General features: G+C 40.8%; 2 protein-coding genes across 2 annotated transcripts; both read right to left on the minus strand.

Annotated features, from left to right (window-relative positions):
• Positions 1-17,183: 17,183 nt before the first annotated feature.
• On the minus strand, positions 17,184-35,799 carry CAV1 (caveolin 1). The gene is made up of 3 exons (XM_054178549.1): positions 35,683-35,799; positions 34,586-34,750; positions 17,184-18,379 (listed from the first exon to the last, which is right to left on the minus strand). The coding sequence occupies exons 1-3, from the start codon at positions 35,710-35,712 to the stop codon at positions 18,038-18,040; spliced, it is 537 nt and encodes a 178-aa protein (XP_054034524.1). The 5' UTR covers positions 35,713-35,799; the 3' UTR covers positions 17,184-18,037.
• A 7,272-nt stretch (positions 35,800-43,071) lies between these two features.
• On the minus strand, positions 43,072-53,126 carry CAV2 (caveolin 2). Its single transcript, XM_054178896.1, has 3 exons — positions 52,857-53,126; positions 52,491-52,678; positions 43,072-44,913 (listed from the first exon to the last, which is right to left on the minus strand). Exons 1-3 carry the CDS (start codon positions 53,004-53,006, stop codon positions 44,763-44,765), a joined length of 489 nt encoding a protein of 162 aa, XP_054034871.1. The 5' UTR covers positions 53,007-53,126; the 3' UTR covers positions 43,072-44,762.
• Between the last annotated feature and the right edge of the window lie 18,963 nt (positions 53,127-72,089).

The raw sequence follows: 72,089 nt of genomic DNA on the forward strand, positions 1-72,089 counted from the left end.
GCCATTTGAATCATAGAATCATAGAATCAATAAGGTTGGAAAAGACCTCAAGGATCATCAAGTCCAACCTGTCACCCAAGACCTCATGACTACTAAACCATGGCACCAAGTGCCACGTCCAATCCCCTCTTGAACACCTCCAGGGACGGTGACTCCACCACCTCCCTGGGCAGCCCATTCCAATGGCTAACAACTCTCTCTGTGAAGAACTTTCTTCTCACCTCAAGCCTAAACTTCCCCTGGCACAGCTTGAGACTATGTCCTCTTGATCTGGTGCTGGTTGCCTGGGAGAAGAGACCAACCACCTCCTGGCTGCAACCTCCCTTAAGGTAGTTGGAGAGAGCAGTAAGTTCTCCCCTGAGCCTCCTCTTCTCCAGGCTAAACAAACCCAGATCCCTCAGCCTCTGCTTGTAGGGCTTGTAAGGAAGGCAACACTACTTCTCAGGGGAGAAAACGTGGTTTAGGTTTCCATTTTCAGAAATGAATACAAGATACTGCTCCACCATTATGACAGAAAAAGAGTGTTTCATGTGACTGAACTATTTACTTGGTCTGGGATCAATGTTATGCTCCCAATGCACTGAAGAACCTTTTTAGATCCAGTGGTCAGGATCCACCTCACCTGTTGTTGACCATCATAAAGTCGGGAGTCCAAGCTCATCCTCTTGGCTGTTTCTGTTGCCTAGATATCCTATGCTATGATAGACATCTAAAGCACCTGACAGGACAACTGCTTAGGGACAGTAGTAGGCTATTGAAGCTTGCTGTATTTTGCTCTCTAACATAGGAGGAAAGTATTACTCACTTCTTTATCTGATGGGATGAGTCCAGGGATTCCAGAAAAGGAAAAATATCTGAACTGCACCTAGCAGTCTTCATGTGTTTCACAACCACAATTTTCCTTGCAAGTAGGTTTTTCTAGTCTAGACATGGCCCACACTGGATAAAAGATATTAAAGGGAGTGGACTAGAATACATGAACTATAACGAGCACAAGCATTTAATAGCATAGCTCTTGGAGGAAAGCTTCAACTGAAGGATCATGGATGCAAGATTAACCCCAAAGCCAATGAAATACAATCCCCTTGAATTTATGGGCTTGTGTCTGATCCTACAGGTGAATGATGATTATCTTGCAAATGATTAAATAATCTGACTTTTAGTACAGAGCAAGGCCTGTACTAAATACATGTTTGTATTGCACTTGAACTGCTGAGCAGACAAACAGGACATCAGTGCTACAGCACTGTCAAGTCTGACATGGAATTTAAATCAGATATCCCCAAAGGAAGTATGAAGGTGCTGAGTAGAAACAACAGGGTTCAGGCAATGAACAATTAATACTCAAATTTTGATGATTTTCCCCAGTGTATTTGTGAAATGAAGAAATCAAAGGCAAAACACCGTGCCTTTTGACATTGTTAAGACATAGACACAGATTCAAACTGAGCAAAACAACAGATTTATTGTTCAGCACAACTGGAACATCAAAAGGTTTAATAGAACCCTCAAATTCAAACAAAAGGGAAAGGGATAAGCTTTCCCTTTTTTGGTTTTGATACTCTTGAGAGAATCACTAACTTGATGGATCTGAGGAAGCACACTTATTTATAGAACAGAAAGTGTTTTATGAGTATCAAGTTGTTGATACATGTAAAAGTTTATAGACAAGGACTATTTGTGTGTTCCAAACCTCTTTGTTGAAGAGGGGCTTTTTATATATGGTCAGCTTGAAGTTTATCTTTGTGCAGGGTATCAGAGTGACACACTTTGAGGGAAGTAATTGTCAATGTTTATTTTTGAGGACTGAAGTACCTTTTGATTTTATTTTTTGTTTATTTTATTGTTGGGTTTTATTTTGTTTTGTTTCTGAAAATTTCACTGGACTTTGAGTGGAGTTGAATACAGCACCATGGTTTAATAAGAATGTTTTGGATTTGGCTGAATATACTATTCTAACTATAGAAATGCTTCCAAAAGTAATGCTTTTGTTTGTTTGTTTGTTTGTTTGTTTGTAAAGCAGTACTGCCAGATCTGCTTTAGGCATGTCTCATAGCTGCAGCTTTTAATTTTACTCTCTTTTTGTCCTCTCCTCCATCATCCCACAACCCATGACTTCTTGGTCCCTGCCTTTGGAGATCTATAGCACCATATTCCTCTACCATCAACCAGTATGTTTCTTTTCTCTGAGATTTGAACCTGGGAGTGAAAAAGAGACTGAAGAAGCATAGTAAACTAAACAACTCTCTCTCTTTTGTTCTTCAATCTCACCAGTACCTCTGCTCTCTCTTCTGTATCTTATCTTTAATGCTGTCATGTCTCACCAAGAAGGCTTGACTCATGGAAGGAAATTAGGAAGTACTGCTTTTGGTGATGACTTGTTATGCTGGTTTTCTTCTGTTTACCATGTCTGAGCTAACTCAACAGCTTTCAGTCACAGACAGATTGTAGCACCAGATCCAGACATTCCCTGTGTACAGAATTAATGCAGCCATGGCTTTCCAAGTGCAGCATCTAAAAGCCCACTGCCCCCCGCTTCTCTCCATATCAAATATGTCTCAGTCCATTCCTGGAGGGATGACACCAGCAGCTGGGAGATGGATTTGGCTCCTTTACTCACTTGCCTCACTGCCTTTCAGAGGAGATGGCAGGCTGGGAGTCTGCAGTGATGCTGGTGTTGGGACGTGGCTTAGAGCAGAACTGGAAACGCTGTTTCCCATCTGGTTCAGAGCAGCTGTCAGATGGTAACAAATGCCAATATCCAACGGCAGGAGCCTGGTTTTGTTGTGTGTACATTTTTGTATTGTGCATATGTAACTTCTGAACCACCCCTGTGCCAGGAAGCAGCTTTCTTCTCTTTGCTAACAAATCATAGAAACATAGAATTGTTTTGGTTGGAAAAGACCTCTAAAATCATCAAGTCCAACCATCAACCTAACACCACCATGGCCATTCAACCACGTCCGAAAATGCCATGTCCATGTTTCTTGAACACCTCCAGGAATGGTGATGCCGCCACCTCCCTGGGTAACCTACTCCAATGCCTGATCACTCTTTCTATAAATCAATTTTTTTCTAATACCAATCTAAACCTCCCCTGGTGCAATTTCAGGCTTTTTTTCTCTTGTCTTATGATCTGATACTAGAGAGAAGAGTCTGACCCCCACCTTACTACAACCTCCTTTCAAGTAGTTGCAGAGAGCAATGAGGTTCCCCCCTCTGCCTCCTCTTCTCCAGATGAAACAGTCCTGCTTCCTTCAGCCACTCCTTGTAAGCCTTGCAAAGGGACCTGGGAGAGATGCTGGTTTGACTACGATCTTGACTATGAACCAGAAATTACTGTGATGAGTCCTTTGTTTCATGTATACTGTGACCCAATACCTAAAACATCAGCTATGATGTTTATATATGTGTTTACATATGAAACATGCATGTGAAGCAGACTACCTGCAGGTCATTCTGCAGGGATGTCATGTTTCTGTGAGTGCTGAAGTATCCAAAAGCCTGCGGCAAGCCGACAAAATGGAAACAGGTTCAAAACTTTTCCCAACAGGGTATTTTTAAAAGGAAAAGAATCTTTCTTCCCTATGGCAGGTCAGTTTGGATCCCTGCCTAAGGATTAGCGAGGACTATCTCAAAACTGAGTACAGGGAAGCAAAGTTGTGATAAAAACTGTCTCCACTTATTTATGATTCTGGACAAGTCTTCTGTGAAGTTTTAGGTGTCTCAAGAACCAACTGAATAATGGGACCAGCTTTCCAGTGCTTGCTATTGCCCATCTGGCTAAGGGGCTTTGTGTGCTTGGCCAGGACCTGACAACTTTTGGAACTGCTGGTGTGTGGCATTTAACCAAGGAGAGCAGCTGTTGCTTATTGTAGAGCCAAGATCTCACCCAGTCCACAACTGTAAGGTTGTTATATACCCTAGCCCCATAATGGAGATAATAATGTTTGCCCTTCTTTAGAAATTGCTTTGAGATCTGCCAAAGAAAAGGGCCTGCTCAATGCAAAGCTTGATGCTTTTATTTATTAATAGATATTGTGCCAGAGTCACCAGTCTGCTCCTGATGCCTAGTGCAGCTCTGAAAAGAGAGGATCTGCCTGCTTGATTTAACCCATCCGGTAAACTGAAACCTAGGACAGCTTCGAGATACTAAGAGAAGCACAAACCAACCAGATGTTAATTAGCAACAATGCAAGCTCAGTCTTACCTTACCTATTACCCCTCTAAAACTCAAGCAAATATGGTGCTGCCTAAACTTGCCTGCTAGCAGCACCACTGCTCCTGACATAGTGGACTTGTCTTCTCAAAACACTGCCTTAGAGGTTCACATATGCTTGCACCAAATAAATAAGGTAAGACTGCTATCGGCCTCAGGGAATGTATTTTATCTATGCTATAGAACTTGCAATGATGCCTGCTTTGTGCCATGCTGGTAGGTACAGCACAGGACTAAAGTGGGTTCACCTGGTACCTTGCCATTATTACAGCACTACCTGGTGTTTCTGGAGGCTTTAGCTCAGCTCAGTCTCAGCCAAAATTTCCAGGGAGAACAGGCAGGAAAAAGTTAAAATCTGTTTTCAGCTTGCTCAGGCTCAATCCTTCTGCTGTCAATGATTAGCATGTGGGAGGTCTGCTTGTCTGATTTTATGCCTTTCCTGTTCTCTTGTTGACTGCACTTTCCTGGTGTGAAAGGCCTGGTGCTGATTTCAGTCAAACCATGGTTTGCATTGCTGAATCCATTTTTGCTCTCCTCAAGGGAGTATTTTATTCAATTACTTTCCCCTTCACTCTTGCAGTAACAGATGAGTTTTTGAAACAGTTCTATTAGAATGAAAACAGACAGTACATTTCCACTGGTAAACTGGTCAACCAACTTTTGTTTTAACAGATGAAATGTAAATGGGAAGTAACCTTACTAATGTGCTTTTACGAAGTTGGCTCCTGGAGATGGTATGTCACCGCCTGTTTATTTTGAGCTCTCATATTTAGATCTGATTTTTCACGTTAGGATATTGCCCCTCATCACTGAAGCACTTTTTTCCCCAGACACCACAGAAGCCACTGACACATAATTTGAACTGGATCCTTAACCCCCTGCTAAGTAAGAGGGAGCACAGCAGAGCCCTGTTGCTAGATGTGCAGTGGAGCGTTTTGATAAATAAATGATAGGCTTAAGAGAGATCAAGTTAATTTCCTTCTTCAGCTCCAAACGACTGTTTTATCGGTACGTGAAAGCCCGAAGGCGCGGGCCGGGCGGGCCGAGCTACCAGGAGATGGCAGCCTCTGCATTGCAATGGCGCCGCAGCCCGGCGCTGGAAACGGCAGCGCTTTGCTAGGCTCGCGTTGGAAGGCGGTTTCCCCCTCATGGAAATTTCTCCTCATTAAGCATAAAACAAAAATATCTCGTATCATACGTTGTCATGGATTTAAGGGGGAAAAAAAAACCCAACAAAAAACCCCAACAAACAACCAAAAAAATAAAACACAAAACACCCAAAGCGGTATTATGAGGGGGAAGCTTTGCCTTGTCTCTGAGCCGATGCTCCAGGGTTGCTCCTGCTGCAGCTTCCGTCGGCGACATGGGGAGCCCTAGAGAAAGGGAGAGAGCAGCAGGGAGAATACGATGGGAAGGTTTGTTAGGCTTACTAAATTTATTTTGCTTGACGAGGGCCTAATTTCAGCTGGTTTAGATCGGTGACATTCACAAACATTCGAAAAAGCGTGTCACTGAAGCAAAACCAGGAGAGAAAAAACAAGCATTAAAGCAAGTCCTGTTTGCATTGCTCATCATCCCTTCGATGATGTTCTCCCTCACTATGGGATGGGATTTTCCCTGGCTTACTTCAGTTTCCATTGAAGTAACTTGGAAAATTCCAGCAGCTTTGGTGGAAACAAACTCCAATCATCTGGGATTTTTGGAAGTGTCCTTCCTTTCCAAAAACCATCATTCTTCTGCGATAGAGAGAGCTCTATCTTTCACAGAAGTTTAATGCTTCTTCACTTTTGATGCTGAGAATGTGTTGCATTGGAGATAAAGCCCAATGCAGACAAGATTGTAGACTGATGTCCCTACTCAAATACATGAAATTGCATAGAATTTTAGATATCTTTGGTCCTTCATTTGATTTCTTTATCTGACATTTGGAATTTATTGAACAGTCCAAAATACCCTTGATTTAATTAATTGTCTTCAAGGAGTTAACATATATAGTAAATTTGGATGGTGGTCTTTAAACAGAGACTTCTACTACTTATTAGGGAATTCCTGGAGCAGTAAATGCTTCTTTGGTTTTCGTGCCTCCACAGCTTTGCTGTGAATTAGCAGAATCACTCAGAAAGCAATGCTATTTTTGGGTGTCTCCCTGGTCAATAAGGAAAAAAGTTCCTCTTGCAAAAGAAAATTGTTTCTCTTCGCATGAGTCATGACTGTGTGTATGCACAGAGTGAAAGATTTCCAGCTTCTCAGGCTTCACTGGCATCTGGGGTAGCTTTCAGCCAGCCAAGATTCACATGTGGAAACTAAATATGGTCATAGGGTTACACTCCCATTTTTTGCCCATTACTCAGGCTCCTGCATGGTGTATTTCTGTGCCTACTCCCTTTCTGTCACTGTGCATCTCCCTCTGCAGTGGTACTTTACTCTGTGCTTAGGGCTAGTAAGATCTTAGACAGCACCAGCAAGTAGTGTGTTTCAACTTGTGCTTAGGAGTAGTATAGAAATAAAAAAGACTTGTTATTAACCCTAGGAGAGGAGCTAAAGGCCAGATAACTTTGTAAAGCTCCACATTAGGGAGTCATCTTAAGCCTTACTCCAGTTTTCAGCTGTAGTAATCACCAGTGTTCATGGCATAACCTGCCAAAAACAGAAAAACAAGAGGGAGGAACATGTTGCTTTTTTTGAAAACAAAACATGTCATGTATTTTCAGCAACAAGAAGTCAGAAGGACATTTTTATAATTATATACAACAGTAGAAGTGTTCTGATGTCATGGGAGCCAGAAAAATATATCCTAAATTATGCTACATTTCACCATGGAGATTAATCAGCAGTTTTAGGTCCTGTGAGGGTGTTCAGCCCCTGCTTGGGACCAATCAACATGTGTGGCTGTGTAAGAGTAGTGGCAAACACAAATTATTGGAGTCTATCAGCTACACAGTGCTCTGAAACAACAACACAGTTCTTGGTGAAGTGCTAGCTCACTTCCCATTTGGTCTCCCAGAGAGCCCTCATTCCCCCCTCAGGCACTTTAGAGAGTTGTGTGGGAGTAGCAAGGGGCCTGATCTCATACTTTGAGCTCAGCTTTGACTTCCTCAAGAGCTCTGTGTTCTCCATTTGCTTTAAGCTATTCTTGCTGCCTGGAGGCACAAGCATCAAGGTATCCACCAGTGGAGAGGTGACATCTGCTCTGGACCCAGTTTCCACCTTCAGTTTCCATGCAGAATTCATTACAGAATGGTAATGGCAGTGTGACCAAAGTTCTCCATGAATCAGGTCCATTTTCAGCAAGGCTTTTACACAGTGTCAAATGCATAAGTTTCCCCAGCAAATTACATGATACTATATTTGATTCATAGATTCATAGATTTCATAGTTTGTTGTCTTTCTTATGCTGAGGACACCAGAACTGGATGCAGTACTCCAGGACAGCTCTCACAAGAGCAAAGTAGAGGGGGAGAATCACCTGTTTCATGCAGCTGGTCATACTTCTTTTGTTATAGCCAAGGATACATTTGGCTTCTGGGCTGCAAGATTACATTGCTGGCTCATGTTGAGTTTTCTATCAGCTCTCACCCCCAAGTCCTTCTCCTCAAGACTGCTCTTGAGCTACTCCTTGCCCAGCCTATATTTGTTCTTGGGATTGCTCTGACTGATGTGTAGGACCTTGCACTTGGCCTTTTTGAATTTCATGAGGTTGGCTTGGGCCCACCTCTCAGGCCTGTCCAAGTCCCTCTGGATGACATCCCTTCCCTCCAGCATGTGAACCAGACCACACATCTTTATGTCATCTGCAAACTTGCTGAGGGTGCCCTCAATCCCACTGTCCATGTTGCAGACAAAGATGTAAAACGGCACTGACCCCAGTACTGGCCCCTGAGGGATGCTGCTTGGCACTGGTCTGCAATGATGCATTGATCACAATCCTCTGAGGGCAACCATCCAGCCAATTCCTTATCCAGGGAGTGGTCCACTGCTCAAGTCCATATTTTCCAATTTGGTGACCAGGATGTCATGTGGGAAAGTACCAAACACTTTACACAAGTCCAGGCAGATGACATCAGTTGCTCTTCCCTTATCCAGTAACACTGTAACACTTTCATAGAAAGCCAACAAGTTTGTCAGACATGATTTGCCCTTGGTGAAGCCATGTTGGTTAAACATCAATCACCTCTTCTCAGCAAAGCCTTCAGGAGGATTTGCTGCATGGTCTTGACAGGCACAGAGATGAAACTGACTGGCTTACAGTTTGTGGCAGACTGATTAAGAATACCATTTTGGTCAGGGGATACTTTGTTAGTGGATGATTTACTCTTGCACAGTAGAGTCTCCAGGTGACTTTGTGGCTTGCTGTAATATTTGTTATAAACACAAACTAAGATTCTTATATGACAGCTGTGGTGATTGCATGGATTAGCAGCCTTAAAGAGAAATATTCTATAGAAATTTTTCAGTCAAACATTTTAGATTACACTTAAGCTTTTCTACTTCTTTTTACACGTTGAATTGCTAGTAAGTTGCCAGTAAAAGAAATGCAAAATAAATCTAATTTAAAATAGATAAACACAGTTTGTTGGTGTGAGAAGTGTCATACACCAGAGAAATAGAGTACACAGTTTAAATTCACATCACATTCGCCATGATCACATCACTACACTCTGGCTATGGAAGGTTTTGCATGACTGAAGTGATTCCAGTTTTAGTCCTAGGTCTACACAACAAGGAAATTATCAGAATGATGGTATCAGTGTTGGAAGAGGTAAGAACTAAAAAGTTCTGTGGTAAATTGTACTACAAGAACCAGCCCTTTGAAGAGGCATGAGATAGATGCTTCTGCAAGGCAATATGAAAGCATTTTTACTTCTGTTGTGTGTACCAGTATTTATTTCAGAAACAGACAAATTGTTTTGTGAGAACTATTCTATTTCATATTCTTTTCCAAGACTGTTGAACCATCCTTGGAACTATTCAGACATGCCTTAAGCCAGCTATTTGCACCTGTTACATTCTTTATGCAGAATTAAGTCACTGACTCTAAAGCTCCTATGGGATTTATCTTCTGCCTCAGACAATAATTTGGTGTTTATACATACTGAAATTTGATAGCATGTGCAATGAAAAGGGATCAACATGACTGCTCATCTGGACTGCAACTACCCACATATCCTTGGTTGACAGGCAAACAGTTACTTCTTAAGATAGAAGTGTCATTTTGTAACAGACTGTCAGGAATAGCAGTGTTTGGTAACCTGGTAGGACAGCTTAGTTTTGTGGAACAATTTAAAATTTGCATTTGACATACACAGTGTTCATAGGGCCATGGCAAGTAGCATCTTAGACTGAAAAAAATGAATTCAATATGTTGGTAATATCTGATGACATTGGTCATTATCTGATGAGCATTGGAAACACAGTATTAGGACTCAATGGAAAGCTAGTAGTTCTTAGTCACTTTCAATCTGGCCTCCTTAAAGGAGTAAAGGTTTTTTGTTTCTAGCTGCTTTTTGTAAACAAAGTTAAGAAAGAATATAAGCTCCACCTAGGGGAAGGTTATGAAACACTATTAAACAGGGAGAAGGGTAGCTAGAGAGTGCTTTTATTTGTGCAAGCTTTCTCATCAGCTTACATAATGGCTAGAAGCTCGTGCTGAAATGGAAGCAGAGTAGAACAAATACGAGAACAGAAACAGGGCAAGGACTTTCATTAAGACTACTTCAAGTTGTAGGCCTTCGGCAGACAATTTGACAAGCTAACATGGAAGTGGCTTTGGAGGGAAAGAAATAACTTGAGCTGAAGCTGCTGTGCAGAGCAGCAGGGCTCTGTTAATTCCTTGTAAGTTTCTTGTAACAAGACACGTAGGGCTGAGCATCCCTATGAGCGAGCAATGTGTCTGTGTGAATGAAAGAAGCCCTGGACATCATGGTGATGTAATCACTGACAGTGAAACAGGGAGAAAGGCTAGCTGAAATGACAGAAATGACCACACAAGGGCAATAGCTGAAGCAAGTATCATGGTTGTGGCTGTGAAGCTGCATAAAAAAAGTCTATTGCAAAGAAGTAGAGAGTACACTTTCAATCATTGCTGACACAAATACATGACCAATTCAGCATTGTTAATTCTTCTCATATTTATTTTATTTCCCCTTTTCTCTGTATGGGCTTAATCTTCTAAATTAGAAATATTGCTTATTGGGAGAGTCAGGGTTCAACATCCCCAGGACTCACAATGAGGGTTCAAACAGGATGCTTTTGCTAGTGCTAAGAGGAATCTCTCTCTGCATTTAAGCACAGTCCCTGCTGCCGTCAGCAACAGACTTGCTTTGAGTTTCAGTCCTCAATAATTAATGATTCAACAGGTCATCAGCTATCAAGATTATTTTTCTTACTTTGGATTTCTATCCACCAACATGATAGTTTCAGCTGTAACATTTCTAGTCTCTCAGACAGAAAGCAGTAAAATAATATATGGAGAGGCCCAGGTGATTTTGACAACCCTGCAACAGAAAGGCTTTCCCCACTCCACTGATGAGCTGTTCAGTGCTAGCTTTAATCAGTCTGTGCTGAATTCTTACATTTGGTTAGACAATTCTGTAGCCTAGAGGAGTAAATCTGTCTTTTCAGTGACCTTCCTCACAAGATGCTTGCTAGCGGTACACAGAAGAAATTTTTTTTTTGTAGCTATAGAAATGATACTCCAAAGACACTTAAATTCAGATCAAAAGATCTAGTCCTCCTAAAATCTGACAAAACCAGCTCCAAGGTTTTGTCTTTGTTTTGCATGGTTCTTTGGACTGTTTCAGAAACTCAGCACAGATGAAACAAGGCAGAATTTTAGCTGCTTCCAAATGTAGTTGAATCATTGTCTAATGGGGCATAACAACACCTGCTCTTGTTAAGAGGAGACAGCTGAATGGACAGTTGTCTGTAACAGTTGAATTGAAGTCAACGTGTCATGATATAAGAAGAGAAAATACAGTACAAACCAGAAGATTAAAAGTCAGGAGATGACAAAAGGGCAAACATCAAAGGCACTTGTCTAAACCTACAAGAACTTATGTGCTCTGTTCAATTTTCAGTCTCTACTACTGGGATATTTACTGTTGCACAGGGAAACCAGACTACAACGGAGGGTTTCTGTCAGTGAGATAGAGCATATCTATAAAAGGGAGTAGTCTGGTAAGGCACTGTATGCTTACTGCAGGCTGAGCAGGGTGGACATTTAGGGTGGCCTTTGGGATTGCAGACAGTTTTCATCCATGAGTCTGACTGCTGCTGACAGCACAAGGTGATTCCTTAGCCTGCTTCCCAGTGTTCTCCAGGATGGGAAGCAGCTCCCAGGCATTGTTGTTTGCCCAGCCAAGCTCCTATTGTGTAAGTCTGGTCACACAGACCACATCCAAAGAAAGTTCTGATCTAGCTTATCTGACCATTCCTACAGTCACCCTCCTTCAAGGCAAGTCACACAGAAGTAGGAATTCACACATCTTGATGATACATGAATGCCTTGGTTATTGCTGTCTCTGTTGGTGCCTATCACTGCACTGTTCATATTTGCTGACTGGTAAAAATCCCTTTCAGTTCAGAATTTACCTGCAAAACACTACAGCTGGGAACTAAGGAAAGGTATGAGTCATCCCCCTCTTTTTTTCCTTTCAAAACTTTCCATCTATCACTTCTACATGGAAGTGTCCCTGCTGTGCACAGCTTCTCCTCATTCCTTGCATATGAAAGGCAAACCCCTCAGATTCTCTTGTTCTCTTGTTCTCTCTATAAAATATACCTGCTCCTTTTGATGATATTCTTGTTTTCTTCTATTAGCACAAACTACTGAGTTTTCGTATCACTTTTTTCACTCGGGATTTTCTGTCAGTAGTATTTTTGGCAACACGTACATCTGGCAAGCTACATCTGGAGCCCTGTTTGCTGGAGATCAGCAGGCTGAATGTTTTGATGAGTAATAGTCACAGATGAATGCCTATATTCTGGCAGTTGCCAAAAGGTTACACAACTACAAATCTCTTGGTCCTTTAAGAAACCAGTCCTCTGGTGTAAAGCATTTTGTAGCTCAGAATAACTAGCCAAAAAAAGACTGTGTCTAGATGTGATGTAAAAGTACTGCATATCCTGAATAAAGGTTCAAAGATCAAATTAAGAAAGTCATGACAGCCTTAATTTGAGTTAACCTCCGGGTGCCAAAATGTCCCCTGAGAGCTGCTCTCATTCTGAAGAAAACACAAGAAGAACCTTCAGCCTAGGTCCTTAGTGTTTCAAGCTTGAAAACAGAATTATTTCTAGAAGAGCTAGCACTGGAGATCATAATGCCTTTGTTCCCCTCTGCACTGATGACTGCTTAATGGAAGAGAAAAACTGAATTCCGAAGGCTTTAGACCAACAGATGTGTCACAGTGTCTTTAAAGTGACCTGGCACCTACTGGAAGCCATCATGCCACATCAGGGGTCTATGATTTATTCCTGCACAGCACATACGGATAATTGGTCTTATAAAAATTGCATCCTTAGTAGTCAGCATACTAAGCAGTGAGCAGCTGAAGTTTAGACCTGAATACAGTGCGAGCAGTTTAAGTCTCCTCTTTCTCAAGAAATGAGACAGTAGACTACAAGCCCCACAGAGGCATCATTTCCCACCTCTGTTTAGTGATTCTTCAGTTCCTGCAAGAAGGTGGCAGCCAGAGGAACATCTCATTTGTACATACCAGCAACACAGAGGTGCGACCTGGGCACCCTTATGGTGAGTTTTACTGATGATTATGCACCAAGGAAATTCAGATGTCTGCAGGGTTATGTAAATTCAGGGTCTCAGAACAAAAGCTAACTACCTACTGGCACTGAGCCCAGACCTTTTGTGCATTGTCTTGAATCAACACTGTAGTGTGTCTTGACTGTGAGAGAGGACAGACTTGTAATAAGCCTAATCGCTCTTCTAATTTTTGAAATCCTTAGTAAAGCTAGCGACAAATGTAGTGAGAATAGTGTGCATTTATATATTGTCATATTTATCAAATGTACACTTTTTCCCACTGTGCCTTCAGAAGGCTATAACAGAGAAAGGCATCTTGAAAACAAGATGTGCTAGTTGTACTATGCAATTGAAATTTTAATTAAAAATCGATAGAAGAAAGCAAGATAAAACGAACATAACCTGTGTCAGATAACATGAAGTGAACAAAATCAAGGTTTGCAAGACATAAATGAAGATAACAAAGGTGGCCTAGCTTAGCAATGACTTGCATTCTGTGACTTTTATTCTTCCCCCCTTAGGAGATAAAGACAGCTGCAGATGCAGAAGGCAATGAAAGTAAGTGAACAGAAAATATTCTAGTTTGAACTAAGAGAAGGTCAAAAGGTATCTTAGATGCAGCTATGGAAATTCTCCATCATTAACAGAAGCCTATGATTTGGATGTAACCTAACACTATTTGTTGGTTTGCTTGTTTATTTAAATCTGTATTTCGTTTGTTTTTCAACAATCCAACTCAGAGTGGATGGACTGCACAACTAAGTAGTTCACACTTCCCTGTTTCTCAGAACTTGGGTAATCCAGCTGATTTTAACTGGAGTGTCTAGCTCCCCCAAACATGGTTTCAGAGCATTCAAAGCAAAACTATTCAAGCTATCATTTAAGAACAGATGACCCAGAAGATGAGAACAGTGAACAATGACAACCAAAAATGTTTTCTGGTAGGAAGAAAAAGTTATGTTGGCACCACCTGAACCCACAGGTCCTGAGGCAGTTTATGACATCGACTTTCCTATCTAGCAGAGTAAGGCTGTACAAGGTTGTCTACACTGCATTTACAACCATTGTAAGAAATTGCCTGATGCCATTGTCTAATAGCTATACCTTAGGCAGACAAACTTTGATCTCGCTGTGGGGTGTACATGACTGTGGTAATGGTCACACGTGTTACTGCACTGAGAGCCTAGTGGGAGCACAGGTATGAGATTTACCCACAGCACAGCCCTCTGACTGCTGCCAGTGAAGTGACAGTGACAGTGCAATCACAGGGTGAATCTTCACATCTTTCACATAAGAGTCTTGGAGACATGACATTATAAATGCTTCAGCTCAATAGTGGTGTCTGTCTAGATTCAGTCAGGCTTTTTGCATAACAAGGATGTTGAATATTGAAAGGCTTATTTGCTTTACTTTCACATTGTGACCTCCCTTTTACCTTTGAAAATATTTTAAATTTTCTCACATAGCTCAATTCTGTGTAGTATTTGCTACCACTGGACTATTAACTACCATTAAGTACACAATCCTAGTACTGGAAAACATATGACAGAGTGCCTTATGCTGGTATCTGCCATCTGAACATTAAGAGTAACAGAGTCGTAGCCCAAAATATAATTGTCTGTTTTGTTGGACTTTTGAGTACTAGTTTAATGGTGTGATGGATATTGTTCAATAACCCCACAAAAAATAACTGCCCCATCACAAGTTAGGTCTATACACAGCTGAATAAAAGCTATCATTCTGCACACATTAACTGCTTAGGCTAGTGAGATTTATTAAGAACAATCTTATTTCCACTGGACTGAAAAAGAAAGTTTAAAACTATTTTAACTGAAGAATTATCATCAGCACAATTCAGGACCAAATTTTGGATGGCCAAAATATTTTATGTAAAATGAACTATAAACAATTCATTACAATACAGTATCATTCTGTTTATTTGGTATTGTCTACAAGTAAACATCATTATCCTAATTTGAAATGCAAGGAAAGTGAGGAACACCAAGCATTTTAACAAGCTTAAGCTACCTATTCAACAACACCACTCATTAGACTAGACTAGACTAGACTAGACTAGACTAGGAAAGGAATAGAATAGAATAGAATTAACCAGGTGGGAAAAGACCTTTGAGATCGAGTCCAACCTATCATCCAACACTGTCTAAACCTTGGCACCAAGCGCCCCATCCAGTCTCTTCCTAAACACCTCCAGTTATGGTGACTCCACCACCTCCCTGGGCAGCCCATTTTTTTAATATAAATTCACTGCTTCTAAAACTAAGTGTCAATTAAAATAAGTCTGTAGCTAAAATGACTCAATATTCTCTAATTCCCAGATACTTTTTGGAATTTTTGGACAAGCTCAGCTCTGTGGACTCTGCATTCTGCAGCCCAAGACATAAATGCATAAAGCAGGACAATGTGGTGTGCTGCAGTATATGGGATCTTACAGGTACAATGTTGTCATGATGCAATTTGTGGTATAAACTGACAAAAGCAGGAGATAAGTCTTCCTAATCCAACCATGTATAACAGTGGTGATATTCAACAATATTTTTCCACGGCGACAACTTAAAAGGAAAACTGTTAAATAGAATTTTGAGTTCGTTTGCTTTTTTTCCTAACTTGGTTCACACATTTGTCACTGCTCCAAAACATTAAATATATTCCATAGCAAAGGAAGGTGTGCCATAGCCTCTAGGTACACCTTTTATCTCTGTTCTTCTGCCTAAAGAACATTTCTTCTTGGCAGCTACCATCCAGCAGTATAGGACTAGAGAGATCAGCTACAGGTCAATAAATTACATTTTTTTGTCTACTTTTTTTAGCCCCAGAAAATACTTACTTCAGAAAAAAAAATGACAATTTTTGTAGAGAAAAATCTTCCTGAGACAGATTCTGAACCACAAATTGAGGAAGTTTTCCACGTTCTTTCCTGAGAAACACGTTTCTTTATCAAAAAAGACTTAGCTTTTCTTCCCAACATGAGTTTTGTTCCCATGACTTTCACAGACAAGAAGTCAGACAGGAGCTATCATTAACCATCTTTTTATTATATTCTTGAATGTACATGCAGAATTTTTTTTTTAAAAAAGTGTCAGTTATATCTGTAAGCATATAACAACAATATAAATGCCTGGGATCAGCAATGTATTTTGATTAGGGACCGATAACTCGTAAGTGAACAGACATCTTTCAGGATATACAGTTTATATGGTGAATCGAGAAGGTTTTCTTTCGAGTGATTTTCCTCATAAAAAGATAAAATATTTCTCGTTTACAATCTTTCTTGGCATCAATACTGAAAAAAAAATATCTGTAATAGTACACTCTTCATTATGTACATAGAAAAACATAAAACTATATCCATACCAGTGTCTGTTTTAAATGCAAACAATAGTAGTTAATAGCTTTGTAAATTATCTTTTGTGCACCCTCTTCCCTCCCTCCCTCCCTCCAATAAAAAAATGAAGCATTTCCTAAAGTTTTCAATGCTTTGGCAGAAATTGAACTGAAGCCACTCCTGTGTTAGGTAAAGCAGTATGTGAAACATCAGCGCTAAATAAAAAGCTGTTGGTGTACCAGACAGCTCCATGTTCATCTAAGGGCCAAAATCTTGCATTCTCTGAGGTCAAGAACTGGTTTGCTGAAGAATCTAAACGGAGCAGGCTCAGGCACCAGCTTGGTTTAACATAAAGCTTGATTAGCCTCATGACTGTTAGAAACGCTTCACGCAAACCGCACAAGGATGCAGAGAGCATCCCTGAACACAGTACTATCATGAGGGCAAAAAGCTCCTGCAGGTCACAGCATCAGAACACGTCACAAAGGCTTTGCTTTCTAGGCCTTGCGCTTTGCAACACGGTAGTTTCACACAATACCCTCTGTTTAAGACTTCCTGATGTAGCAGCTCAGCTAAAAACTAACAAACCAATGCACAAATGTAAAGTTCCCAAACTATCTCATGTTGGCTTAGTTTAGACTCAGCAAAGCATCAATTCTCCTGAAAAATAATCTATGTGCTTGTGGCATGCCAACTTCAGCTGATTGGGAAGTTTTGAAAGCTGACAGAAAAGTTAATCTCAGGGGCAGCTCCTCCTTGGCCTCGTGTTGCTTGGATTTGGCACACCTTATTTTTTCTTGTAACTCAGGGTTATCCCTGACATACCTGCAATATGTATTTATATGAATAGTTTGCAAAAAAAAAAAAACAACAACGAAAGCCTATGAGAGAAGCACCTAAATACTTGCTAAGGGATGTGTCCTAAGTCACAGTCAGGAAAACACTTCCTTAATGACCAGTTTTAGTCTCAACTGCAGTTTGCTTCTGCAAACCTAGGAAAGGTTGAGAAAAGACTGGATGCAAATGTCTAAGACAGAATGAGACAGAAAGGCACTGATTGAAACTTTTTATGCACATGAAAAGCTTTCATCTGTTACTGTCTCCAACCTGATAAAGTGTTAGATTTTTGGTACATGTATCACTTCAGTGATTCATTTGCTTAACTAATTTATCCATAGTGCACCATATCTAACTATGACTGTAAATAGCTGCAGTCAACTGACAATCCAATTGAAAAAGAACATTCTGCTGAAACCTGCCAGCTGGTCACGTTTATTCTGCTGCAATAGCTCTGCACTCTTCGGCCACAATAAAATGAATGGCTTTATAGTGTTGGAAAGCATTTGTGTCGTTCTTCAGAATCACTGTGGATTTATCTCACAAGGAATGAAGGATGAGATAAAAAGGCATTCAACAACACTTCAGTCTCTAAATTGAACAGCCAGCAGAATGATATATAGCTGGCATTGAAGAGCAGCCATTTAAGGTTAGTTTGAAATGCAGATGGAAGGGAAGGAAAAAAAAAAAAAGTGAGTAGTCCAGTAAGAATAAACAGTAGAAAAAGAAACTGAGCAAGTGATTGTTTGTTTTGGGCCAGTATATCCACCACCAGTTGCTGTATGTTGCTTTGGGAAACTAGAAACTGGCACCAAAACACTTCAAACAACACAAAACTCCCACCCACTTTCTAGGCTGTTGGCTCTCCTTGAAATGTCCCTCAAATCTCTTTCTGTACTGTGGCTCGGATGTTGCTGAACATTTTGCCTATGGCCTCAAACAGTGGGTCGCAGAATGTGTGGATGCAGATCGAATAGACGCGACTAATGCACTGGATCTCAATCAGGTAGCTCCTTATGCATGGCACCACCGCCCAGATGTGCAGGAATGACAAAATGGCAAAGTAGATGCCCCAGATGAGAGCCATTGGAATGCCAAGGATTGCTGAGAGCAAACGATAAAACCAGTATTTTGTAACAGTGAAGGTGGTAAAACTGGCCTTCCAAATCCCATCAAAGCTGTGTGTTCCCTCTGGCTCAGCAATCACATCTTCAAAATCAATCTGCAGCAAAGAACACAAAGTCAAGTCAGTCAGACATTTGCATCAGGGGTAGATTCCAGAAATACCTTTCCTGGAGTGCAGTGGTGCCCTGCAAGGAAAAAACATGAAGTACGTACTTCCTATATCCCAACATGATTCAAGCCATTGTAGCACACAATTTAATCCATGAATCATCAGTAACTATCATTTTTATGATGACCACCAGGGAGCCTCAATGATTAGCTCATAATCTGAAATCTAACTGTTTAGATCTCTTACAGCCCTACACCTATGAATTCTACAGCCCTTAGAGTCTACATAAAGGACAAACCAGGTGAACAGAATAATCATGCTTTCATTGCCTAACTTAACTGTTTCACATCTTATGAATGAAGTAAGTTGCAGTCACTGCGACTTTTTATACACCTCAGGCATGCATCAGTAAAATGCACTTTCTTGCTCTGACTTTTTGCATCCTTGCATTGATTACATTGATGAGCTTTGACAGTAAATAAATAGTGAGGCTAGCTATTCAAATATGTACCTTGAAACAGGCATACATAGTTCTTAGCTGACTGAAAACCATCAGGTGGAGCTCCTCCTTAGTCTGAAAGGGAGAACTCTCTCACCTTATTAAACTTAAGGAGGCTGTTCACATTGGAAGTGTTTCGTTCTAGCCTATCCTGTTTATGTGCTAACATCTTGTTCATGAAAGACATGGCCAGGATAACGTATTAATATCTAGAAGGAACACACTCTTCCATGTATTTTATAATTTTGACTATTCATAAATTGTCAAAAAGTCACCTAAGGAAGCAGTGCATTCCAACAGGCATATTTTACTGCTCTCTGTTGAAATATTGAGCTATTCAGGAAGTTTAATTGTCATAACATTTCTATTAGAAAATTAACAGAATTGTGATGATGGTTCATCTCTATGTCACACAAACATGTGTTTGATATAAGCCACAATACAGGATATTTAACTTAGTTAGCATGACCAATTGTACAGATACAGCATTCAACAGGAAAGAGAACATCAGAACACTATTGCTGTGCAAGAAATTGGCTGTTTAAATCAGATGAAAGAAAAAAATGAATTGCATTCCTGGGACTGGATCCCAAAATGAGATGATAATGTAGTGAAGCAAGGTAAGTACAATATGGTCCAGCAGCCTCTGAAACTCAGGCAACATTACATAGAATGCATGCTGGAAGGAGGTGAATATACATACAATTCTGTAAATATGGCTTAGACTGTAGGAAAAGGATCACAATCACTTATTTTAATCTAAATTATACATAACAATTGGAAGGGACTCCTCTCTCTCTCCAACTGAATCTTCAATCACCTCCAAACAAAAGTTAGCAATAAAGGGGAAAAAAACTGTAAAACCACTGGACTTGTCAGTTTCTTAAACAAACAAACAAATAATTCCAAAGAAAAACTGCACAGTCTAGGCATGATTTATTTGAAGGACTTGAAAGTCCTTGGGAGGAACTTTCTGAATCAGCTGCGATATCAAACATCTTGAATGTTTAATATCAAGTTGGCTTAATGCAGCCTGTTACTGGGCCTCCATATCACTCTTTTACAGTGCTTCTCTCCAGACATCATATAATGAAAGCTATAAACCTCCTTCTCTGCTATTCCAACCCAGGCACTAATGATCTGAAAGTGATCTACAATTCATTGGGATAATAATTCGTCATCCCTTTCACACCTAAAAGTAGCATTTGGGTTGCAGTTCTGTCTAAGGAACACACCTCTGTGCCATGCACTTGCCCGTAAAGGTGTGCAGAGCCTAAAATCTGTTTGGACATTCCGAAATTGAATAGCCTAATTTTAAATAATAGCTACAAAAAGTAAAATTAAAAGAGAATCTGAATCACATTTCTCTTCTGCAATAGCTCCATGGTTATGCAATAGCCTCTCCTTCATATGTTGTGTGAATGCATTTTTGGTATAAAACTCGGAAAATGGTTTTCTTGAAATCAGCATCTAATGTGAGCTGTACACGGCACTGGTTAGGCCACACCTTGAGTACTGTGTCCAGTTCTGGGCCCCTCAGTTTAGGAAAGATGTTGACTTGCTGGAATATGTTCAGAAAAGGGCAACAAAGTTGGTGAGGGGTTTGGAGCACAAGCTCCAAAGGAGATGCTGAGGGAGCTGGGGTTGCTTAGCCTGCAGAAGAGGAGGCTCAGGGGAGACCTTATTGCTCTCTACAACTACCTGAAGGGAGGTTGTAGCCAGGTGGGGGTTGGTTTCTTCTCCCAGGCAACCAGCACCAGAACAAGAGGACACAGTCTCAAGCTGCACCAGGGGAGGTTTAGACTGGATGTTAGGAAGAAATTCTTCATAGAGAGAGTGATTGCCCATTGGAATGGGCTGCCCGGGGAAGTGGTTTAGGAGGAGACTTGATGGGGTGCTTGGTGCCATGGTTTAGTTCATTAGATGGTGTTGGATGATTGGTTGGACATGATGATCTCAAAGGTCTCTTCCAACCTGGTCTATACTAGTCTAGTCTAGTCTAGTCTCGTCTAGTCTACTACATTCACTGGTGTGAAGACAGGAAATTGGAAAGCATTTGGGCTCGGTAATTTCAATGTGTGCAAGACCGAAGCACCGGTAGAAATAACTCTTAATTCTGGAGAAGGGATCACAGGCAACAATATGCTATTTTCATTGTGGGATTAATAGATGTAAAAGTTTGTAGGGGACTAAATAATGGACAGCAAATTAGCTTTATGAAGTAGATTTGCCCTAAAATAATTACATGAATCAGTCATTCAAAATTAGCTGCAGTCTAGTAAGACAGACCAAGGAACTTTTCTGGATGTGATCTTTTTACCAAATGGGACAGATGTCCCTGTATCAACCACAGAATTTTGGGCCTGCATCAAGAAAGAAAAGCTTGCAGATATATACATGGAGAATCCAATGACATTTACTGATGAAGGCATTTAATTGTCTTATAGTCATTCTTATCCTCCCCTCAGATGATTCCAAGATCACTATTTACTGAAATCAATCTCATTCAACTGAGTACACATGTTGGAAGACTATATGCCTGAATTTATGGAGCAAGTACTTTTACTTTCTGGAACATACCAGCAAGCATACTTATAATATGTGTCTGCAGCTATTCAAAAGCAAACCATGTTAGCTCATTTTCAAAGTGAATGGGTGTTCCTCACTTATTGTCTGTGCTTGCCTTCAAACCAGACAATGGAAATATACAAATGATGGCAAACCCCAAGATGACTGAAGCAAAACAACAACAAAAAGTTACTTATAAAAAAATGCTGCTACATAAAGACTACATGGCTGAGCACAGACCTTTTTTTTCTAAATTTATGGCTATTTATTCCATGCTTCCCACCAGTTGACATGATCCTTGGCAGAGACAGTTTGTGCACACAGCCATCATACAGCAGTTCAGCGCATTGAGGCCTATTCATGGTCATGCCCAAAGTCTTTTGTTCAGCTCAGTTGTGGTGGAGTCTACCTTGTATTTTTTCAATTGGCTGATAAGGGAACTATTAAATCTCAGCAGGAAAGCAAGTTTGTATTGAGCTCCATCAGCCTTTTAACTGTTACAACTTTAATTTTATCAGAAAAACATATTTTTGGCATGAAAAAAGAAAACACAGGTCAATGTGAATTTCCTAGAACTTTAAAAATAAATGGTAAGACTGGCCCATAATCTGATCACCTTCGAAATAATTAGTTATAATAAATGTTTAACTGAGAAATGGAAGCCAGTAAAATCTTTGGATTTCAAATCAAATAGCAAACTTTCTGTAATTGTGATTTTCAGCAACTAATGTTTTTAGGCAGTTGTGTGTTCCAAGATGTCCATCACGTTAATCCTGGGGAGCTGACAGAAGAATCATGCTATATAACATTTCCAGATGGACAACCCTGTCCTCATTCCAGAAGATGATGCTAATATTAGAACATTTATTATACATCTTCAGAGTTCCCAGCTTAAGTCATAGACAGTTGTCCTAAACATACTCAGGAATTAAACTGTGAAATAATAGTGTCACAAAGAATTGTCAAGAGGTCAGTTTCAACAGCTCTCAAAGTGTTTCTGCCCATAAGTAGAAGCTGAATAAATGGCCCTGGAGGTGCCACAGCTAATGTCTCACCACCTACCATACCTAACCCATCTCATTATTCCTCAAGTCCTGTGTTCCATATTGCTTCAGTTTGAAAAAGGGAGATACCAAGCTGAACTCGAGAGTGAAAAGACAGAAAAACAGGCTGGCAAGTCTAAAAACTCTCAGCTGAATACAGTTTTAAAATGAAGCTGTTATCTCCCTGAAAGCCGTAAGAATGTTACGAAATAATGTACACATCAAGTGAGTTCAGCTACAGCTGTAACATGAACCTCTGTGGTGCTGTCCAAACCCACACTTAGCCACAGCAGAGCAGAGTCCAAATAGCGACAGGCAAGGAGTTGAAGTAATCTGGGCCTTTCTACTTCTCAGCTGTTAACAGATCATGTACAGATCCACTGGCTGGGAAATGCTTTATTTATTTCACTCTTCAGCCAGTACAGTCCTTATACTGCAGGAACTGAGATATTACCCAGATTCTTCCTGCACTGAACCACTCCCATGAAAGATCCTGTTTTTAACTCGCAGGGATCAGTCCTCCACCGGCAGCAGAAGGAATAGGTAACTATGCATTTTGCCTTGCAAAGAGTTACACTTACATCATTCAGATTACTCACTCCTCACTCTCTCCTACTGCTTTCCTCTGGTTTTTAGTTCAGTAGCACTCAGTGACAGTGAGTGTCCTCAGAATGATAACAGGAGCCCAGCTGAACTAAGTAAAGTAAAAATAGGAGATGCGTGAGAAAGAGAAGTGGCCAGAAATATGATCCTAGGGAATAAAGACACTCTGATTTCTGGAAGTTAACTGGCTTGCAAGGATAAAATATCTTTTTTAGCATATTGTTCTTTAGGCCACTTTTGCCAAAGCATCACATGCATGTAGATCTGTGAAGAACTCTGTTTTATCTACATAAATGTATGCTGAAGCTAGGCATAGGTCTTGCTCAGCAGACTGCATGTTCAGTGTGCAGTGTGTTCCTCCAGAACTGTTAGGGTGTGCTGTGAAATCACATTATCTGTCAAGCTAATGAAAATACAGGCACGTTCACTTGTGACAAGGAAAGAAGTAAAGGAAATTCATTTTGACCCTCTAAAGGATGCTAATAACTTGCTACAACCTTCTGTTTCAGCCAAAGCTATTAAACACTATCAACTCCTGTTCCATGCCTACAATATGCTTCCTGACTTTGGCTATTTGTTGTTTCCTACTATTCAGTTTGGTAAAGCCAGTTTTCACCTTGCTTTAAGTTTTTTGTCTGATTCTGCTATGAGAATTATCATAGCTTCTTTTGCTCTGCATTATGTTTATTAAACTGTATTAGGAAATTAAAGAAAGTGGGTGGTTTGGTTCTTAAAGACGCAGTTACAAGAAAGGAAAATGGTATGGGGAATTTGTCTTCTTTTTTCCAGTCTGTTCAAGAGAAAAAAAAACTATTAATTAAAAAAGCAGTGTGAAGTTTCTGGTGAAGCTGACTCAGGAATATATGCCTTGTAATATGGAAAGAGCTGACATGTTGACCTTGCCAAATTTAGTTCCTATGTGTCAAAACCTGTCAGGCTGGAAAGGTGAGTTTAATGCCAGCCTCAGGCTGCCTACTTAGCTGTTGTGCTTCTCTTCAAAAGTTTGTTCTTTGAGGTACATAATATCTATTACACAGAAAAATTTATTGTGCTGGGTGTACCAGAAGAAAAATATTACGGCTGTCAGCATTTTATGGGGTTTTGACCTAATCTACATTTTTGTTATTGTAACTATAATTATTCATATCTTCACACATCATAGCTCTGTGCCACTACTGTGCATGCAGCATGCAGTTTGTGTAGACAGGCACCACCATTACCACACTGAGGAGGAACCCAAACAAGTGCTGAGGATGTCTACATTTTTGAGTGCCATCAGTATCTTTTGGAGTCAGTGAAAGGATGCTCAGATCTTTACTGGATCCCTTGTGACTGACCACCAGTATCTCCAATCAGACAAAACACTTAAATATGACCACAACTTGAATGATGTGAACTGTTCCACTGATGTCAATATGAACAGAACAGAATTAATCATGTTGGAAAAGACCTTTGAGAGCATCGAGTCCAACCTATCATCCAACGCTACCTAATCAACTAAACCATGGCACAAAGCGCCCCATCCAGTCTCTTCCTAAACACCTCCAGTGATGGTGACTCCACCACCTCCCTGGGCAGCCCATTCTAATGGCCCATCACTCTTTCTGTGAAGAATTTCTTCCTAACACCCAGCCTAAAGCTCCCTGGCACAGCTTAAGACTGTGTCCTCTTGTACTGGTGCTGGTTGCCTGCAAGAGACCAACCGCCACCTGGCTACAACCTCCCTTCAGGTAGTTGTAGAGAGCAATAGTCTCCCCTGAGCCTCCTCTTCTCCAGGTTAAGCAACCCCAGCTCCCTCAGCCTCTCCTCTTAGGGCTTATGCTCCAAACCCCTTTCTTGCCCTTCTCTGGACACATTCCAGCAAGTCAACATCTTCCCTAAACTGAGGGGCCCAGAACTGGACTCAAGGTGTGGCCTAACCAGGGCTGAGTAGAGAGGCAGAATGATTTCCCTGCTCCTGCTGGCCACACTATTCCTGATACAGGCCAGGATGCTATGCTTATGTGCACTGCTAGGCCAGGGCTATAGTCAAGTTTATTTATACAAGAAATTTATTTATATGAGAAGGAGTCACAAGCTATTCTTCTTAACAGTTTTTAGCACAGAGTATGGAAACTGTCTTTACTACTTACACCGTCCTGTTTTTAAACAGGTCTTTCCCTGATACTGAAAGTATACCGTTGCTTCACTGTATTATATTGTGTCCCTATAAAACTTGAAATATGCAAAAGTGAAGATATGATCTCCTTTTCTTCCTCTTTTTGTAACAAATGCAATTTATAAATTTTTCCAATGCATTCAATGTCCTTCAAAGAAACAGTCAATAGAAGAAAATGTATAAAAATAATAAAATGACAAGCCATTCTGTGGCATGAGCCACACTGTTCAGGTCAGATGCAGCACTACTAACTCTGGAGATGGCTGGGCTATGTGTTATTAAAAGAAGAAAATGCATGAGTGCATGAGATCATTATTAGTTTTTTACACTATTTGGAACTTAAAAATTTCCAGTCACTGTGCTTGGAGAGCAAAGGTATCACAGCAGCATAAAAAAAAGCCTTAAGCAATAAGCTCACAGCCATTCTGTTAAACTAGCAATATCAGTTAAACATCTAAATGTTTCCTTGACCCTTTGAAATACCATGTTTCCACAGCTACTGATGATTATCTTCCTGACCACTGTCACAGTTCATCAGAAAAGGATGAAACAGTGCATGAGGTTGTTTCTACTAAACTTGAGGGGAAAAGCATGGGAAGTGTTGGCACTTGTTTGGAGTAGAGCCACTCTTCTCCCTTCCCTCACCTCCCAAACACCACACTCATTCACACTTTCAAGAGCACTGGGTAATCTCCCTCTGGCAACTGTTTACCTTAAATGTTATGAAGGGAAGCTGGTACTTTGTTCCTGAAAACACAGAACTCCATGATGCCTTGATTTTCTACTTCCTCACTAATCTTTGGTTTCAAAAGCAAACATTAGGTACTCTCAGGTGTATAGTAACAGCAAAACTCATTCTACTCCAGAGCATTTATACAAGCCTCAGGCTATACCTTGGATGACTACAAAGTAAGAGGATCCAACAGTGTTTAAAGATGGAGTAAGCTGCATCAGAAGAAATCACCTTGACTCTTTGTATGATCGAAAGCATCTAACAAGTGAACCCCAAGAATCTCTCCAGGGTGGGGTGCAGCATGATTAGGCTCTGTCCATCCACCTTGAACACTATCTCCAGAGCACACTGCTATTCTGGCTACTGGCCAGATTAGCAGGCACACTATTCCTTTGCACACACACACACACACAAATAAAAGGGTGCCATGAGAACAGATGGTTAGGGCCATAGCTTTTGTGTAAGGCTGAAAAATAACAAACAAGTAATTCCAAAGTGAATGAAAACCTAAAAAGGCAAGCAGAACTGTTCCACCCTCATTACTTGTTCAAACTGGCCAATGAATTTGCCTTACAGTCCCTGTCTCCCTCTGCATGCTTTCCATAATGTGGCAAACAAAATGTTCTGCTGGCAAATTTCTTAATGGAAACAGTGAATCCTTCCTGAATACTAGAGAGTATGCCAGAAAACCAAACAATGCTTTAACAAACATACCAAGGTTGGAAAGTGGAGTTAAAGGACTACACTATTCCAGCCAGAGAAGAAAACCAGTCCAGTCAGGAATGATCCACACGTAACAAATATTCAAATGGATTATGAAAAAATTTAAGTATTGCCATGTCTTAGAAAAAGGTCAAGACTGTGGATCACCATTTCACAAACTGATAAATCAGTGAGAACAGCTCCAAATAATTTACTATTTATTACTGAGACAATAACCTCCTGCTCCCCACCCATGCTTTACATACCAGTAAAGCCCGGGTGATGGGCTTTGTTTTATCAGATGGGCAGGCTCATTGAAATCTGCGGAAGTATTAGTGAGAAAAATGCGACTGATGCCAATGGGTCAGCATTGTAGCAACCAACCATTCTCCAGAGATCTCTTCCTGAAGCACTTGCCTGTCCTGTCTCAATATAGTCCAGCAGAAGGGAAGAATAGCAGCTTCAAGGAGCCATCTGCACTCCTCCAAAACACAGTGAAATTTCCTGTGCAGGTGGGAATATCATGTCAGCTGGGTCCTTGGAAAATATGTTCATATTGCTGGGGTAAGCACTCAGAAAATAAAGTGGCTATTTTCCTCCCTGGAAACTAGGCTACCAGGAGGTCAGTACAGTCTTCCCACAAACTCTTAAGAAGCTTTCCTTATTTTATGGCTTCACATACCACAGTTCCTTGCTTGATACAGCTCTTTTAGCATCTGTGTGCATACATCCACATGTCTGTCCATCTCTATATTTAATGAGGTATATTCATCAGCATGGACAATGGGGTGAAGTTTTGACTGCACTAAAGGTAAGAGGAATTATTTTATTGATTCCAGTGGGGTATGGAGTTAACCAGACTACAGAAACATTAGTAAAAGACATTATGCAAATACATTTTATATATATTTTTAAAATATTGTATTCTATACATATAATACATTATACTATTATACTGCCCTCAGTGCAGGTTTACAGACCTGTTATTAAGGTAATAAACTTCTGTTAAGTATAACATTTTAGAACCTCCTCTAGCTTCATCCCTCCTCAATTTAGGCAGTAATATGAAATGGAAAGAATGACCTTAGACTCTTCAGTAGAGAGAAGCACCTTTGGAGGGTGCTTTAGATCTGAAACCCACTTTATTCTATCATTCATGAAGGGAATCTCAGGAGAGTAGACTTTTAACTAGGCATAGTACCCACAAACACATACCTGTTAACTGAAGCAATACTGTTTAGAAAATGGGTATAAATTATTCTCACCTTCCCCATCATTTCTACCTGAATACGCTTATTGCTGACAGTGAGTGTGCAGTGATGTCCAGCTGGCTCTCTGTTCCTTTAAAACTAATTTGCCTCTGCATTTCTCCTGTTGGAATGTTGGCTTTCTTACGGAAGATCTTAAGTTATTGACCCTTAAATATGAGTAACTACTTCTTTAGTATGTCATCAAAAATCAAGGTATAATTAGTCTACAGTTCTGATCCTGTCATAAACTTCACTAGGACAGAGATATATGAACTTGGGACTTCATAAAACATCAGAAGACTTTACAGCTGAGCTCTACAGGAGATACCAACCTGATCTTAAGGGAAAATTAACATTTTTATTATTGGTTTTGGTAGCATTTTTTTAACTCTAAGAAGGAATTTCACAGTTGACAGAGGAAGTGTTGCAATCTCTCTATTAGACTCTTTTTGGCTTTTTTGGAACTCCGAGTATAAATTCAGCACAGCAGGAATTTGGACAGGGAATGTGATGCTTTCACCTTCAGCTGTGAGTGTATTTTCTCACTTCTTATCTATAAGCTGAATTTATCAGTTCTCATTTGTCTGAAAATAAAATACACGGGCCAGATAAAGCGAAGTCTAAGGACAAGTCTCATCCTTGTTCAGTCCCACTGCCATCTATAGCATAGTTTCTTGATTATCCTGAATAAAATTTGGTGCAAGTGTTATTAATTTGAGTGAGGACAGTGGTACTGAAACTAGTTGTCCTTTTGAAGGCTAACCTGATGACATAATTTCAAAGAAGAATGATATTGCATAAAAGTCAAAGTTTGTTTTGAAACTATCAAAAGGAATTTTTGTAAGAAGTCTGCCAGAAAAATATAGACTAACATTGTTAAACCTGCCTCCCCAATAAATCAAAGTAAATTAAATGGCATAACTTATCCTTCATCTTCAAAACAACAAATCCATTTTATTCCGAGATGTTTTTTATTGCTGTCATTCATCTGGCAAAGCAAAGAGAGATGGTGGTTCTAGATAAAAAAAAAATCAATTGCTGATGTAGATTTCATCCTGCTGTTCAATACAAGGATATTTGAGAGCTGTGCAAAATATAAACTTATTTTAGTTTAGAACAATATCTCTCTAGTTTTCCAGACCACAGGTTTTACTTGTGAACTTGGAATCATTCTTCTCTCTGTTGCTTAAAATACAATGAAGATCAAGTTCTCACTGGAGATCTCAAGGGCAGACCTCTCTACTATACACATTTATTCTTCTTCCCCCTTGAGACTTTTGGATTTCAACATGTTCCCTTTTTCTGGGCATTAGATGGTCCTTCTATCCATAGAGTGGGCTAAGAATTCTAAAATTAATTCAAATTCTTCTTAACATTTTCTAACATATCTGAATTCTCTTTATCAGACACAAAAAGTATTTGTCTCCTCTGAATTTGAGATTGTGTCCAATAAATTGTAACAAAAAGCAACATCCATGCTGAATTGTTGGCTGTGTCCCCATGGCCATCAACGAACATTTTCCTATGGAGTTATGAGTCATGTTCATCAAAAGGAAGAAGGCAGCACATAAGGCTTTAATAATACTATGAGCTTAAATGCAAACACATTTTTTTGAGAAGAAGCTTTCATCAGAACAGATGCCATTATTATCTGTCATTTCATGGACATTCAGAAATTCCATGTCTGGGAACTCCTAATTAATGAGCAAGAAAACTGTTTTTCAGAACTCTAAAACCTTGCTCAGTCCTCGTATATTAATGACTCAAGTTCTTAGTATCTTGATGGTAGCCTAACCTTGGAAGAACTGTTTGAAACAGGATTGTATCATGTGGGTAGCCAAAGTCAAATATTTGAATATTTTTGCATCTGGATGTTAACATGACACCAAGTTTCAGAATAATTTAATTTAAACTCAGTTACATAAAAGTAAAGTGTCACATCTAAGCTACTCATATTGTCAATGGAGAGAAACGTCCTCTGAGAGCACTGCTTGCCTTGTCCTATGGTGAGGCCTAATCTCAGTGATGTGGATCTGCCTCCAGAGGTATCTAACTTTCATCACTGCCAATAGCAAGAGCCCAGAAGACAAACTTGGTTTAAAACATAAACACATGTTTATATGTTTAAATAAAAATATCTTTATATCATTATATTGATAAACTTATGTAGGGCTTTTACCAGTACGTGAAAACACAGAAAGGGAGTCTGAATTCAATTTCACTCAATTTCTTATTTCAAAAAAACCACCTGAGCTCTGCTTTTCTCTTGTTTTACTTTGTTAAGAGCAGAACTCTCTGTTTCTCCCCGCACTGATCCATGCTGTTACATCAGTGACAGCCCTCAATGCCTCAGCTCTGCTATGTGAAGAGAGTGGGGGCTAATGCCTGCTTTCCTTCCAGGAGGTTCTCCCTCTGTGGTGGTGGACATTACTCCACCTACTTACTGCTCTGTACACCTTACACCATGCTCAGCCCAACAGGGAGGGATTGTCATTGTGAAGGACTAAATAAAATGGCAAATTGCTTTTTAAAAGCCTCTCTTTTATTATTAGAAAGCAGCAGAAATTGTAAATGGCTTTATGATGGCTAAGTAATACTTTCCTCCCTACTGCCTACGTAATGGTGTTATATTTGTCAACATCTGACTACAAACTCCAGACTTCTCTGTGAAGTGAGCTGAATTTCCCTTAACTGCATTAGCTTTAAGTGGAAGACACGAATTAAATGTTTAAAGCTGGTACAAAAGCTCTGCATCCTTACATCTGTAGCCAAGTAATAGAATTTTTTTCCAGAGACAAGAGGATTCTTACACAACAAACTGCAGATAGACACCACTTGTTTAAAACACAATGTACTGGATGGAAGATCAGGCATAGGCCTTTCTTCCTGGCACACCACTGCAGAAAAAAACTATAATCTGGTTGCAGACCGACTGCACATTTAGTGCTCACTAGTCTCAAAAGCATGGTTGGCTGCAATGTCTATCCCCATTTTGAACAAGGAACAAGGATGTACTAAGAAGCACAAGCTGCAGGAGAACTGGCTCCCACCTCTACTTCATCCATATTCAGTAAACTTCATGCAAACTTGACCACAGATACTTTGAGAAACTTTGAAATCCAAAGAGTTGGAAGGCTGTAATTTAGCCATGCTGCAGAAGACACAAATGTTGTGTTGAGAAACAGGAAGAGCAAATACTGAACTTCAGGCATTGGGTCACTGGGGAATGAATGAGAGGAAAAAAGAGTAACCAGCTTTCTATCCTGGCTGCTGCATCTCATCATACATAAATGAAAAACTGGGGGACTCAAGTCCAAGAGTAGAACTGCCTAGTGAAGGACATATGCTATAGATACCGCTGTGAAGCAGAATAGCTGTATAATCACCAGCATGACTCCTGGAAAGCTCCCAGGTGCACAAGAGGCTGTTTCTAGATTGCCTCCTTTCCCGCCTGCATGGCTAGCCAACTCTACAAGCCAGAATCTCGAGGAATGCGATCACTGTTGCACATTTTCCCCTGCCAAGGTGATGCACAAGAACAGTTGTATTGAAGAAGAAACTCCTTCCTTTCCACTCCCTGCTGAAGGAATTGAAACAGGAAGAAAATTTTAACAGATCATGCTTCCTCCAGCAGAGAGCTGCCAGATCCATTTTGCCTGCAGACCACAGGCTGGTAAGGCCAAGCTCGTTTCCATACCCCTCTGAACAGAAATCCTGTCATTAGCCTCATTTTTTCTGGAACCCCCAGCACTGAACTTCCACTTGGTAGCCCATTTGAAGAACTTTAAGCAAAGTCAGTCACCAGTAACTTTGGTGTATGCTGCTTCTGTTTATATAAAAGTTTTATAAAAGGACCTCAAACAGATCTCTTCTGCTTGTCTGGATCCCTACCCTATTGCCGTCTGCACCATATTATCTGCGGCAGAGGAAGTTGTACAGATGCTTTGTGTTGCACATCAAGGGAACATCTCCTGCTTCTCACAAGCAAGGGTTATTTTTAAAATGTGCTATGGGAAGTATTTGAATGCAGACAACACTGAGGCCTTTTAGAGAGCTGCTTACAGAGCAGATTCCTCATTCTCTGTCTAATCATTTCTATTTCATGGCTGACTGATTTGTCCCCAGTTTCTATGCTATTGTGCCTCATAGTCAAGTGGCAAGAAATGCATTAAATGCTGGGTAAAAAGTAGACGGTTCTGAATCTATAAAAATGCACTAGCTCCAAACAAAATTCATCTAAGCTTGACTATACTTCTGGCTTTACAATACTCCTGAAAGTTTGGGTTTTTTTTCCCTGACTTTCAGTACCTGACCGAGACTGTGGACTACTTCTGCCACACAAGTTTTTGTTTGTTTGTTTGTTTGTTTGTTTTTTAATGCTGCCTGGATGATTTAGAGCTGAAGTAAGAAAGGCAGATGCATGACAGAAGGGGAGCACAGACTGATGGCTAAGGCGGGAACTGAATTTGTGTATCTTCATTCCAACCCTTGGTACTGGATCTTAACTTTATTGCTATGTCTAACAGGCTCATCCTGTAAGCAATGTCTAAATACACTTGAATTGTGGCAAAAATCCCCTCTCTGCTTTTCAGATTGAACCATGAAATACTTCAAAAAACTGAAGTGATTCTTACTTGTCCTTGTAACAATACTGAAGAACAGTGATTTACAATGGCCACCTTTTTTACAAATACTGCTGGCTTTATGATGCAAAACGGATCCTGTCTGGTCAACATCAAATTCATTTTGATACATCCCTGTGTCTTGATGTGACTGTTCACTACCAGGAGCTCACTTGCTGACACAGACACAGTACCAGCATTCTGGATGTTTGCTGGTTTTCAATGAACGTGTCCATTTACTATTATGGCAAAAGGACAAACTGAAAAGCTTCTTTATTCCATTACTATAATTCCTATTTTCCAAGTTTCTTTTAGATGATTGGATGTAGCAAATTTTCTTAATCATTGCCCCTGCTGGGAGGCAAGAGAGGGCAGCATGGGCTTTGTATGCTTCAGTTTCTTTTAAGTCTGTTAGGATGTTTTTTCCATCACTGGTCTTCTTTTCTCAGTAGGATCTTTCTTTCCCTAGTTAAATTTGTGGACACTCAGATTATGACTTGCCTGGGGGCTATGACTCATCCTCAGAAGGTTTGGTTGCTTTGGGGACTTCTGTTGATGTACCAGTAAGCCATGATGCACTCTCATTCTTTAGCTGTTGCATTCCCTGTCTAATCAGCTGCCACTCCATGGGTAGCAGAAAAAAACAATTGCTCTTTCCTTTTTTCAAATCAACAATTTAAATGGAAGTTTAGTATTATCAGGTACACAGATTATTTTTTCTATACAAATATAAACTTACACCTTTTCTTTCTAGATCACAAAGCTGACAATGGCTCTTTAAAGATACAGACTGCTCTGTGGAACACTTCTTAGCATCGATCAAACATGATGGCTAATCTTATTCAGCACCTTCAAATTGTGTTGAAGTCAGTGGAATTTGAGGTTACTCAGGACCTTGCTATATTGTCTGCACATAGCATGAATCGCTTTACTCACATACATTCAGGAACTGGACTCCAACCTTTTGATTCTCTGGAAACAATGCAATATTTCTTTTTCAATAATGGGTCTTCCTGACCAACAAACATGGTCAACTGCACATACTCTGACTCTGCTGGACACTAAATAAGCCAGTTTTAGTGACTTAGTCACCCACTACAACTGGGCAACTCCTGTTTTTCCTAGGTTCTGGCAAGCCCAGATGATAACATCTGCAATTTTCCACATCCACAGTATAAAATTTGTCTTCCAAGAGAAAAATCCATGATTTTTCTGAACAAAGTGACTTCAAGTAAAAATCTCCATTGGCCATGACTTTCCAAAGCAGCCAAATTCTGACTTAAAAACCCAAACCAAAAGTCTAGACAAGAGCACAGTTAGATTTTGCTTAGCCTCTTTCCATTTACCATTTCTAGATGGAAGGAAAAATACCGAGGAAAACAAAACAAAGGCACAAGTCCCAACGACCACCAGGTCCTCCCGATTTTGCACCTACTTGGCTTAGGGAGGATGACCTGTCCCGCAGGCCATGGCTAGCAGCGCTGCTATCTCGAACTGCGCTCTTTTGGTGCCACCTCCCCTGCCCTGCCTTTTTACGTGCCCGAGGGAAGGAAAATCCTTCTACCGATGTCACTTAAGGTCACGCCACTTTTTTTCCTCTGGTCCTGGGCGGGAGGTCCCGGCCGCAGAGCTGACCTGTCGGCGCATAGCAGCGGAAGCCCCGCTCCGGAGCCGCGATATCCCCGGAGGGCTGCCGCAAACCCCCGCCCCGGCGGGACGTGGTTTCGCAGTGCCCAGCCCGGGGCGCCCCGGCGGAGAGTGCGCGGGCAGCCCGGGGAAGGGCGCAGACCCGCCTCTGCAAGCGGCAACGGCGGGCTGAGCTGGTCCGCTGCCGGGCTCTCGCCTGTACGCTCTCCCCTACAAACCACAGAATAAATAAACTACCGACACCCCTTCGGCCCTTTCCCTGCGGTAGCAGGTGGAGGGGAGCGGTTCGCAGGCCGTTGTTGCCCTGGCAGTGTTCGCGCACTCTGCCTGGCATCGTCCCCCGCCCCGTCCCGCCTCGATCCCTTTCACCTTGACCACGTCGTCGTTGAGGTGCTTGGGGTCTCGGTTGACCAGGTCGATCTCTTTGGTGTGCACGTCGTGCACCGCCTTTTCGCTCAGCTCATCTGCCATCATCTTGTTGTTGGGCTTGTAGATGTTGCCCTGCTCCCTGATGGGCGCCGTGTACAGAAAACCCTGCGGAAAGGGAGAGCGGACGGGAGGGGAGAGTCGAGCCGGGGAGGGCAGGGCAGGGCAGGGCCGCGCAGGAGGGCGGGCTAGGGGAGGCGGCCCCGGGTCCCTCGGGGTGCGTGGAGCAGTAGGAGCTTCGCTGCGGGGCGGCTCTTGCCCCGGCTATTTAACCGTGGCCGCAGGGCACCAACCACACCCCTGCGGCGCCAGGCACCGACTCTTAATCCTGTTCCTGCCGCCAGATGTCCCGGGCACAGCTCCGCGGCGCCCCGCACAGCCCGCGCCCGGCCCCGCTGCCCGCTACCCGCTGCGTTGCCCCAGGGCGGAGCAGCCGCCCCTAAGCGGGGGAGGGCGCAGCCGCGGCCCCCAGAGGCAGCGCAGGGAGCGGCCGGGGCCCCCCGTGCAGCACCCTCCCAATACCGCCCTCGCCACAGTCCTCTCCAAGTTACACTCCCCGTACTGCCCTCCCCACGGTGTCCTCCCCACGTTACTCTCCCCACACTTCCATCCCTACCATGCAATCCTCATGTTACCCTCCCCACGCTTCTCTCGCCCTATGGCACTTGCTGCACGGACCTCACCGTGCTCCCCGCAACCCACCGCACCCATCGTACTCTCCTCAATATACTGTCCTCACTTGAAGCGCCCTGCCTGCACGACCATCACTGTGCCTCTTCACCCCGGTTCCCTTCACATACCTCCCTCACCGCGGCCCCGGCCCCCTAGGGTCCCCTGGCCCCCTGGCCCTGCCTGCAGGTGCCCGCTTGCTCGCCCTCCCCGCTGAGCTTCCCCCGCGACCCCGTCCTCTTCTGGGCCGAGTCGCTGCAGTCGGCGGGAGGCTCAGGGGAGGGGGGAGCGAATCGCTGTAGGTACTCGGCGCCGGGGCAGGCAGCGGATCGTCCGCAGCATGCCGGCTCCGTTCCCCACAGCGGTCCTACCTCCGCGTCTACGTATTTGGTACCGGACATGCTGTCCCGGGCTGGCTGGCGGCTCTGCCGCGGGTGCCTCTGCGCTGTAACTGGTGGACCGGAGGCAAGAGGATCCCGCTCTGCGGAGCAGCCAGCCAGGGGGTGGTAGCTGTGAGAGAGCCTCCTGGCTACAAGCCAGGGGCTGCTCCCTGCCTTTGGCTGGGTGGATGACAAGCCGCGGTAGGGCCCGGCGTATCGTAACGCGGCTGGGAACCACCGGGGGTGGGAGGGAAAGCAGCTCTGCCTCGACAACCTGGTAGTGGGCGGACCGGGTACTGGAAACTTGCACTACACCGTGCGAGTAAAGGGACGCTACATGGTCAGAGTGCCCCCAGCACCACCCTCCCTACCGTGGCCGCCTGCGACCCCCGGCAGGTCCCGGCCTCTGGGCTGCGGGGGGGCGACGGTGCCTGTGTGCGGCAGAGCCGCCCGGGCAGGGCGGGGGAGGGGGGCAAGGAAGCAATGAGGAGATGGAAAACTTTAGTTGTGTTTCACGTCCAGAAGGAGCGAGGCGTTTGTGGCGCTCCCCCTCCACCCCCGGCACTGACAATAGTTTACACATAGTCATCGTTGTCCCAGGAACAATTGTGGAAACTTGGACATTCTTGGGATGAAGAAAAAGTCATTTTCTCAACTGGTTCATTTCAAAATTATGCAAATATTTAACAGTCCTGCACTTTAACTGTGTTATATTTTTTCCCAGGAAAGAGACTGACCCATGCGTGTCTGCCATACATATTAACCACTTCGATTTACTTTTTTTAAAGAGGAAAAGCGGGATGGTGACGTTTTGCCATGCACTACTCTCAGGGATCTTTGTAACCTCAGAGGCATGTGTTAGTGTAAAAGCCATAAGAATTCATCACTGTATCCAATATGGACCAGGTTAGGGTTGAAATGGCTCTATACATCTATGGTTTTGGGTTGGTTGTTTTTTTTTGGTGTGTGTTTGCAGACATCGGTTTCGGTTAGGAAATCAGACCATAGTGAAAGATTTATAACATTAACAGAAAAATAGTGACTTTAATGTTATGCCATTTAGCATAGAATTGGAGCAACAGAAGTAGAAAATTCTTAACTTTGGTGTATTTGGCTTTTCCAATTTAACAGAGAAATGACCTCAAAAAAAGCCACTGGCTAAGATTGATGTTGGCTCTACAGATGTAAATAACTGCACCTGTTGAAAACGTAGTCCACATGGACACATATTACCGATATGGTCATCAGTTAGCCGTGAACTTTCTTTAAGAGTTTATATTCTTCATAAACATCAGAACAAATGCTTTGGATGGACAATTTCCAACTTTCCAAGCTAGTTGTAATTTTTAAAAGTAACTTTTTTACTGATGCAATAATTCACTTTAGGCCATCATTAAAACATCTTCAGCTGTCGAAGCATTTGAGTGTGTACATAGTGTCAAATGGGTTTATTGAAGGACAGTCTCTGCAATCTTTCAACCCATCTGAACACACACCTCCTCCCAACAGTTCTACATTTTCATACCTAGGAAAACTTTTCAATTAGTTAGTGTCCCACACATAAATCAGATTTTGATCTATCATTCAGTATTACTGCATATCTCAAGGATGAGTTAAAAATACGATATATTTGTTAATTTGAAATGTTGACTTGGTCCTGGAATGGTTTCCACAGAACCACAGCCCCTTGAAAAGCACATTTCTCAGATATGCAACACTACTGCAGCTAGATGAGTATTGGAAACTAGTGGAATTTATAAACTTTATGAGATGAATCCCAGAAAAGGCTGCATACAAACTGAAATGAGCCATCACATCTGATGAACCTTAGCAGTGCTCACTTGAGCTTGAATATCAAGAAGACAGCCTACACAGAAAATGATATAGCTGTAAGAGTGAGGAAGTTGCGTCTGCAGAGATGAGAAGGATAGGGCCATGGCCCATTCTCTCTGGCACAGTTGTGTGAGAAATGCACACAAGCTTAATAGCCAGAGACTTGGTGTGGATGCACACAAGAGTTCTGCAAGGAGCTCCCATTACATATGGAGGAAGAGTATAGATCATTTGGCAAAGGTGTGGTAAAGGCTTGCAAGAATCTTCTAAAAGTGCAAGGGCTTATTGTCCTCTCCTCAGTTACTGTGAACGGGTTATCCAGGTATGTCCTAAAATTGCCAGGGGTTGTAGACACCCAGGCTGGTCTTGGAAATGGAACCTGAATTATCTTGTCAATGAGCTTTGAGAAGAAGAGTTTTTGATATGGGTAGAAAATGTTTCTTTCCAGAAGCCAGTGGGGGAAAAAAAAAATGGACTGGACAAAATTCCTCAAAGAATTGTCAGAAAATGAGTCATAAAACTGAACTGAATCTGTGTGACTGCTCACTGAATGTCTTTGTGTGATATCAAACATTCCCTGCTCCTCCAGTCCTTGCACACCACTGCCTTTTTAAAATTAATTAATTTATTTAGTTTAAACTTGTGTAATTATTCTAGTTATGGTATTAGCAATATTACTGATATATTCCAATGCCAGCAAGATCAGAATCAGCTCTGGGAAACTGTATTCTTTATGTATAGTTTCAACAGCACCAAGGCTGTTAGGTAACAGAGGCTGTCAGATAGGAGTCTGACTTAGTGCAGAGCACTTAAAAACCCAAGGCTAAGGAGAGGAAGATCACTGCTCTTTTAGTATCTTCTGTTCAATTGCTTAAGTGCATCATTTAATGCACATTCTTGGATGTTTTGCTGGATGAAAGCCTGAGCTGCCAAAATTATTGGTGAGCTTTTATCAGCTGTGCTGTTGTCCTCAATCTGGTTGCATGATAAACAAGCACATTAGGATGAGTTTAAAATCTAGGCCAGTGTTCCTGGTGGTCATCCTGTCTCTGGTCTCTGGAGAATTTAGTAATTATATACTTTCAATTATAAGTCACTGGACAAGAACTTTTCCACTGAGAAGGGTGCCCCTCACCACTGGTATCTAGTACCATACTTTCATGTATGCTTGTTATTTGGCCTGTTTGTTCATCGAAGTAATTGTACCAGGAGAGGGAGAAATCCCCTCACATTCTTTACATCTCACAATGTTTAGCTTGGAGTGATTTCCTCTTACTATGGAAGCACTGCTACCATAACATGTTACACAATAGCCTGAGGGCTAGAAGAAGTAATCCAACACCTGAGAGACTCAAAATCAATTTTTGCCTGTCTGTGCCTTTGGACTCAGTCCTGGGAAGGTGTTATTTTGGGAAGTGCCCTATTCTGCTGATACACAGTAAGTGTATTTTGAAGTGTTGAAGGCAATCTCTTCCCTTCTTTTGGAATTCTGACTGGTCTTAGATGCAAGTAAGACACAAAATTGCTCAAACAAGGGTGATTCTGGGCACAACAACAGTGAAACTGTAGGTTCTCTGGAGAAGTTACATGAAAGGGAGGTGCCTTCTGAGTTTGAACATGTTCCTGGCTGGGTGGCATCTGGGCAGGGATTACAGTTTGGAATGTAAATGCCTGACTCTCATCTTCATATTGTGGGAAGTGTGAGTATCTTTTATTAGAATTAGACCCTGTAGGTCTCAATCAAGATAGCTTTTAACTGTCTTGGCTGGAGAGGCAAATAAATTTAAAGCTTTAATTCCACCAGACCTTGCACAAATCAAGTTACTCTTTTATCAGCCCTTTTCAATATAAAATTCCTTGACAAATACTGAGCTGGGCCATAAACACTGGCCCATGTCAACACTGTTCTGTACCATGCTGCCAGTTTTAATACATTAATGATTATTCAGGTGTCTTCCAGACTGTGAGAACTAGTCTCATTAATGGAGCGTAAATATTCACTCCTTAGGGTTTCTGCAGGACTTTCTGTCATGAAGTTTCATTGCCAAAGCATTTCATGGCCAAGCCTACCTTATAGTTCTAGCATTGTTTTAGCTCCAAGAATGTAAAATAAAAAGCAAGTTGAGGTAGGGACATATGGTGAGAGGGCAGCTGTTGCTAAACTGAGACAGTAGGGAAAATAAACTTTCCTCAAAGTTTGAAATAAAAATGTGGATTTCTACATTTTATTCCTTTTGGATGTCTAAAGCAGAATCTGATTCAATACCTTTTGAAGGGGTCCTTCTTTCTTCTGTTTGTAGCTGGAGGGGAAAGTCAGACAAGAGACAAAATCAAACATCCAGGACAGGTGACACACACACACACACACACCCCACCCAAGCGTGCCAAGAGAAGAATCTGCCCTACTACCTACGTGAAGCTCCATTTGCTTCCATAGGCCTGTCCAATTTCTGCCACAAATACCACATTTTATGTAGCAGAGGAAAGGAACCAAGCCAAGCCAAACATTTTGCATTAATTAGTTCAGAGAGTCTTCCCTGGAGGATGATTCATGGCAGGAACCTATCTAAGTTACCTCTACAGAAGACTTCATTTTATTGCAATAAACTTAGGAAGATTAGTGTCACCAGACTAAAGTTACCTTAATTCAATGCTCAATTGTAAATTCTTGCATGAAGGAAGCACCTCAGGTTTTAATGCATAGCTTCCGGTTTGATATACTTGTGTGAAGTCTTACACTGCAATTTTCATCTTAAACTGCAATTTTCATGAGCATAGCCTAATAACATGCAACACTATCAGAGTATTGGTGCTTGACCTTGTTTAATTTGCAATTTTATTACCAAAAAAACCCCTGAACACATGTATTTTCCATGTATTTTTAAAAGAGAGTCAACACAGCATAACAGCAGGTGAGGGAACAATCCCACCCTGTAAAAATAATGGCTCTATCATTCTTTGGCTTCCAGTAAATATGAGTGTGTGGTCTGAGGTCCCAGTGCTGCAGGGATGTTCTGAATTTTCCATCCAGGGTATGCCACAGTAAGGATTTTTGGATAGCTAGAAAAAGGTTCCTCATTTACTCATATGCCAAAGTTTCTGTTAAATATTTATTCCAACTGATGGGGAGAACAAGTAGGGTGGGAAAAGACAAGATACAAATACAAAAGTGCTAGAGTCAGATTAGAAAGATTTTAGTACACAGCTCTCATAAGGGGGCAGGTTAAATTTCCATCCGAATCTAAAGAAAAAAGTCCATAAACACAAATCCAGTGTTAGTTATGTATATTATTTACAATCTTCATGAAAAACGAGATGCTGAAATACTTTGCATGGCAGAAGTGAATCTCCAACTTGTGGTTATAAATGTAAGGTCTGCATTAACACAAGGCAGGCTGGAATTAGAACATCTCACACTTTTTATTTATTTAACCTCATAGCTCTACCATGATGATAGAAAACTTACTCTTAAGAGCAACAGGATTTTCTCTGCTCCATAGAGGGGAAGAAAGTAGATACACCTGAATCAGGTGTTTTCCTGCATTTGTTGCACACAATGAGAATATGTTTGTGGACTCCTTGCCTAAATTCTCAATTGTAAATTGCTGTTAAGGAATCATTTGGGTTGGTTTGTCCACATTTCATATGAAATAGAGACAAACTTCAGGAACTCAACAAGGGTTAAGTGTAGAGGCCTGCACCTGAGGAAGAATAACACCATGCACCAGAACAGGTTTGGGACTGACCTGCTGAAAAATAGCTCCACAGAGAAGGACCTTGGAGTGCTGGTTGATAATAAGTTACCCATGGGACAGCAATGTACCCTTGGTGGCCAAGAAGGCCAATAACATACTTGGGTGCATTAAGAAGAGTGTGTCCAGCAGATCAAAGGAGGTTTTCCTCCTCCTCTACTTATCCCTAGTGGCCTAACATCTGTGTACAGTTCTGGGATCCCCAGTTCAAGAGTGACAGGGAACTACTGAAGAGAGTTCAATTGAGGGCTAAAAGGATGATTAGAGGAGTGGAGCATCTCTCTTATGAGGAAAGACTGAGAGACCTGGGCTATTTAGTTTGGAGAAGAAAAAGCTGAGACGGGATCTCACTGGTGTCTACAAATATCTGAAGGGTGGCTGTCAGGAAGACAAAGCCAGTCTCTCTTCAGTGATACCCAGCAATAGGATGACGGGCAATGGATGTAAACTCAATCACAGGAAATTCCATTTCAATGTGAAAAAAAGCCTTTTTTACTGTGAGAATGATGGTCACTGGAACCGGCTGCCCAGACTTGTGGAGTCTCCTTCTCTAGAGATCTTAAAAACCTGCCTGGATGTGTTCCTGTGTGACCTACCCTAGGTGGTCCTGCATTGCAGGTGGGTTGGACTTTATGGTCTCTGGAGATTTCTTCCAACCCCTAACATTCTATGATTCTATGAACCTACTCCTGCATTGAAGATCACAGTTCAGCCCCAGTGCCTGTTCAGATCTTGTTGTCCAACAGTGCCGTCAGCTATTGATGATACCATCTGTGACAGAGCTTTGGAGTATCTAGCAGAACTGTCAAATCAGTAAAACCCAGAGAACACGTATCAGCCAGAGCTGCTTGAGGCAGATTCACACTTAAGTATCTAAAACTCTTTTTATATTCACACTTCCTTCCATTACTGCCATGGATGAGTATGTGTATTTGCCAAGCACATCTGTTCCAGGGGAAGATACTGCTACAAAATATAGAAGAAGCTAACAGCTTTAATAACTTAATTACAAGCTTTCTTGCATCTTCTAACAGCTAAAGCAGTGGTGAAAAGAACTAATTAACAACAAGCCTAAATCAAAATATCAGCAAACCAAACATACTACTTGATTTTCTGTGGTAGCTAGAGCCAGATGACTTCAGTAAGCTACTTAAGAATGCATGTATCCAAGAGTGCATGATCTAAAATGATATATTTTTCTCTAAGGAATGGCCTCATTCTCAAAGTCTGAATCCAAACCTGAGCTCCCTCAAAGTTTAGATTTTTATAAGGCTAGTATGATAGACTTCCTTTTTTTTTGTCCCCTTTAATCACAGTATCACAGTATCACTAAGGTTGGAAGACACCTCAAAGATCATCGAGTCCAACCTATCACCACAGACCTCATTCATCAAGGGAATATTTTTTTCTGTAGAAAACATCTTTGTAAAAATCCCTGGATGTTGTAAAAGAAAATACCTCCCCAATGAATTCAAGCCTAGTCTGATCAATTTTTATTTTCAAAAGAGATATTTACACTTTTAACATATGAAAACTATCTCAAATACTCAAATAGCAGATCTGAACAGCAAGCTACTTTTTTTTTTTTTTTTCAGAAAAAACAACTCCAAAGAAGCTTCCATGGACACTAATCATTAAATCCAGTTTTGATAAGCCATATGAATCCATCTCTAAATGGCACAAATGGTAAAAATATTTTTAGCATATGAAGATGTTCTCAGTACACAAAGACTATATAGTGTCAGCTAGCTTCTGTAGGCCAATAAGCAAGAAAAGGAAAATTTGACAGCTCATCTGTAAATTAAGCATGTGCCTGTAAAAAATTAAGTGTTTTTTTCTGAAGGTAGCCAAAATTCTGCATTGAGAGACATGCTTCAGAGAAAGCAATCATTCTGTATGGGCTTAATTATGCACTGAGATACTTATTTTTCCACTATAAATAAATTAAATGCGGCTTGTAGTAGCAGAACCATATTGATGCTCATCCATTTCTTTCCCCTCTCCCATATTCTGGAAGAACTGCATAGTGTTCTAATGCAGTTTGTCATTTTTAAGAGCTTTTTAAAAAATTGAAAACCTCAAAAAGTGAAGTTGAAAACAGGAAAAAGTTGATGTTTTGTCATTTTATCATGCATCTTTTGTTTGATAAGAACTCTGTGATATAATTTTTTAAATAACAATTTTTTAAATAATATAAAAATTTTACAATTGCAACTTATCATCTGTATTTAAAGAAAACAGCAGCATAAGCCCAACAGAAGGCTAATGTAACTTTAATGTACCTCTGCATACTTTTCGTTATTCTGGTTTACAAAGCCATATTAGGTGCAGAAGGAAGAAGGGCTTCTTAGCAGTTAGGCTTTGAAGTAGCAAATAAGCAAGTCAGTAGGTGAGGAGAATTAGAAAAGGATACAAATTAAACTCATTTGGCTTCTATAGGGGCTTGCTGCCTAGCTAAAGTGCCAGCATAGTGTCTCTTGTTTTAAATATCACAATAGTCACACAGATAATATACAGAAATGGGCAGGTTTGCATTTACGACACCCTATATTTACTAAAAACCATTTCTCATAAACTGATATGTCCAACTCTTTTGCATAGTCCTGTATGAAAACTCTTAGAATCATTGCTTTTATATGTCACCATATATAACAAATACATTAAAATTGCACAGCAACATTTAAAAAAAAATCTACATAACTTAGAAACTGAAATTTTGGTTGTCTGAAGTAATTTTTGCATTGTCTTACTGCCTAGTAAGCTGGTTAGAATTCAGCTACTATGGAAATAATGCTTCAAAGAAAATGATCATGTGCCATTTACAAAGGAACAAAATATACAGCAAAGTTAGCCTCTCATTAAATAAAATATACAGATTAGCTGATATTCCAAATCATTAGCTAACACCTTATTTTAAGGGAAGAATCTTCCAGGGACCTTTTCCTCCCCAGCCTAGGAGAATTACACAACAGTTTCCAGTATGCTTGTGCAATGAGTCACGTTCATTTTAACTGCTGATAATAGAGGGCTGAGTCGATCACTCTGCACAGTAAGGGCCAAAAATGATCCTTGGTGGATTTGCAGGAAAGTCAATGTGGAGGTCAGTTTCACCTAAAGTATCACAGTCTATTTAAATATTTATAGTAATAATGCCAATCATTACCACTGTGGTGGCTGTTACACCTCCATGAGAATTCTCCTGTGACCTAGCAATTGACGTACCATTAAAATAAAGTGTTGCCAACATACTCTGCATTCACTCTTCTGTTAAAATACTGAGCTATGAAAACTGCCTACTCTTTCTTCAACTGATCTCCCTGAAAATAAATGTGTTTTAGGAAAAAGAAAGAAAAAAAAAAAGCATGTTCCCACTTAAACCAGCCATTGAAATGTAACAGTTTGGAATGAATGCTAAGTGCTTGTATGTTAGGTTAGCAAAGAGGTATCACACTAGCTACAATTACAGCTGTGTTGCATCCCTGATGTTTACTCTTGGTCCAGGCGAATGTTAATCATGGCAAAGCATCGGCCCAGGCTCTGAAAGAATGGTGTGACGAAAACATCTGTCAGGCTCTTCCATACAGTTTGGACTGAAGGTAAGACCATGAGACAGGTTTTCACAAAAGGCACAACAATCCTGTAAAAGAGAAAAAGGAAGATTTGAAGATTGCTTCTGCTATAGCACGAGGAAATCAGGATAACCAAACAGAAGTGTGAGTGATTTTGTAACTCTAGATCTCTAAACAAGTTGATTGCACACTCTTTCACTCATTCTCCTTCAGTTTCGTTTGCTCAGTGTCTCACACCTGCCCACACAGAACCACCATGCTGTGTGTGGTCCTCTGGCCAGGATTGTTTGTATACAACACAGGAGACAGGAGATACTAACTTTATTTTCATTACGTCTTTGCTTATTCCTAATTGGCAATGCTGAGCTAAGTTTTGCACATGCATTTTACAGGGGTAAACTTCTGTTCTTTCCCTGCTGCTGGAGGGCTGGTGTGTGTGATATTCTGCAATCTTGATGCTACTCCACTGTGACTGAGGAGCAAAGTCCTTTGCTAAGGACTCATCTACACTGTAGACATATCTGAATGTGGGTCTTTGCAGCTTAACAGAAATGCCACATTCCCCAGTTTGATCAGCTGGGAACAGTATTTTATGATGTTCTTGCTCTGCTGTCTCTTGGGGTATAAACGCACAGGGACACATGAACATCACCAGTCTCATCTCAATCCTACCAATCTAACATGGCTGTTAGCAGTTGCTACAAAAAAACAGAAACAATAACACAATATCTGGTTATACCAGATTACTATAGTACAGAGACATGCTGAACCACGTAAAAATGGGATATTGCTGGTCCTGTAAAGTTTATTATTTGTGAGTGAGAAACTAATGTAGAAGGAGGTCAAAACTCCTGGTCAGGTATAGTATCTTTTTATTCACTCAGAGTGCATACTTGAAAGTATTGTGCATTCCTCTTTTGAGCATCTGGGGAGGCTCTCCATATGTTTCAACTCCAAAGCACTGTCATTAGTGGTGGCTAAAAACAAGCATACTAACGACAGAAGTGAGCCAGAAATGCACATACGGGCAGCTCAGGAGGGCAGTGGTTACATGACAACTAACCTCATTCTTTTAAGTTATTCCTCTTTCTTAATCATTTACTGGCAGAAACCCCTGGTCATTTCTCATAAGCTGGATTCTCTTATGTAAATAATTTATGTAATACTGAGGTGGTATTGGAGGAAGGTTTTAGAAAAAAATCTGTTACACATATAACATTTATTTCCTAAATTAGGTAGAAGAAGCTATATATTCTTTTGATAGAGGTAATAAACTCTGTTCCAGTTTGCTGTTGCACTCAGAATTTAAGATCCCATCCTTTTATCCACATAATTCTACTGCAGAACCTTATTGATTTTGATTTGAATTACAGGGAAATATTTACTTTACTATTTCATCATAGGTTTAAAAAAAGAAAAGAAAGAAGGAAATATTGTGTATTTCCAATGAGTGTTCAGAATAACAAAATAGAAAAAAACAAACCTTGGCACATTTTTAAAAAGTTAAAGCTTATAAAATGTTAAGAGTCAAAATGAATTCTTCTCAGTATTTATCTAGTATTTATCTATTCATTATCAGCTTTTATCATACAATGCAAACCATCTACTAGTATGTGTGTGCTGCACTCTAAGCTAACCCAGATGGATTTAAACAAGAATAGCTTTTCTAAAACCTTCTGTTCTTTTGTCTCTGCTGAAACAGCTGGTGATATACACACCATATGGAACTGTGAGCGTTAGTGGAATAATGTGTCTCTAGTTTTTAACTGAACCCTATAAACCTTGTTTTTTATAATCACCTAGAGTATCACTGCATACAGAATAGATAATTTCTACAGAATAAAATCAGAGCTCCGCCTGTTAAAATACAGCTGATAAATATCAGTAATGCAAAGGAAAACAAACAAACAAAAGTATTTCTCCAAGCAATACAGGGAAAACACCAGAAATGGCTACTCAGCTCTTGTTGACTTCATCCCTTTTCCATTTCAGTTAGTTTATAAAGGCTAAAGGCTATGTCACTGCTTCTTTGCTGCTGTCTAAAATTAATGTGGCCTGCTTATCTATATATCTATCTATCAATCTATCTATCCATCTATTTGTTTATTTAAATCTAACTGAATTTGAGAAGCAGAAAACATAGAATCATAGAATTGTTTGGATTGGAAAAGACCCCTGAGATCATCAAGTCCTAGTGTGACCAGAAGGAGTAGGGAAGTGAACATGCCCCTGTACTCAGCACCAGTGAGGACGCAACTGGAATGCTATGTTCAGTTTTGGGCCACTCACTGCAAGAAGGACATTGAGTTGCTGGAGCATGTCCAGAGAAGGGTAGTGAAGCTGGTGAAAGGCCTGGAGAACAGGTTCTCTGAAGAGCAGTTGAGGGAACTGGGGTTGTTTAGTCTGGAGAAAAGTAGGCTGAGGGGAGACCTTAACTACTAGAAAGGAGTTTGTAGTGAGGTGGGCGTTGGTCTCTTCTCCCCACCATTAAGTAATATGAAAATACACCGTGGGAGGTTTAGATTGGTTATTACAATTTCTTTACTGAAAGGATGGTCAGGCATTAGAATAGGTTGCCCACAGAGGTGGTGGAATCACTGTCCCTGGAGGTGTTAAAAAAGTATGTAGACATGACACTTCAGGACATGATTTAATGGCCATGGTGGTGTTTGGCTGAAAATTTGACCTTTACATTGGACCTCCTATTGACAGGATCACACAAAATACAACTAACCAAACACCACACTATGCAGAGGTTTCACAGAAAGTTGTAGTGAATCACCAGGCTGTCATTAGGGAAGGCAGTGATCAGACTACTTGCAACTGCTGCAGAGGTTATTCACACCATACCAGAACTCGACCTCTTTCAATATAGTTAAAATACAATAAATATGAAAATGTTTTGGTAATGTTTGATAATCTTTTAGCACTTGCTATTGCATTTTCTGGTAAATGCATGCCAAAACTAATGCAGGCTAACTCTGCAGGAGGAGATAAGAAACATGCTAGAAACCATACCTGGTTAATAAATATTAAAACAAAAGTCAGCCTACTCAGACCATTGCTCAAACACCTTTCCTCAGAGAATAAAATCCTTTAGACCTGAGAGAGGAGTAAAAGATATTCTCTAAAAAGTGTGAGTGTGTCTATATCTGTATCTACATGTATACATCCTGTTCTGCACAGGGTGTGTTCTCTTACCTCTGATGATTTCCAAATCATCAGAATGTGATGTGCCTACAGAGGAGAGACCAGGCACGCTTGAAAAATAAATAATCAAGTGCTACTAGGAGCTGTGTATTTGGTTTTGTGACACATGAATAAGTACTTATATCTTTTACTCCCAGTGCTGTGGGTTCACCCCAGTTTGCACTTTTATTCACAGAGATAGCAACTGCTTACTTGAGAAATGTCTAGCAGTGGATGTAAAGTTGGTATATCCCAAGGATATCAACACTTACTGTAATATTTGTACCAGCAGTATTATGACATGGGACATAGGAAGAAAATCAAAACTCTGTTGAATCTGGCATCTAAGGTGAAGCATAGCCAAAGTATTACAACTGCCTATATGATGTCTCATTGCTATGTGTGTATATATATATATATATGTTTAATAAAATAGCTATCCCTTCAATAAGTAAAAAGAATCACCTCTTTGGGAACTGTGGCACTCAAAAGAACAAATTATCATTTTTTCCCCCATCCTATTCTATTTTCTCTTCTTTCTGTTCAAGGCTGGACATCTACAAAATTACACATACCAACCTTTCTTGCTTTTAATCACATTACTTCTTTTCTGCTGAAGAATGTTCCCTTGAGGGAACACTGTCAAGAACCAGACACCTCTTGGAAATGGCAGACCGCAGTTTAATTCCCACTGCTAAGGGTACTTTCAGTTCAAAGCAGCTCAACTTTTCAGAGTTGGGAAACATGGCTGGAGTAGTCATTCACTATTAATCTAGATTCCCACTTCAAAATGAAGAATCACATCTTCTGCTGTAAAGTTTTTTCAAAATGGAACCTCAGGCATATCTTAATGCTACTTCTTAAATGCTATGCCATCCAGTGGTTAAATTACCTAATTCAAAGTACGGACATTGTTTCGCATTAGAAGTCTTGCATGGCTCTATGATACAAGCAAGTATTGTGAACGGATGGATAAACATTGCCTAGCAGTTGCAGAGCTTATTGGTGAGTTCCATTAACCCTCCGGATAGTTAAGAGTGAGGCAAGAGAGAACCCTCAAAGCCTTCCAGGACCCACACATAATGTATGAAATGCATTAAACCCAAACATCATATATCCCTGGAACTGGGTAGAGCGCAAAGGAGAAAACTAAAAAGAAAGCCAGAAAACATCCACCTACTTCCTCTTCAGAAGCCAAAGGATATATACTGGACATGAAAGAAGAGGCATTAAGGTAAAGCCATATCATCTGGTGAGTCTTCACAGCCTTGCTGTAATTTATTTTGATTTTGGACAGCCAGTAGGGAGATGGTTTTGTGGATGAGTATGATAGCAGTAAGTTACATAAATGGAGTTGTGGAGATAGAGGTTAAGAGTTTATGCATATCTGTATCTACTCTGCTTACATCTTACCACTGTGAATGAAGATCAAGTCAAGAAGAGCTCTAAGCACCTGCTGCTCCAGCTGACAATAGGAGCACAAAGCTGGCCGAATCCTTGTGATTTAGAACACATCTCAGATCCAAGACTCATGTTATGGATTCTCAAATGAAGCACTGATTATTAGTATAAATATGTAACATACCAGAACAGTATTCAGACAAGACTACAACAAAGCATGTATGAAATTCAAGCATTAATTTCCAAAAGGTGGCAAACACATGGCTTGGTACAAGAATCAGTCCCTAATCTAGAATAAATATCATTATTTGGCATGTGCTGCTTGGAAAACTATGCTCACGTTCATTGGAAAATCACTCACGTTCAAAACATCAATAACTTAAACAGTCTTAATCTAATGCTTTGTTTAAAAGCTTGGTGATATTCACAGAAAGATGTTAAAACCCAGTCTGACAAATTCTGCCATGTATAGGCCATATAGATGGTGAGAATGACAGCCATTACTAAAGGAGAAGAAATATAGATAAATAGCTTTCCTTGAAGTAGCTTGTATGTAGGTCACCAACCTGTTAGCTGGCACAGTTTTAGCCTATCAGTATCTTTTACCAGGTAGTGTAAAACTAGATTCTGGCTCAAGCAGCCAGTTTGAGAACAAGAACAGAATATACTCCATCTCTAGAGTTAAAAATGAAAATTGAAGTGCATTATCACATACTTCTTACTCAGCTTTTTTTTTTGCTGTTCATGAAGTCTCACATATGTGCTTCCTTCTTTATCAATCTTTTTGCTGATGAAAAGCATTTGCTATCAGGTATGAGGGGTGAAACTCATGAGGTCTTCTTAATGCATGGGAAATGCTGAGCCAGTCTTCTGTGGATTTTTAGCATGCTGACAGAACTGTGACAACATGTGTGACAATCAACAGAGCTTTGTGCCTGAGCACTTCCAAAAGTAGTTGAAAAACCCTCAAATCTAGCCTAAAGAAGTGCTCCTCTATAACAAATCAAAAGCATCATCTCACTGACTTAGATGTATGGAATCCTTCATGTAAGAGGGGTTTCCCCCCAACATTTCAACAGGTGATGAGAGAGTTATAATGGAATTCCCTTCCACCTACTCAGTAACAAGGAGTTACTGTTTTCATCAAACCAAACATAGCTACATGGGAGCAAGCACCATGTGTCTAGGGTCCCTGTACCTGCACTGCTCCTGGCACTACCCTCTCAAACACAGAAACTTTGAACTCCTTACTCCTAAGAAATCTGGAACATGGAATGCTGCAGACAAACCATCTTCGTCTCAGTGTTGTTCCACCTTTGTATTGGAACAAATCCAGCTTGTGGTTGTGGGAAGATGAGACAGTGCAGGCTTTGGATGGTAACACTGGATGGGGCCCAAAGGGGAGCAGATAATGCTACTGAGTTATGCAGTTCTTTTGCATCCATGTCAGGTGCAAGGAAAATGAAAATCAAAGATCACTTCAGTACTGATAATGAACATAGAGAAAGATAAACAGTTGTTTTGGAAACAATGTGTTCAAGGGAAAATTTTTAAATCAAGTGCCACATTCAGACAGTCCTATTTCAGATGTACAGAGAACCCACAGTTCCTGAGAGAGTCACTAGGGATAACTTGCATAAATAGAAACTGACCTCTGAGCCCTTCCTTCAGATAAACTCACATATGTGTATCTGAAGCACAAAAGCTTATTACAGTCTTAATAAATTTGATATTGATTAATTCTTCCATAGATATTCCACTACTGGAAATCCATATGCTCACCATACCCTTTGGAGTCATGTGATACACTACAGGACAATGACAGACCTAAGAGTCTGGACACATTAATGTTTATAGTAATCTGAGAACCAGAGAAGTAGCAGGTGGCCAGCTCTAAACTACATTGTAACTCCTGTGAATACTATGCAAAGTCTCTGCTCCAAAATTTGAATTAGATAGTTTTCAAATGTCATCAACCTAAACTTCCTGTCCACTTCCAAAAACTAAAATCTGCACCCATGATATTGCAACTACATGTTCACATAACCAACATATTCCTATTTGTTTCCCAGTTTCTGGATTATATTTTGTTTTCATTAACAGCTTCTTCATGATTCCAGTGCTATCCAAGTCAAATAAGACTTTGCCCAAAACCCACATACATGGAAAATCCTGGTTTGCAGGGATGGCATTGATAATCTGTAGTCATCCCTTCCTCTGCACTCTGCTGGATTCTCTCTTTTTTCCTCAACCTCATTCTTTTCCCTGCCTTTCTTCCTTCTCCAAAATAATTGACTTTCTGGTCTTGAGGTACTCTTCCTATTTTGCCAGTATACCAGATTTGCTGTGGCTTGGAAGGCTACCATATTTGCCTAGGAACCTGGGCCATGGACATCAGCAACTTTCCTCAGCTCACCAGGTTGTGGTTTGTTTTGTTGTTTGGGGTTTCTTTTTGGTTGTTGTTCCATTTTGTTTTGGGTTGGGTTGGTTTTTTTTTGCTTAGATGGAAGTGCTTTGGGGCACTGCACTAGAGATGGCCATGTACCAGATGCAAGGAGGTGACAGCATATTTTATGGTAGTTGCAAAGAAAGAGCAAACTGGGCCCCCAGAAGCTTTCTTTGGTCTGTGAGGAAAAAAACGAAAGAGGTGACCGTACTGAGAAGGAGCCAGATGTGAGCAATACTTCTGGAGAGGCATTTAATTTCAAATACAAGTTTTATCAACTTAACAACATGTTTTTTAAAAACATCAACATACAACAAGTTATCATTATTACTCCAGAAGCCAGCTGAAGCTGGAATGCATTACAGTGGGTGCCACACAAATAGCAGAACAAGCTCTGTGCCCATGGAACTTACACAGACCATTGGTAAAAGCAAGGCAGGGAACGGAATTACAGAGAAAACATTGTTTTCATTTATCTCCCTTTAAAAATACAGCAATTAATAGAAGTTACAGACATTGTTGACTGGTTAGGCAGTAATGCCGTAAGAGACGAGTTCTGCTGAGCTGTCTGCAGAGCCCACGCACCGATGAGCAACAAAATGCACTTACCAGATGTGCAGGCAGCTAAGCACGGCGAAGACGATCCCCACGACCATGGCCAGCGGTATGGCAAGGACCAGAGTCAGGAGCTTATAGATCAGGTACTTGCTGAGCTCAAAGAGGGCGTGGCTGCAGATCCAGACTTTGTCGAAGGAGTGGGTTAGCTCGGGCTCCGCGATCACATCCTCGAATCCCAGCTGGAAGAAGATGCAGCTGTGCCGTAACGCAAAGCTGGGACGAGGGGAGACCGCTGGGGACCCTCCGCCCGCCGCCCTGGCACAGGCCCCAGCCCCCGGCCCCCGGCCCCAGCGCCAGCCCCGCCCGTCCCGCGGCCCGGCGCAGTTCCTCGCCAGGCCGGGAATCCCTGGCTCTCACCTGCAGGTGGGCGTTCATCCCGCGGGGGTCGCGGTCCAGCTCATCCTCCCTAAACTTCTCTGCCTCCGGCAGCGCGGGGCTACCGCTTCGCGGGAAGTTGTCGTCGTCCATGAGGATACGGGTGTCCGCCTTCTCCGTCTCCAGCCCCATGGCGCTGCTCCACGGCTCCCAGTCCTGCCCTGCCCTGCCCCGTCCGCTACCGCGGCATCCGCGGTCCCGCTGGGCTGGGGCGGAGCAGGGCTGCCCGGACACGCCCCACGGGCCGCGCCACCGACGGGAGTCGGAGCGACAGGGAGCTTCCCGGACCGGGCACCGGAGTGGGCGCCGCAACATAGGGACGGTTCCACCGCCCGAAGGGCTCGCCAGCAGCCCAGCCACCCCTCGACTTGGCGACCGCTTGATGGGTCGGAACTACCAGCAGGACTGCCCCCTCCAGCTATCCGGGGCTGCCAGCCGCATTTGTTTTCGCCCTTCGTGTGAAATACCGGGGCAGCCTTTGCTGCGGCCTCACGCATGATTGACATTTGAGGGAACGAGCTTTTCTGTCATTGACACAACAGGCAGCTGGAAAAAAAGTTGAGGCGGTTGTGCTTTAGGACATAGGGGATAAGTCTAAAGAATAAAGGTTCCCATGCCCAGCCCCATCGGTTTGTCACACTCCAACACTGCTTATTTGACTTATGCTCCCCAAACAGCCTAATTGTTGCTGAAATAAACGCATCTATCATTACAAGCTTTTATCATGTCCTCCTTGGGTTTTGGCTTCAGTCCATGCAAATTATTTCCTCTATTTTGTTTGAGAACCTGTTTTAAGCCTAAGAGTGATTTATATAGAGGTGAGCAAATTTCCACAATGACTGCTGAAAGTATTTGGTAATACTTACACTGTTTGGTAATACTGATACATTGTGAGCTCATGAGCTGTCACAAATATGTTCTTGCAGCATTCAATAACCCTGATCACCTGTCACTCTCAGGAAGAGAAGTAATGTTACTTATCAATGATCCAGGCTTGTTAAATGAAAAGGAAGTTGGTACTCATAAGTTTCTTTAATTTTCACCACTGCATTAAATTAAGGAGAGCTTTAAGCTTTGAAAAGCTCACAGGAAAGTGATACAAAAATAACTGTGTGAGGCTGCCGTAGGAAGGTCACCTAATACAATGCTCTGGACCATATTGCATTGTTCTTGACCGGATAACTTCTGCAGAAAAGCTTCACATCTCTGCATAACTCATAGTAATGTTTTTTTCTCCCACGCTGAAGAGCTCAGTGATGCTGGTGTCACGTAAATGTTTTGGATCTAGCAATGTAGCTGTGGCTCATTAAGTAAAAAAGCCTGCAACTATGAGTTTACAATAGGTTCAAATGGAAGCAAAGAAAGAGTGTGATGACTCAAGATGTACTTATGAACAGCATTTCTACACCCCTGTCCCTGCAATTCCTTTTTGATCTGTGGGTGGGGGGAAGGAAAAGGTAAATTGACAGATGAGGTTCAGACTGACACTTCAAGGTGCTTCAGTAACTCTAGTAGTTATTTTGGAAATCATTTGTGTATGAATTATCAAGTGAGACTGATGCAAAGCTGAGCAGTGTTAAGCGCTGATTCCTGACTTTTCTGGATAAAGTACAGAAAACAAAGAATATACAATGTTCAGTAAGGGGGATTTCTCCAGCTGCCAAGCTCAGCTTTCTGCAACCCTTTCCTAAGCATTCTACATTTTGCTGCTTTGTTTTCAAAAAGTGGAGGGGTGAAATTGTTCGTTATTACAACTTTGTATTAGAAAATTCTCCCAGAACTTCTTGCCATGCAGAGGGCATGAACACTGAACAGCAAGTAGTCTCTCAAGAAAAGTTTGTAATCAAAATTATGGGCCCTGGGATGACTGATACATGCAGGCATATAGATGGGACATCCCAGCAAACAAGCAAGGCTGTGGCAGGCTCAGCAGTTTTATAGCTGTGTTTTCACAGACTTGAGCATCTCCCCTATGAAGAGAGACTGAGAGACCTTGGGCTGTTTAGTCTAGAGTAGAGAAGAGAAGACTGACAGGGAATGTGACCAGTACCTATACATATTTGAGGGGTGGGTGTCAATTGGAGGGGGCCAATCTCTTTTCAGTGGTGCATAGGAACTTGAACACAGTAGGTTTCACCCCAACATGAAAAGAAACTTCTTTACAGTGAGGGTGACAAAGCACTGGAACAGGCTGCCCAGAGAGGTTGTGGAGTCTCCTCTGGAGACTTTCAAAACCTTCCTGGATGCATTCCTGTGATCCTGCTTTTGGCGGGGGGGTGTTGGACTCGATGATCTCTAACATTTTGTGATTCTGTGTTTCATATACATTGTTAGAAAAGGAGTTTTAAGAACTGCTTGGGGAAAGATTATGAAGGTGCATCTTGTGTATTCACAGCAATTCCTCTGAGGTGTCAAGTGCAGCATAAGGGGAAATAGTGCACATAGATTTTTGGAGAGGAAAGTTCATGGCAAAAAAAGTTTTTCCTGTTTGCCAGCGGTGAGGAATGGGTTAAGTCAGTTACATTTAGACCCAACCAATGTGTAATTTTATTGAAAAATGTGGAGTCAGTTCAACATTAGTTTTATAAGGATGCTCCTGTTCAAGCTTTGAGCATTACTTTGACTGTTGTAGTGCTTTATATGCAGAGATTGTCTTTCCTCACCATAGCAAGGATGTCAGTTGTCTTATGGCAAAAGCTTTCACAATTCTACTTTGCATTTGAGAAAGCTCCCTGACTTTTGTAACAAAATCATGGATAATGGCCAGTTTGGCTTCATCTATTCTATTTTGATTGTCTGGATGTGTTCAGTTCTCAGGGTATTATTTTTTTTTCCTCTCCCTGCTAGAAATTGTTTCTAATGAGGCCTCAAATTATCATATCATGATTATCATATATAGAATCAGAATGGTCTGGGTTGGAAGGGACCTCTGAAGGTCATCTAGTCCAATCCCCTCTGCAGTAAGCGGGGGCATCCTCAACTAGGTCAGGCTGCCCAGAGCCCTGCTGAGCCTCACAGCAATTTACATTTTCAAAGTGATAAAGAACAAGGGATCCTATTAATATTTTCTGAAATGTATTTGGAGTTTTAACCTCAAATACATTATTTTCTTTTCAATTAATATGAAAAAACCTTAGTGATTTCAGAGGATCTGTGAGACGAGTTTCTATCTTCTCATATCTTTGTGATGTGATTTGGTAGTACCATTTCACATATGGACAACTGGGATGAGAAATGTCAGGTGGACTCTAAAGATTTTTACACATTAGGAGTGAGATGTAAAAACTGTGACAGCAATCCTCACCTGGTCCTCTGTTAAGGGTGGAAGGGGGAGGCAGCTGCATATCTGAGAGGTGAACCAGGCAGTATTAGTGGAGAGGTTACAGCCCCATTTACCCAATTTTCCTCCTCATAAATGCATGCCTGGCATAAATCCACATGAACAAAGCAGGTGTAGGGAACTGAGAGATTTGAGTGGTATTCAGGTATATGCAAGATAAATTAAAAATAGGCAAAACCTGAAGGATCTTGGAGATTAAAGATATAGATTAGAGTCCAGATTTTCTTATTTTCAGAGTGGGCAGATTAAATATTTGGATTTGACAGATATATAGAGGCTTAAGCTGCAAACTCCAACAAGTTGTCATGATGTATCCGTATTTGTATAGGCTAAATAAATAAATAAATAAATAGTTTGAAGTGTGTACACAAGAAAGATGATGGTCTGAGCTTTTCAAAAAAGTGGGTGCCACTTTGTCACCACTGAAGCAATGACTCTTGACTTGTTCCACAAAAAGACATAATCAGGTCGTGTCTCTGTGTATGAAAACTCCTCATTTGCTTTTCTTGTAGTTTCCTGCCCTACAGTGTGCAAAATTCACTGTTCTTGGTGATCAATCAATGTAAACAGATGCAAGCCACAATAAATATTTGTATTTATTTTGCCAAATTATGTAAAATCCTGCTGAATTTAAGAAAAAAACTTTTGTGAGGACTGGTTTTGTCAGAGTGAAAGCGGCTTAGAGAGTTAGAGTAGACGTGACATAATAAATATGTTCAGGTCAAAAAGTAGCTGCAGAAATTATTTTGGAATTTTCTGTATCTCTTTAGCCAACCTAGGTTAGTGATAATAGAGATGCTTATAGTAACTTTCAGTATAGGCTCTGATTTATAATATGAGAAAGAAAAAAAGATCCCATGAGATCTCCTGAGTTACTGTTTTGATAATTTACTGGTTAGTGCTCAAATGGTCTCCAATGAGGTAGTGAGTTTGCTGGTTAATAGTGACAATGGGAATACAAATCCTCACAAGCAGATGGAGAGCTTGGGGAGCAGCAAAGGGGCTGGGCACAGACATTTTTTAAATACTTCTTTTTTTTTTTTTTTCTTTTCTTCAATCAGCAGAAATCTGGAAATGTTTTCAGTGTGTTTTTGTAATTAATGCTTGTCTGTTTTCTTTCTTTCCCCCCCCCCCCCCCAGTTTTTACTTCCCTTTGCAATTTATAAGATGTATCAGCAAGCTGTTACTAACTTGTCAGCACATGTTACAGAGCAAAACCCACAATGAGACAGTGGGATCTGGATATGAGTGCTGAAACAAGTGAGAATCTAGTGAAAATGTCCAAGGCTGAGATTTGGAGGCTGATTGCACCTGTTATATGTACTTCAATGTTTACAGCAGTACAGGGACCTTTATAATCAATGTTTCTTTTGTGCTTAAGCATGGTAAAGATGATAAGGAACTCTAATGGAGTTTGAGAAAGATTTAAGATTCCTGCTAAGGATGTTGTAAAAGGTTGTGAAAGGGATGTAGGATGTGCAAAGCTGCTCAGCACTTTTTCATGCTTCACGCCTGCCACAGCTGGGGAGGAAAACCATATGCCTTAACCTTATAGCATGGTGGCCAAACAGCCAGATGCTACTGTTCAGCTAACCAGTGCTATCTTGTTAAAAGATGGTGATTCAAGTCTTTATGACTGTTTATTCCTACAAGCAGAGCAAAGAAAGGCAGAAAATTTGGTGTGGTGTGAAACCAGAACCTGAGTGCTGATCAGAACTTTGGACCTTGTGCTGTTTGTCCACTGAAACGAACAAGGAAACCGAATATTGTGGAAGTGATATGCAAACAGGTCTGGTGCTGGTAGTATCTGCAGGGAGGATCAGATTATTTGTCCATGAGCATCCAACAATTAAATTAGATTCTGACTGAATATTATTATAAAAAGAACTGCTGTGCTTGGCTTCTCTCTGTTGCAAGCATTTTGTGTTTAGCTGTCAGTGGTGGAGGGTCCTCATAACACTATGGTTCTGGAAATTACTAAATGTTCTGGTTTAAGACCCTGCTAATGCTTGTTGAATACTTCTCTTGATGTAGTGTTTCTTTGCAGGGTGCTAATGCCCAGTGGGAAGCAGGCGATGACTGGGGATGGGAAGCAGTGTGCTGTCATCGGTGGATGGCTTTTTTAAAAAAGGAAGAAACCCAAATCCTTCAACTCCTTGACAACAGATTTCACAATCATAGGTACCTTGGACATCTGACAAAGAAACTCTGGTAGTTTTTTTCTTTCTGAAGATGAAGATTCCTATCCATTCAGCAGCTGGATCAAATACATCTCAGATTTATTTATGAAAGCCATCTATCTGGAATCTCACTTTAAAAGTGACAATCACTTAATTTAGACTAGCATGGCTTAGTTTACATTTCTAAACCACACTTTAGGGTTTTATTACCACAGAGTTTTCCAGATGACTTCTGCAACTTGCTATTTAACAACATTCTATTTTGAATTCTCTTTGATCTTCTCACAGGTTTCTGCTCTTTTCGTGCTTTGGATGTAGAAGGAGAATACTGAGCATGTTATACTTTGGATTAGGTTATTCTCTTGTACAGTCCCTTTTAAAAAAATGCTTACAATCTGATAAACTACTTATCCTAAGAATGCTTTTTAGGTCTGTTTGCACTACACTGATGAGCCAGAAAGTCTCCAAAGAAATTAGGGCATCCTCAGCAGTAAATTAATCTAATCTTGGAGAAACAACAAAAACCTTTCTTTTTTTTCCTCTTGCTAAAATATGGAAACAAATATTTTCCATTCTTATTCATCATATAGTTTTAAAATGGTTTATTGGAAGTCAGAAATATATACAGGTCAGCTGTGTACAGTGAAGAGTTTTTTTCTTTCCAAAGCACTGGCCATTCCTGCACTTAGGGTAAATAAAGATCTGGCTTTCAGTTGCACAAGGAGTGCCCCATGAACACTATCGTTTGTGTTTTTTTCTTAATGGATATTTTATTTCTCTTTTCATAGTTTGATAGTTTGGTTGAATCTGGAGTTCTTTCCATAAATTGATTTTTGAGGTAAATACCTTCCTCTATGAAAATGGATGTGGCTTTGTGAAAAGTAGACTTTGCAGAATAGTTTTTCAAAGGGTATACAATTAAAGAATATCTACTTTGAAAACTGCTGAGAAGAGAGACTGGGGGGCAGAGGAGGGGCAGGCAGTAGAAGACTAATGCCTGTGTGAGCAACTGAGTTTTTGCTAACAGTTATGAGTCAGTTAAATGTAGATGTTCCCATTCTTGAAAATGAGACTTCTCTAGTATGTTTTGGCTTACTCCCGCAGTGTCCATGTATCTAGTCCATGAACTCTGACACGGGTATATAATGTAATGATATGCATGTTATGTGTATACGTGTGTGTATTTATATACTTATGTACAAACCTATGTCTGTTACTGTGTTTTGCTCTATCTTATCCAAAGAAAGGAGACTGGAGCTGATGGAATGCAAAGTTACTTTCCAGACAGGAGGTATGTGATCAATAATCAAAGCCTAGCAAACTGTGATTGACCATCAGTCTTCTGGGTTTCTTCACTCCAGGCTGCTCCCTTCCAAAACTATGTGCTTTCTGTCTGTCATATACCTTTCTATTAAATCCAGATGGAATAGGTGAAGTCCTGCCTAAATGACTCTGCAGTACCCAATGAGTTCAATAAATGCTGAAAGGAATTACAACTATCTGATGCTTATATCTTAAAATTTCCTTCAATGTTTGTGCTTGTGGCAGCAGTGGTGGGAGGGAACTGTGACTAGATTAAACATCAGTTTGTTCTCCAAAACTGACCAGAACTAGATGATCCTTGAATAACATACCAGCTATGTCTTTGTAGCAAGGAATATTGAATTGTGGAGATGGACTAATAAGAATGGGAATAAGTAATTTTTAGGAGACCTGCTGTAGAAAAGTGTAAGAGAAGAAAACATTATTAGTCCTAGACTAGAAGAATTTTTATGTGTTCCATTCTTGGGAGACTATGTCTATTTTGGAAATCCAACATGCATTTTTCTTTTCTTATTTAGTTGCTTTTCCTCTTTTGCCATAAAAGTCCCTCTCTTCTTTTGTGTTCATGCCTTCCAAAACTGTAGATTGCTGTATCTCTTTAATTGTCATAGAGCCAAGGTCTTAAAAATCCACTTCTATTTTAGCTCACTTCGTATCAGCCTCTCCAGATCATTTTTGCTGTTTTCTGGACTCTTTCCATTTTCTCCTTCGGTCTTTTTGATACTTAGACAGCTATAACTGCCTGTGAAATTCCTGACAGGCACACACAGAATAAGGTCATCTGCAGATAGATCTTTACCTCCTTTCTTTTTGTCATGTTGTGTTTGTGAAAACAGCTTAAAATATTGTTTAATTTTATTTATTTTTTTTTTCATGGGTACTCACAGGCTTTACAGCTGCAAGCAATGCATTTATTTCTTTTGTACGGGCACTCTTAGGCATTGTAGCTGTAAGATTAATCAGAATAAATGCTTGGCCTCTACTGCTTCTGTTTGTGCAAGGTCTGCTGCTTTTGTTTTCTGCAGGCTGCTTCAGTTTATAGCTGAGGTTTTGTTTATTTGTTTATGGGTGTGTGTGCATTCATGTTCCCTCATTGATACTATTTGTCACGTTTCTATGGCCTTCTTCTTCTCCCCCTTCACAAAGAGTTATGTGTAAATATCCCCACCATTCAGGAAGAAACCTACTAGTCCTATAGCTAATAAATAGACTTGGAGAAATAAGTCTAGACTTAGAGAAGTAAGTCAGACCTCCAACTTTTCCATCTGAACCTTTGGGAATAAGGGCAGAATCAGAGGGATGAATGTCAAAGTACTGGGTGACTGTATCCAGGCTATATATGGTAAAACCACCCAAGCAATAGTCTGAATTCTAGGCCACTCCTGAGACGCAGCCCCATCTTGCCCTTGGAGGCAGTTTTTCCTCAAACTGAGCTCTGATTCCTGAAAAATCCTGCATGCACTGGGCCAGATAATACTCTGAGAAGGTGCCTGGGGCCCTTCTAAGGAATCTCCCAGGAAGCGTATCTTTCATCCTGAAAGTGCAAGGGCAATGAAGCTACATCCATATCACACTTGGGGTTTGTGCTGGTGATTAAAACATATGCTGGGCATTCTGAACCTTTGGATATCATGTTTATTAGATAACATTGACATATTATACTGACAGCGTGGCAAGCCTGAGGCATTTCTTGGATTATGACTCATTCTGTTTTCCATTTCAAGAGCTTCAGGTTTATTTTGTTGCCTTAACCAAGCATTTAGATTTGTTTAACTCTTTTCATTGTAGGCTTTCTAATTTACTTCAAATTTGTTAGCAAATGAGAAGAAAAAGGCAGAATAACACAGCTTTTGAAGACCTTCTGACATGAATATGGAAGTACCAGTATAGTTATCTGAACACTGAGAGCTGATAGACAAGGGTTTTATTTTTCTCTATATATAACTCCTGGCAATATATCTATGCTTTTTGTACTATATTGTCTTCATTTGTGTGATTCATTACCATTTCATGGTGTGGGAATGAAATGCAGTTTTGTCAGGCTCATGTTTATTAGTCCTGTGAAGCATATCAGGGAACACTTTTGCCTTTGTATGAGCCCAGTATGCCATTTAAAAATTTATTAGTGTGTTGTTCTGCACAATACTGTGTGTGTAACTTCCAGCTGTATCATGAAAATGCAAAACTTTCTGGCAAACTCTCTTCTTCTCTCAGATTAATTTTATAGTCAGCATCCTGGTTCTCAGAAACGGTATATTATATATTTTAGGCACTTAGTTTGCCTCATTCTTACAGCCTCTGCTGCTCAAACTGATTTGTTATAAGAAAAAGTACTGTTCAGCATGGTTGGTAGGGAAAGCTATGAAGAATGTGGAAGCTGTTTTACATAAACTCTGCTTCTTGTATGTGGTAAGATGGATGCAACCTGCATCTTCACAGTGAGTTTAAAAATACAGTAAGGTCTCAACTGTGGGATCACTACAAAGTCTGATGAAAGAGCAACATATTAGGTTGTTTACTGTTTTTCTCTTGCTCAAGTGGAGATACCTTTTGCCTAGTCCTTGATTTGCATGTCAATGGTATGAATAGGATCAAAAAAGGCACCACTCTTTTCTTAGCTCCCTGCCACCCCATTGTTAGGAAGCAGATGATATCGTTTGTGTTGTTGCCTCTGATGATCTTTGTTAGTGCTGGGAGGAGAGCTGAGGGATGCAGGAGAGTCCACTGCTGTCCACAATGAGTGCACAGGATGAAGCAGAAACCTGCCCAGAACTGCTACCAATACAAATAGCAGTGCAATCTTTAGGGCTAAGCATTGTACAGATTGGTTGGGATGCATTTGACTGAAAATGCTCAGTCTGCCTGGGATGATGTCCTGTGAGAGGCTTGGCTAGGAGGGATCTGTAAAAAATAAATGAGAATGCAGTTTCAGTGCAAGGGCTGTGCAGTCTGGTAGGTGTCAGAGGGAAAGAATAGTTTTAAACACAACATTTTAAGACAAGCCTGTGAGAAAATGTCTTTTTCTCTTTTGGTCCATTCAAAGATGTTATTTCCAGATCACCATGACATAAAAGGAGCATGTATTTACAGAATATTACAGAATGTCTCTGACAGAGCATAGCTGAAGGCAATATATACTGGAGAAGGATGCCTCATAAATTCCACTCTGCCTTATGACCCATCCTGCAAAGGTAGTTTTGTTCAGACACTGATCCAAAACCAGCTATCATCATAGAGGCAAGGAAGTTTAACAACAGATAGTGAGAGCATTTACCCAGAGCTCACCAAGGAGTGGGCAAAGAGTGAAAATCTAATAATAATTCAGAACAGAGCTGAAGCCTGAAATGATTAACAGAAGAATGTTTCTTTAATTAGTATGTTCTTAAGAGCCAAACCCTTTTTCTGCTTGCCTAGTGCTCTGTACAATTCAGTTGGATAGTAGGGAAAGCTGACCTCCTCCACTGCGTGCAGTGTTTGAAGATGTTGCAAAATTATTTTTCCTGTACCATCTGCAAACTATGACTAACAAATTAAGAATCAGACAAGTACAGTAATAGCTATACCATCCTTAGTACTGATAAACTCACTTTCTCTTATCTGACCTGGCAACCTATGTGCTGTGGGCATCCAGTCCTGACTGCTGCAAGAAACCAGATGCTGTGGTGAAAGCACATCAGCAGCATGACTTAATGAGTAAATTTTAGAGAATGGGTAAAAATGAAAGGCAGGGAAGGCAAGAAATGTGATAGCAAAGCAGCATAGTTTCCCCCCTCTGGATATTTATACACATCTCCACTAAAAAAACCTCTATAGCAGGAATTTATAGAACACAATCTGGTTGGAGAGGAATTTTGCCTCTTGTGTACTCTGGGTCTAATGACTTTTACACACAGTGTTAAAAAGAAGCTGAGTACTGCCCCGGTTTAATGTTTCCCAGGTACAGAAGTTACAGGAACAACAAATCTTCTCTGTTTTTATCTCAGCATGCCTGGCAGAAGATAAGGGGGCTTGGCCTTTGGAATCCATCCATTGCTCAGCCAAATACTTCATGTCAACTCAAGTTCAGGGAAAGCAAAGACATATTCAACACAAAGAAATAGTTGACGTTCTCAGGCTGCCCTTTTGCAGGTGGAAATCAGGGTAGCTCTGGCTTTGGAAAGCCTGAGGAATGGAGAGGTTGAAAGTCTGAGAGCACCTACCCCTATTCACCATGTGAGACGGACTTAGTCTGATTTCTTTATTAGGAGGATTTGAAAGATAACTGAAAGTATCTCTCAAGACTCAGTGAGAAAGAAGAAATTTGTCATTTGTTAGCTGTATAATGCAGTATAGAATAGAATAGAATAGAATAGAATAGAATAGAATAGACCAGGTTGGAAGAGACCTTCAAGATCATTGTGTCCAACCTATCATCCAACACCACCTAATCAACTAAATCATGCAACCAAGCATCCTGTCCAGCCTCGCCCTGAACACCCCCAGCGATGGCGACCCCACCACCTCCTCAGGCAGCCCATTCCAGTGGGCAATCACTCTCTCTGTGTAAAACTTCCTCCTAACCTCCAGCCTAAACCTCCCCTGACGCACCCCTGACTGTGTCCTCTTGTTCTGGTACTGGTTGCCTGGGAGAAGAGACCAACCTCTGCCTCACTACAACCCCCCTTCAGGTAGTTGTAGAGAGCAATAAGGTCACCCCTGAGTCTCCTCCTCTCCAGGCTAAGCAACCCCAGCTCCCTCAGTCTCTCCTCATAGGGCTTGTGCTCCAAGCCCCTCACCAACCTTGTTGCCCTTCTCTGGACAAGCTCCAGCAAGTCAACATCCTTCCTAAACTGAGGGGCCCAGAACTGGACACAAACAGTAATTGAGGTTAACTGTGGAAGGAGGAACTATGAAGAACTATGGAGGAGGAAACAATATTTTTTGCTCTGTTAATGGTCACAGGGTTTCATAGTGAAAATCGGTTGAAATAATTGAAGTTTCCTTGTATGTACACTAGCTTTCAAAGCTCTGTTAGCATATCAGTTAGCATCACTGAAGACCTGTTCCTGCACAGTTACTATCTGCAATCTGAACTGAGGAGAACTGGGGACACATTTATGATAGGTAATGCATAAAATTGTGCCCAGATGTTTGCTGTGCAAAAGGCAACAGTGAGGTCTGGTGCCACAAGAGAAAGAATGATCCCTGAATTATGATTTTGGACAGTAAGAGAAAAGAGAAATAACAGTAAGAAATTTTGCATTAAAATATGCTTAAATGTGTGCACCTGTGTTAATAATCTGGCAGATGAACTTTGGAGTTAGTGATCTATTGAAGTCCAGTTCCCTTGCTATGAACCACTTTCACTATTGAGGGATACAGGTGGTTTCTGAAGAGCTCTGGGAGCTGGTGAGGTTTGATAGCAATTATGCTAACATCTGTACAGGTGGTTGGTTGAGCATTTTAATTCAATTCATCAGATCAGAGTTCAAGATTGAGGACTGAGTCCATTCATTCAGGAAAGGCAGCTGCCTCTCTGTCTAACAGCCCATCTACCATCACAGACTTGGAAACATAATAGAAGCTCTTTTATGCCTCTAGCAATGCACCACACATTTTTATGACAGGCAGGTAATTGTTTTGGGCAGGCCAAAAGATCAAGTTTAGCAATTTATGACCAGATAAACAAGACATAAATATTGTTTGATGGGAGCTGGCCAAGTGCTGATGTGCAGCATGGTTATTAATTGGGGTTAACTCCAGGAATTTAACAGAAAAGTCCAGCCATTGCCAGGAGAACAAAGTGGCAGCCTCAGGGGTGGCTGATGTGGTTTCTGGTTCCTCCGCACTCATTTAAAGGAAGCTCTTATTTTTGAGCGGCGGGTTAACAAGTTTATTTGGTGGAAGGTAAAAATGTTTGTATCTTTTTCCATGTGGTTTTGTAGCACCATCCAAATCTAAAACTTGGGTTGTACGAGCTTTGATGGACTGCTGTGTTCATAGGCTTCGTGGGTGTTCATTCTGCTTAAACTCTGGGTGCTTTTATTTGGCTGAGCCATTTTCACCAAAAAACTGGCATCTTTTATACTTTTGATAAAACTAGGTCTTTTTAAAATTTTCAGCAAGTTGGGAGCAGAGAGATTATTTGTATTGTGCGCCAGTAAAAACCACAGTTTCCTACTTCTTCCCCCATACTGGCTGGTTAGTGCACTTCCCTGTGATTTGCAGGCTTTAATTTCCAGCCTCATGAGGCTGAAAAAGCTAAGAACATGGAACCCAAAGCATATTTATGGAGTGGTTCTTGCTAACCACAATGATACTGTGCAAAGATAGCATCACAGACTGTTCTGGTCTCACAGCTGTTAATATCTGCTGACTGTAAGGATATGTACTTTGCAAATTGCAGATATTTTAACTAAAGATACATCAGCCCAACTCAACCAGAAACAAATTCTTCTTTTGGGTGCAGATATATAAATAAATAGGAGAAGCTAGATGCCCAAAGTAGTCTAATAATACAATACATTATTTTAACTTACAGGGACAGCTTTCTGTACTACCTTGATAATTTAACAGGGGGTTTGCTTAGGCTGTGAATTTGTCTTGCTGCTAAACAAGGGAAATGAACAGTGCTCAGCTTCTTTTGGAACCACCTTCAGAAAAAACAAACAAACAAACAAACAACTAACAACCCCCATATTAAAAAAACCAAGCAAATCAAATATGTACCCAAAATGCAGCATCAGCAGAGTCTTGAGCACCTAGATTTCTTTTTTGGCCCAATTTCTTAAGATGTTAGTTTACACTCTTTTGTCATCAGGCAAGAAAGGAAAGATTTTTGTTCCAAATTCCTTCTTGATGCCCAGCCTTCACGTATTTATAAACATTGATAAGATCTCCTCCCAGTCTTCTCTTTTCTAGACTAAACTGCCTCAGGTTTCTCACCCTTTTCCTCTTAAGACAGATGTTCCAGTCCCTTGATCATCGTTGTAGCCCTCCATTAGATGCTCTGTAGTATATCCCTGTCCTTCTTGAACTGGGGAACCCAAAACCCAAAACCAGACACAAACTCCAGATGTAGTCTCACCAGGGCAGAACAGAGTGAGAGGATAACTTCCTTTGACCTGCTGGCCACACTGTTTGTGTTCCCCAGGATACCTTTGGCCTTTTTGGATACAAGGGCACATTGCTGTCCCATGGATAATTTGTGGTCCACCAGGACTCCAAGGTGCTTCTCCGTGGAGCTTCTTTCCAGCAGGTCAACTCCTACTCTTTCATGTGCATGGTATTATTCCTCCCTCAGTGCAGGACTCTACATTTATTCTTGTTGAACCTTTCATCTCTCCAGTCTGTCCAGGTCTCACTGAATGGTTGCACAGCCTGCTGGTGTATCAGCCAATCTTCCCAGTTTGCTATCATCAGCATATTTGCTGAGGGTACACTCTATACCTTCATTCAGCTAATTTGTGAAGATCTAGAATAAGACTGAGCCCAGTACTGACCCTCGGGAACACCACTAGCTAGAGGTCTCCAACTGGACTGAGCATTGTTGATCACAACCCTCTGAGCAATATTATTTAATCAGTTCATGATCTATCTCACTGTCTACTCTTCTAACCCAGATTTCCTGAGCTTGCCTATGAGGATGTTACAGGAGACAGTGTCAAAAGCCTTGTTAAATTCAACGTAGACAACATCCACCTCACTCCTTGCACCTACCCATTCACTCACACCACCATAGAAGGGCATCAGATTAGTCAATCATGATTTGTCATTGGTAAGTCTGTGCTGAGAACCTTCTTACTGTCTTTAAAAATGCTTTCTCTATGTTTAATTTCAGAATATTAATCTAGAACCTACCTAAACTGTCTCAGAGTAAAAAAGTATATTGTACACATTTAATTTTGTTTTCCAGTGTTATGTGTTAGAAATATAGGGAGTGTGTGCCTTAGGACAGCTTTTTAAAACAGACTTATCTTTTCTCTTTACATATATATATGTGTGTGTGTGTATGTGTATGTGTATATATATATATATATATATATGAAATACATAGCCAAGAAATCATGACTGAAAAGTGAAATGGATTCTGTATAGGCATGTAGGTATGGAGCCTGCCAAATATTACTGCCTACTCTGATTTTGTGTATCTGTTTACATTATCACTAGTGTGCCACTGTTGCTTTGTTGTTGTTGTTTTTAATTACCTTATGTCTTGCAGGATGAGATAATGACATACTTCCCTTTGGCTTTCAAACTGTAATTAAATTTGGCTTAGTTTACCTTTTTGATGAGGAAAACTCCCTACACCATTCTCTGTATCATGCATAAACACAGATTCCTGTTTATTCATACTGAGAGATTTGTTAGTGCTCTAGTATACTAACATCTGCATCTTGAAGCAAAATGCACTCACTTAAAAAAAGCTGTGAATGAATGGCATGTGTAGTCCGATTTATGGAATATTAAGCTGATGAAAAGTTCAAGTGTAAACAATCAGGGAAAGCCACCTGAGTTTATTTAATTAGCATTCAGAAAAATGCAAACATGTTGGGAGAAATATTCCTGTACGCTTTGACACATTTCTTTGTTCTTCTACCCATCAAGATAGAATCCCTGCACAATGGAAGTCCGGCTGTTGTTTAATGTCTGGGTAACTGAGAATAGAAGTAGAGCTATACTGTGTGTTTATGTCTTGAGCCTGTCGGGAACATGCTGCTGCCCCTCTCCAGCCAGCTCAATTAGGCTGCCTTCCCCAGAGAGTTGTGGTGGGGAGAGAGACAGGCCAGCCCCAGCACCCTCCTGGGCAGGGACTAGGTGTGTGAGTGCTGCAGCTCAGAAGACCATCCAGCTCCCATGGGTGAGAGATAACCCTCGTGAGCTGGATGTGACAGGACTTCAGATGGGAGGCAGTGTTGGTGCAGACAGTGAAAATATTTCCATCCAACATAGGCTGCAACAGCAGGGGTGACTTGAATTGCAGTTCTTGCACTGAAGTGAACACAGGGACTGCACACCATCAATTATTCTGATGTAGTATGATGATGTGAAAAGTCAGAAGAAAAAGTCCATGACATCATGAAATATCCTAGGATGGAAGTACCTGGATTTACTGTAAGAGATATGACCATGCTTAAGTGGTGCTATCTATTCTGAAGAACATGCTTTTACCAGGTAAAGTTTTTATTTAGAGACCACTGAATAATGGGAAAGCATTTTCAAGTGGTTATAAATTTGCTGTGAATGCGTGTAGCCACATCTTGGATATTTTTATTGAGACAACATTAAAATAAAATATTGAACTGGTAAAAGCTGGACTGTGAATCATAAGTTTAAAATTATCTTCCAGTGAGAAAAGGAAATCTAAATTCCATTTGCAGAAGAAAATAGAAAGCTTTCTTCAAATGGCTTTATTGTAGAGTGCTTATCTGTCTTCACATAAAAGGTTTTGGAGATGCTGGAGAACTATACCAAGAAACCCCTCCAGCCCCAACATTCCCTATAAACAAACATTTAACTTAGCATTTTGGCTAGAATATTTTCACTGGGCGAATGCTGACAATATATTAGCCTCTGTGATAATAATTTGTATCTGTGAAATGTTTGTAATAGTTTGATAAGAAAGAGCTTCAGGGTTGTACAATGTGCGATGGCTGTGTCACTTTTTCGGAGTCCTGTTAAGACAGCAAATTTCCATTCTTCATGAAATTGGGGCATTCCTTGAGCAGACTTTGTCTTGCTTCATAGTAAATCAGCTCCAGTACCTTTGGTACACATGGATTTACTGAGAACATATTTCTGAAAGGTCAACAGATTGCTCAGTCTAGTCAAAACGTCTTTCCAAGTTTTAGATTGCACAAGCTTTGGTCTTGAGAAAGGTTCCCTTGAGCGATTCCTTTTTTTATAAAAAATATCATGTACATTTGCCAGTGAAATTTCAATGTATTTCATTTTGAAACCTGTTGCTAAGGCACTCTGTCTTGTTTTGTACTCACCATCCTAGTGCATTTCACCATGCACTTGGAAAACCATTTTAGAAATATGAGTCCTGACTAATTCAGTGCTGATGAGTCCATGACTACTTATAGCACAAATATGTCCACCAAGAAACTGAGAGGCAACATTATGCTGTTTACACATTATTCTCTGACTGAGAGAAGTACTTCCTTTTTAGCAATGATGTGATTTGTGACAAAGAAATCCTGGGTCCCACTTCAGTCAGTAGAAAATACATTTGGCAGTTCAGAGCTGACACTGTAATCATTATTTCCCAATGGCCTGTTGTAGTACTTTCCAGCTTCACATTGTTTATGCCTTAATGACTTCCCATCTTAACTATTTCTGCTGCCACTTTTGTGCTCTTAAGTCTCATAGCATCTCCATGTCCAAAGTTCAGTGGCTAAATCATGAACTTACTCAAGGAAATGGAAACGTCCCACCCTTCTTGTCAGTCACTTTGCACTGGCCTTCTACACAGCTTTAAAGAAAATCCAGACTTTGCCCTTTGTCTTCCAAACCTTTGCTCTGGAAGATAAAATACAATGTCTACTCTGTGACAATGACTTTGATCAAATTCTAATTGAGCTATTCATGATGTTGAAAGGTGACAACTATGATCACATTTCATATTTTTAAATTGGAACAAAAATTCTCATACCTACAAATGTTGCATTTAACAACACTGTGAGAAGGAGCTGCTAAGATAGGTATGAACTTTGTTTTCTGGGCATGGCTTTCAGGAGATAGTGTGGGGCTGACATTGAACTATAAATATGTTTTGGAAACCCATGGAAGAATTTGGTCTTCAGTGGTACTAGGAAACAGGTTCTCCAGATGGCAGCAGCTACATTTAAAATCAACAGCCATTTTTGTATATGAAAAGACAATAAAACATATGAGAATTAAATATTTCTCTCTTCCAAATGTAGCTGACATAAAAGTGGAAATTCTATGATTTAGACATTTAGCCTAAGCTAGTTCCTCTCTGGTTAGCAGAAGAAGCAACTCCTCAGAAGGTCATTTGGCTAGTAATTTTGGATGTGTGTTTTATAGTTAGAATATAGGAGCCTTAGGAGCCAATTTCCTTCTCTTTGCTATATACAGCGTAAGGGTCATGCTTAGAATGAAATCCATCTCTTGTATAGCTGGCTTCAGTTATGCATTCTCTTTCATGGTTTTGTCTATATAGTCTTGGGCTTAGTCCTGCCTTGTGCACTGTGTGATCCTGCCCAGAGTTACCTTGATTTCAAAGGAATAACAAATGGTGATTTGGGGCCACAATCCAAACTGCATCAACCAAATTATCTTTTTTTCCCCTATAATTTTCTAAAATGGAGACATTCATCGAGTGTAAATCAATTTCAATGCTATTTTGGTAGGAAATACAGAAACATCTTGATTCGTTGGAAATAGCAGGAAATTTGAAAACAGTGTGTTTAGATTTTTGAATACATTTTGTATAATTTTCCATAAAACTGAACATTTAATTCATATAAAACCCTGCTCAAGGTACAAGCCTTCTCAGATATTTACGTCACTGTGTAAACCACTGACAAGTAAGGACTACACAGATTTTGGTACCGCTTTAGTTATGCTGTAATTGCTTTGTAGAACTTTAAAAATCTTTAAAATAATTAATTTTTTTCTAAATTCTGATTTTAAAAATCAGAAGATAAATGAACTCCATTTGCATTTTTGCTCCTTCTGTCAGCCTATGGTGTTGCACTTCCCTTGGCTTTCAACTCCTCAGCCGCTGTTTCTCAGTAGTCCTTTCTGCCTTACCTCCACACTTAGGCCAGGAAGCTGTTGCATGTTGATTATTGCAAGGTAGGTACCAATTTACACCCAGTGGTTATCATTTGATAGGTGCCTGTGTGCACCTGCCTACCACAAATAAGTGAGCGGTGTTTTACCAAATTTCTAGCACTATTTAATGAATGAATAAATCAAAGAGAATTGTAGAAATTATCAGAAAAAAATAGGAAATACAAACTTAAGTGTGAGAGATTCAGAAGTCATGGGACATTAGAATCTTACAGTGTCAGACTGTATCAGAATGTAGAGATTTTCACTTGTTTCCATCAGCTTGTATTCATAAAATTAGTCATAGTTTGCTTCGCCTAGTTCTACTTTATACAATAGATATAGAGGAATCCACTGGGATAACCATGGAGTTCCAAACCATTGAACTATATTTATTTAGATTACAAAAACAAAAGCAGCAAACCTGACTGATGAACATCACAGACTGAAGGAACAATGCCTTTAGAAACATGCAAATAGATTTCCTTTAATTCTGGAAGGAGGTCTTTGAAATAAACAGTGTGGTAAATTATTTAGCCTCTATTTTTTAGAGGTTGTGCTTGCTACTGTTCCAGATGTGAGAGAACAGGA

The sequence above is a fragment of the Dryobates pubescens genome, chromosome Z (assembly GCF_014839835.1).
Source record: "Dryobates pubescens isolate bDryPub1 chromosome Z, bDryPub1.pri, whole genome shotgun sequence".
Classification (NCBI taxonomy): Eukaryota; Metazoa; Chordata; class Aves; order Piciformes; family Picidae; genus Dryobates; species Dryobates pubescens.

Excerpts from the sequence above, each read along its gene's own strand:
- CAV1 (XM_054178549.1), bottom strand. The coding sequence starts at position 35,712 with ATGTCCGGTACCAAATACGTAGACGCGGAG. Across the intron at positions 34,751-35,682 it reads CCAAATACGTAGACGCGGAG|GGTTTTCTGTACACGGCGCC; the intron begins GTAGGACCGCTG and ends CCCTTTCCGCAG. Across the intron at positions 18,380-34,585 it reads TCAACGACGACGTGGTCAAG|ATTGATTTTGAAGATGTGAT; the intron begins GTGAAAGGGATC and ends TCTTTGCTGCAG.
- CAV2 (XM_054178896.1), bottom strand. The coding sequence starts at position 53,006 with ATGGGGCTGGAGACGGAGAAGGCGGACACCCGTATCCTCATGGACGAC. Across the intron at positions 52,679-52,856 it reads GGATGAACGCCCACCTGCAG|CTGGGATTCGAGGATGTGAT; the intron begins GTGAGAGCCAGG and ends ATCTTCTTCCAG. Across the intron at positions 44,914-52,490 it reads CTTAGCTGCCTGCACATCTG|GATTGTTGTGCCTTTTGTGA; the intron begins GTAAGTGCATTT and ends TCTCTTTTACAG.